The sequence below is a fragment of the Hemiscyllium ocellatum genome, chromosome 5 (genome assembly GCF_020745735.1).
Source record: "Hemiscyllium ocellatum isolate sHemOce1 chromosome 5, sHemOce1.pat.X.cur, whole genome shotgun sequence".
Lineage (NCBI taxonomy): Eukaryota > Metazoa > Chordata > Chondrichthyes > Orectolobiformes > Hemiscylliidae > Hemiscyllium > Hemiscyllium ocellatum.
Window position 1 is genome coordinate 11073609 of NC_083405.1, and position 72089 is coordinate 11145697.

Sequence of the window (72089 nt, forward strand, 5' to 3'; positions counted from 1 at the left end):
TAGATATTAAGTTCAGTTCTGGTTCTCTCATTACAAGAAGGATGTGGAAGCTTTAGAGATAGTAAAAAGGAAAATTACATGAATGCTACCTGGACTGGAGGCACTTCTTATGAAGAAAGTTTGAGGGAGGTAAAGCTTTCCTCATTGGAGTGAAGGAGGGTGAGGGGTGACCTGGTAAAGGTGTGAACAAGTAATGAGGCACAGACAGTGAACAGTGAAATCCTTTTTTTTCCCCATGGCAGAAATGGCTATCACAAGGTAGTATAATATTAAGGTAATTGGAAGAAGGTTAAGGGGAGATTTCAGAGTTTGGTTCAGCACAGTGTGATGGGTGCATCGAATTTACTGCAGTGGTGTTAGGAGAGTTAGGTACATTAGGGACATTTAATAGACTCTTGGAAAGGCACATGGATGATAGTAAAATGAAATGTATGTAGGTTAGTTTGATCTTAGAGGATGATAAAAGGTCCGCATAACGTTGAGCCCCGAAGGGCCTTGTGCTGTACTGTTCTATGTTCTACGTTCCTATTGGTAAACTGGGTAATACGTTCTGATCAAGTTGAAAAGATACGACATCCACGAGGAGCTAGTCACCTGGATATACAATTTACTTCACGGTAGGAGACTGGGGCAGTTGGAGACATATTGTTATTCTGACTGGAGGTGTAAACAGTCCACTGCTGTTTTTCATTTGGATAATTGATTTGGATGAGAATATTAGTTTCCTGGTAAATACGTTTTTTGGGTGGCACTAAAGTTGGTGATATACTAGACAGTGAAGAAGGTTAACTATGAAAAAACAGGATTAATAGTACTGTTGGGATAGTGGGCTGAAGGATAGCAGATGGAGTTTAATTAGATAAATGTGAAGTAGTCCATTTTGGAGAAACACTCCAAGGTGGGATTTGTACAGTTACTGTTCAGGCACTGGGTCGTGTTGTCAGTCAGTGTCCCAGGGATGCAGGTACACAGTTCTTTGATCATCGTGTCACAGGTAGTCAGGCTGGTGAAGCAGGCATTTGGGATGGCTACCTTCATTGGTCACAGCATTGAGAGTAGGAGTTGGGATGTTATGTTGTGGTGGACATTAGTGGGGTCACCATAAAGCATTCCTGATCAGTAGGAAGAACTCACCTAGTTCACTTACCTGCTTTAGGGAAGGACATCTGACATTCTAACCTGGTCTGGCCTACATGTGACTCCAGACCCACAGCAATATGGCTGACTCTGAGCTGTCCTCTGGGTAATTAGCAATGACACTCACATCTCATGAATGAACAAATAAAAATACATATGTTCCTCACTACCTCTGCAAACCCCTCCAGCTGCAACAGTTCGTACTGGCTTTGTAACATCGTTCAGGCCTTGACTACTCTCTGTAACACTCTCACCAGCTCGATCATCATCACCTTTCCCTGTTCCTATCATCTCATCAAACCGTGACAACTATTCCCTTTCCCACTGCCCCTCTCCTGCTGGCAGACAGTTCGCAATCCCTCTAACACTTACTGCATAAACACTCTCTCGCTAGAGAATTGTTCGTGCGTTTGCTGATCTTCTAAGCCTGACAATCTAATATGGTCCATTTTGCCCTGAGTGAGGGACAGCAGGGAATTTCTTGCTGAGGTTTTGACTGTTTCAATGGAATGTCCTTTTGTTGAGTGTTTTACACCGTTCTTCAACTGTTTTCAACTGTTCGCTTACAGACACACATTTCAGTCTGTTCATCCTGTTAACACTTGGTCAGTTCTCCTCTCAAACCCATGTAAATGGGCAAATTTGTTTCCAGTTGTATCTTGTCCATTCTGTGATTCACATTAAAGCTTTATAATTAATTAAATGTCATTTTATCCCAATTTCCCGGAGGATCTCTCAGTGTGACATTACTCATTCACTTAGTTTCATCGCACAGCGGTCACTCTGAGACAGTTACGTCCCTCGCCAGTTGCACAATGTGTTATTCAAAGAAACACTGAGGGGAAAAAAAAGTTCTCTGAACTGCTCTTCCAATATCACTCTTGTCAGTGTGATTGTCCCAGATTATGTGACTATTGAAGTTTCCCAAAATGATCACAATGCCTTTGTTAAAAATTCCAATGCGTTCCTGTTTAATGCAGTGATAATTCAATGAAATGCTGTTTGGTGACTAAAACTGTTAGGCTGCTTGTGTCCTTGGCAAGTAGTAGCCAGAATTTACATTCAGACTGACTCTACTTATGATCTGAGGCCAAATGCTTTCTCTATAATGCCTTTGTTACCCATTTTTGTCAGCGTTACCCAACCGTCCTTTCCCATTCTAACTTGGACCCCGCACGATTGTGAAAAATTGAATATTTATGTTCGTACCTTTTGTTCGTCCTTTAACCATATCTCTCTAGAGTCTAAATCCCATTTGTCTATGTGTCACAAATCCATATACCTTCTTGAAGATGCTTTGTCCATTCCAAAAAAAACATAATTTACACTTTCCCATAATCTTCTGTCACAAACCTATTCACTGAGGTACAGTTTCAGTTCAACTTTTTCCATCCTACTCCCTTCTGCTTGTCTTCAGTCACATTCCCATGCTGTTCTGATGCTTCACTTTTTCTCTTTGCATTTGGAAAGCTCCTTTCACTTGAATCCTGTCCCTGCATCCTCTCTGGCAGTCTAAAGCTCTGTCCATAAACCCACTAACATGATGTCCAGGATTCTGTTATCATCATGTTTCTATTGGGTCCCAGTGCCATGGGATTGGTTTTATTTACTTGTGGGATATGGGTGTCTCTGGATGACCAGCCTTTCTTGAAACAACACCCCGCGCCCCCCCCCCCCCCCACCCCCAACTCCAGATGTCTTTGAGCTGAGTAGCTTGCTCGGCCATTTCAGAGAGTAATTGAGAGGCAAACACTTTGCTGTGGGTATATCATGTAGACCACCTGAGGATGGGCAGATGTCCTTCTTGAAAGGACCAGTGTCTTTTTGATGAACAAAGATTATTTTGGACATCAGCAATGGTTTCATACTTATTCATGAATTGTTAATAGTAAGTTTTTTTAAATTATTGATTTAAAATTTCCGACTTCTGATGGTGGGATTCAAACCTGTCTCCCCTGAACATTTAGCTGAGGTTTTGGATACATGTTCTAGCAATAATACCACGAGGCCATCACTTCACCTGCTCACAGGTTGCTCATTCCTGACCAGTTATACCAGAGCACAATGAGGCAAGACCCGTTCTTCTGACACAATTGTTTGATAGTGACATCTTCCAGCAGTCTGGTGATAGCACTCAGTATCGCTCCATGTGGTATCCCTCACTGCCTGGGTCTACTTGTAGTCTCTGTCAGTGTCTCTCACTATTGCAGCTACTCCAGATCCTGAGCAAATTGAAGTTTCCACTCCAGAGAGACACAACAGCACAGGCCAGGGATGGAGACTGTGATATTCCAGATATCTGTGTGACTTAGTGCTATTATCCATGTGTACCTCTCAGTGCATCTGTCGAATTTTCCATTCTGTCTATTTCTCTCTCTCCTGTAGGTACTCAGCACTTTCCTGACTCAGTAGGCTTCCAAGCTGCTGGGTGTCTCGTCCATCACCTCATTGAAGATGTTTGGTCAGCCAGAGAGAGACAAAGGGCAGGGAGATCTGGAGCCTTCAATAAACCCTGCAGTGACGTCAGGTCACTCACAATGCACAGAGCAGGGAGCAATGAGAGGGCTCCATACATGGGCTAACAAGACATGACATAGACACAGTGTTGAAGGGGGAGCACAGTACGACACACCCCAGGCTCAATGCCCACACCTATTGTACGTTCTGTTGTACTAAGACTCACTAGGCTGCAACAATGTATCTATGGCATGTCATAGTGACTAGTGTCTTCAATAATTTGTAACTCCTATAACAGTTCCTGTCTCTGTAACCTCCTTTCTTCCCGATAGCCCCTCCATATATTTGAAATGTACTGCATTCCAGACTACCATCCCTATCGCTGTATCTTGCTTCAGTGTCTATCACGTGCCTTATCTTGGTCTTCTCCTCCTCCATTAGCTGGAGATAGAGCCATGCAGCACAGAAACGGTTCCTTCGATCCAACTCATCCATGCTGACCAGAGTCCATGAACAAGTCACATTTCCCTGCATTTGATCCCCATCCCTTCAAACCTTCTCCTCTCCATGTACCTACCCTCATGTCTTTTACATGTTGTTATTGTACTTTTCTCTCCCACTTACCCTGGAAGCTCATTCCATGCCTGCACCATCCTCTGTGTGAAAAATGTTCTCTTCCAATGCCATTTTATAGATAGATTACTTACAGTGTGGAAACAGGCCCTTCGGCCCAACAAGCCCACACCGACCCGCCGAAGCGCAACCCACCCATACCCCTTAACTAACACTACGGGCAATTAGCATGGCCAATTCACCTGACCCGCACATCTTTGGACTGTGGGAGGAAACCGGAGCACCGGAGGAAACCCACGCAGACACGGGGAGAACATGCAAACTCCACACAGTCAGTCACCTGAGGCGGGAATTGAACCCAGATCCCTGGCGCTGTGAGGCAGCAGTGCTAACCACTGTGCCATCTAAGTCTTTCATCTCCCATCTCATACTTATCCCCTCTAGAACACAGAACATGACTGTGCCGTACTGGCCTTTCGACTCTCGATGTTACACCAACCTGTGGAACCAATCTGAAGCCCAAGTAGCCAACACTAGTCCATTCTCATCCATATGCCTATCCAATGTCCGTTTAAATGCCCTTAAAGTTGGTGAGTCCACTACTGTTGCAGGCCATGCATTCCATGACCAGATTATTCTGAGTAAAGAACCTACCACTGGCATCTGTCCCATATGTATTTAGTAATATTAGTATCTACCTCAATTTAAAGCACTCTGCCCTCGTTCTCGGCATCGCCATCTGAAGGAAAAGGCTCTCACTGTCCAACCCATCTAACTCTCTGATTATCTTATATGTCTCAATTTATTGGCCTCAAACGTCTTCTCTCGAACAAAAACAGATTTAAGTCCCTCAGCCTTCCTCATAAGACCTTCACTCCAGACTCGGTAAAATCTTAGTAAGACTCCTCTGAACCCTTTTCTAATCTTTCACATCCTTCCTGGAAAGCGGTGACCTGGACCATAGGCAACACTCCCAATGTGGCCGAACCAGAGTTTTGTACAGCTGCAGGATTATCTCATGGTTCCGAAACTCAATCCCTGTTCCACTAAAAGCTCACACGCTGAATGCCTTCTCAACAATCCTATCAACATGGGTGGCAACTTTCAACGATTATGTACACGGACACAGTGATGTCTCTGTTCGTCTGCACTACCAAGATCGGCTTTACCCACATCCACCTATTTGATCACCTTCTCAAATACGTCAATAAGGTTGTGAGACATGACCTACCCTTCACAAAACCGTGCTGGCTATCCCTCAGCAACTTATTTTTCTCCAGATGATTATAAATGCTAGCCTCTTTTGCAAGCCTTTCCAACACTTTACCTAGAATCGATGTAAGGCTCACAGGTCTATAATTACCCAGGGTTGTCTCTACTTCCCTTCTTTGTCAAGGGGGCAACATTTGCTATCCTCCAGCTTTCTGTAGACAATGATGTCATAATGATCAAAGCCAAAGTTTCGGCAATCTCCTTCCTGACTTCCCATAATATCCAAGGATCAATCCTATCCAGCGCAGGGGACTTACCTATTTTCGCACTTTCCAGAATTGCTAAAACCTTTTCTTTCTGCAGTTCAATCCCATCTAGTTATGGACCCCACTACCCTGGTTTAAAGACGTTGGTTAATCAACTTACCTGTCCCCCTCATGGTTTTCTAAATCTTTATAAGGTCACCCCTCAGCCACCTACCCCCTGTGGAATGCGAAGGACAATGATTTAAATATTTCTGCTCGTGTTCCTGCTACTACTTGGCCACAATGTTCTGGGATACACTTGTTCAGAAGCTAAGGCTTTCTCTACCTTTTGTGTTCGGAGACCTCAAGCACCACCTCCTCTGTAATGGGGACTCTTTACAAGCCATCACTGTTTCTTTCCCTTTATTCCCTTGTCTTTGTCCATAGCACGTTCTGACATGAAATGCTCATTCAGGCCCTCGCCCATCTCCTGTGGTTCGACACTTGGATGGCCTCACTGATCTTTGAGGAGCCCTAGTGTCTCTCCAGTTGCTTTTTTGTAGTTGTATGCTATAGAAAATTATTTGCATTATCTGTCAAATCTATCTCATTATCCCCCATGTTGCTTTCCAGCTTATCCAGCCTCTCCGATTCTGTAACATCCTCCAGGATCAGTAACATCTTCGTCAATCTTTGCTCCATTTACAGTTACAGGAAACGCCTCCCAGATCAGGACCATCAGAATTGTATGCAGCGTTCCAAAGCTGTGCTGATTATCCCTAATCAATCCTTGCCGTTGCAAATGCATGTAACTCCTGTCCTGCAGAATCGCTTCCAACAATGTATGCACCACTGACATCAAGCTACTTGGTGTTTATGTACCTGGCTTTCCCTCGCAGACTTCCTTAAATACTGGCACAACATTAGTCACCCTCCAGGCTCCATGCTCACCACCCGTGGCTGTCAGTGATAGAAAAATCACTTTATGGGACCCACAATTTCTTCCTGAGCTTCACACAATATCCTGGGATGTACTTGATTAGCCCCCAGGGACTTATCTCCCTCATATGCATTTAAAAACCTCCAGTACCTCCTGCTATGTGGAGTATTGTGAAGACATCACTGTTTATTTCCCTGACATCCCCTGTCTTAATCCACAGCAAGTTCAAACATGATATTTTCGTTTAGGATCTCACCCATCTCCTGTGGTTCCACAGTTGGATGGCCCCATTCATCTTCATGGAGCCATACTCTGCCCCCAGTTAATCTTCTGTTGTTAATGTACTTGTAGAATCTCTTTGGATTTTCCTCAGCCTGATCTGCCAACCCTTTTTGTAGTCCCCATTGGTCCTTCCTGATTTCCCTCTTAAGTGAATTACTCCACCCACAATGTTCTTTAATGGATTCCCTTAATCCAGCTGCCTATATGTGACATGTGCCCCCTTTATGTTGACCAGGACCTGAATACCCCCATTCATCCAGAGTTTCCTACTTATGTCAGCATTGTCATTCACACTAAGAGGAATATGCTGGCTCTGAACTCTCATTTTAACTCCCTTTCGAAAGCTTCCCATCTGCCTGACGTCCCTTTACCTGCACATAGCCTCCACGGTCAATTGTTAAAAGCTCTTTATTATTACGATCTGGATTGAGGAAAGGCCAGTTTTTGATCTTTAACTTGTGGACCAAGTTTGTCCTTTTCCATCGCTATTTTCAAACCAATACGATTGTGATCACTTTGCCAAAGTGTGGACCCACTAACAACTCAGTCCCTTTCCCTACTTTTCTTACCAAGGCGAGGTCAGGTTTTACCTCTTCCTGCAGTCTGACCATTTACATATTGACTGGAACAGTTTTCTTGTACATGTCTAACAAATTCCTCTCAAACAAGCTGTGAACAATCTAGCAGTCTGAGTCTAGATTTGGAAAATTAAAATTCCCGACCATTCCAACCCTATCATTCTTACAGATCTCTGAGATCTCCCGTCATATTTGCTGCTCAAATTCCCGCTGACTGTTGGGGGCCTGTATTACAGTCATATCAAACTGATGACCCAGGCTCATTTCTCCGTTGCACTATTATAGATTCACTGGGCGATCCCCAGGAATACCCTATCTAATTACTGCTGGAATGTTTTCACTGACCAGAAACTCCAATACCCCATCTCTCTCACCTCCTGTTCTGTTCTTAACCTTCAGACCCCCTCACTGTGGACAACACCCTCACCTTTAATGTCATCTGCAAACCGACAAATGATACCTTGTGCTTTCACATCGAGTTATAATGTACATAATACTGTTCAAAATAATGAGAGGAATAGATAGAGTCAATAGCCAGAGACTTTTCCCCAGGGCAGGATTGACTGGTATGAGAAGTCATAGTTTGAAGATATGAGGAGGAAGGTCTCAAGGAGACATCAGAGGTAGGTTCTTTACGCAGAGAGTTGAGTGCATGGAATGCATTGCCAGCTGTGGTGGTGGAAGCAAAGTCATTGGGGACATTTAAGCAACTGCTGGACATGCACATGGATAGCAGTGAGTTAAGGGGTCCGTAGGTTAAGTTACTATATTTTACATTCTGATTAAGACTCGGCACAACATCGTGGGCCAAAGGGCCTGTTCTGTGCTGTACGTTTCTATGTTCTATAATAAACAGCAATGTACAGACCCCTGTGGTACACCCACTGGTGAAAGAATTTCAAACACAAAACCAACCCTCCACCGTTGTGGATCCAGGTTGTCAAATTGCCTTGTATCCCATTGGTCTGTTGGACTAGCGTTTCATGAGGGACCTTGTCATATGCCTTAATGAACTCCATGCAACCCACATCTTCTGCACTGCCCTCATCAACATCCTCAATCCTAATTTCAAATAAAAATCTAAGCTATATTTGGGAGAGGATCTTGCTCTATCAAATCCGTGATGAGTATCCCTAATCGATCCATGCCTTTTCAAATGTTGATTCATTCTGTCCCTCAGAATTGTGTCCAATAATTTCCCTGCCTCTGCTGTCAGACTATCTGCTCTGTAATTACCTGGCCTATCCCTGCTGCCCTGCCTGAACAAAGGAACCACATTAGCTGTCCTTAAGTCATTCAGCACTTTACCTGTGGCCACCAAAGTATTAAATATATCCGCCAGGGTCCTAGCAATCTCCTCCCTTCCCTCCCATAACAGTCTGAGATACATTTCATTGGGCACTGGGGATTTCTCCAACTTTATGCATGTGAAAAAAATTGATACTTCCGCCTTATTGATCTTACCATGTTCGAGAACCTCACAATCCCAACTGAAATCCCCGGCTACAATGTCTTTGTCCTGTGTGAATACAGATGGGAAGTATTCATTGAAGACCTCACCTATTTCCTCTGGCTCCATGCACAGATTGTCCCTTTAGTTTCTAACAGACCCCACTGTTTCCCCAGTAATTATCTTATTCTAACTATATTGCTAAAATACCTGTGGCTTTTCCTTAACACTATCTACCAAGGATATTTAATGACCATTGTTTGTCCTTCATTTTCATGGAGCCCCCTTGCACTCCCTATACTTTTGAATGGCTTCACCCGTGTTTATTACACTGTATTTTCTTTATCAAACTACTTGCTGCCTTTACTATTCCCTCGGCATGAACACACTCACCCTGAATTCTCACTGTATCACTTTAGCTTACTCTTTCTTTCCAAATATAGACCCAACTGCACATAGTCCTCTCAGTCTCTATTTGCCAGATCCTCTCTAATGATAGTAATACCGATAGGAGACTCAGTTGTGAGGCGGACAGACAGGACGCTGTGCGGCTGCAAAAGTGACCCCAGGATGGTGTGCTGCCTCCCGGGTACCAGGTTCAAGGGTGTCTCTGAGCGGTTACTGAACATTCTGAAAGCGAGGATGAGTAGCCAGAGGTCATTGTGCACATCAGTCCACATGGCACAGTTAGTCAAAGAGTTGGGATCCTGTGAAATATGTACAGGGAGTACGGAAAAGAGTTAAAAAGCAGGACATCAAGGTTTGTGATCTCCAGATTACTCCCAGTGCCACATGCCATTGAGGGTAGAAATAGATCAGCCAGATGGATATGTGGCTGAGGAGCTGGTGGAGGGGCAGAGTTTTTAGTTCTTGGATCATTGGGATCTCTTCTGGTGTAGAGGTGACCTGAACAAGGGAGGGGGGGCGTGTTTGACTTGAACCAGAGGGGCACCAGTGTTCCTGGGAGGAGATTTGCTAGTGTTCAGCGGGGAGGATTTAAACACGTTTCGCAGGGGATTTGGACTCTGAATAAGAGAGATACCATTGACCAGACAAGGAAAAATGCATCAGCCTTTGAGAGCAAGTTTCCTAAGCAGCATTTCCAGGGGCACAGTCAAGGGACGGAAAAGACTTCTGGTTTAGCGTGCATTTATTTCAACGCACTAGCCCTGACTGATAAGGCAGACGAGCTCAGAGCATGGATTGGCTCTGGAGACTGAGGCTGTGTGGCTGCAGAAACCCGGCTGAGAGAAGGGCAGGACTGGCAGCTCAGTGTTCCAGGATACAGAAGCTGCAGCTACAGAAGGACAAGTAAGTGAGGACGGGGATTTGTCCTTTTGATAAGCGAGGGCAGAACAACAGTGCTTAGAGAGGATACTCTTTTGGGGTGATCCAATGAAGTCATATGGTAAGAAGTTAGAAACAAAAATTGGATGGTCAGTCTGTGGGGATCGTGTTCTGGGCCCCCAAATAGCCAGCGGGTACCAGAGGAGCAGATGAGGAGAGAGAGGTTGCAGGTACCTCTCGAAATAATAGGAGAGTATTGGTTGGAGATTTTAACATCTCCTGTATTGACTGGACCACCCAGAGTGTAAAAGGCCCGTATGGGGTGGTATTTGTCAAATGTGTCCAATAAAGTTTATGAGATCAACATATAGACAGCCCCACTCTACTCAGGCGGGTGCAACACTAGACCTCATCTCAGGAAACAAAGTCAGGCAAGTGACTGAAGTGTCAGTCGGAGAGCACTTTTGGTCCAGTAACCACAATTGTCTTAGTTTTAACATTGTTATTGAAAAAGTTCAGACAGGTCCTCAGATTAAGTTCTTAAACTGGAGTAGGGCCAATTTGGGGGCTATTTGGCAGGATCAAGCAGAGGTCGATTGGCTGAACTAAAAATCAGACAACACCAGGTTATAGTCCAACAGATTTCATTCGAAGCACTAGCTTTCGAAGTCCAGGTGATCATTCTGAAAGATGAAAACTTCAACTAAATGTGTTTGATATTACATTCCATGACACTTCATTTCTGTTGCTATAAATTCACGTCTGAAGATTGTGCTCCACAACCACCTGATGAAGGTGCAGCACTTCGAAACCCAGTGCTTCCAAATAAACCTGCTGGACTGTAAGCTGGTGTTGTGTGATTTTTAACGTTGCCCATCCCAGTCCAACACCGGCTCCTCCACATCCACTGGGTCAGTCTGTTTGAAGGAAAAGGAATGACTGGCAAATGGGAGGCTTTTAAAAATGTGATCTCAAGAATCCAATATGTACCTGTTCGAGTGATGGGAAAACCTGGCAGGTTTAGGGATCCCTGGTTCATGAGGGATATTGAGGCTCTGTTCATGGAAAAAAAAAACATACACTGTCTTCGATGTTTCCGTATCTACGTAACCTCTTCCAGTCCTAAAGACACGATCACTCGGTGGAGACTCGACAATCGTTTCAGGTCCCTGCAGTACTCTCTATCTGTCGAACCCACTGAAAGCCTGTAACTCTCCCGATCCAGTTCCAGACTCACTATCTGTGTAACATCATCCCATCGATAACACCCACCCTTTTAATGTAAACTCCTCCTATATCTCCATCCATTTACTCATCTCCATAACCTACGCCAGCTCTTACGCCCCTACCTGTGTAAACGTCACCCTCCCCTACAACCCTTCCCACTTTGACCAAACTGGAGGAGGTTACTAATGCTTCCTTATCTGTGAAACTGTCTCCAACCAAAATTACTTCCCTTCTGGAAAATCTATCAGACACTACACCCTCCACATCTAAATAATCTGCAGAAGTAAACGTTCCTATATCTATAAACATCTTCAGTCACGTCTATCCTCCATATCTCTGTTTGGTCCTCCAGTTTATACAACCCACTTTATCTCTGTCATCTGCTCCATTCACTGAAAACCCTCCCTGTCTGTGTAAACCACTCCATCCTGCCAACTTCCTTCTCCATGTAAACTGCTCCATCCCTCCCAACCTCCCCATTAGCATGAACTCCTGCAGGCCCTGCACATTGCTGTACCACCCTGTGGCTCTATGGTTCTCATTCCCTGTGAAACCACGTCCAGTCCCCACACCCTCCCAGTCTGGGTCGTCTTCTCCAGATCAGACCATTACTGTCTCTGTTACCTCGGACAATCCTAGTAAAGCCTTCCTAATGTATCTGTTCATTCAGATCCCATCCTCTCCAGCCTCCTGAAACCCCTTCCTGCCATTGTAACCCTCCCTATTTAGAACACATCACAGTACAGCACAGCACAGGCCCTTCAGCCCTCAATGTTGTGCCAAGCTTTTATCCTACTCTAAGATTAATCTAACCTGCAGACCATTCAAAGAACAAAGAAAAGCACAGCACGGGAACAGGCTTTTCAGCCCGCTGAGCCTCCACTGATCCAGATCCTCTGTCTAAACCCGTCACCTACCTTAAATCCTCCTTATTTTGGTATTTTCCTCCAATCGCCACTGCACTCAAACTGTGAAACCTCTTCCAGTCCCTACAATCCTCCTTAGCTCTGCAACCACTGTAAGCATATAGTCGTCATCGAGTGGTTTAGGCGATGGGTTAGAAATCCATTGGGGCTTGCCCACACAGGTTTGAATCCTGCCCAAGAGGGCGGAGGGGTTGATTGGTGCAGGTGTCCGGAGATGTTCTCTAAAGTGCCGTGAGAGGAGGTGTCCCGTGTCCCCAGTGCCGAGGTGATGAGGAGACAGATCGCCTTCTCACAGCGCGCTTTACAAAACACCTCCAGGACACCTGAAGATCAACCCACCGCCCTGTTGCCAAACATTTCAACTCCCCCTCCCACTCAGCCGAGAGCATGTAGGTCCTGGGTCTCCTCCACCACCAGTCCCTCACCACCCGACGCCTGGAGGAAGAACGTCTTTTCTTTTGCCTTGGCACCCTTCAACCCCATGGCATCAATGTGGACTTCACCAGTTTCCTCATTTTTGCTTCCCCTCCTTACACCAGTTCCAACCTTCCAGCTCAGCACCGCCCTCATGATCTGTTCCACCTGTCATTGTGCTTCCCACCAATCCGCTCTCCACTCTTCTCTGACGTCACACTCTTACCCCCATTTCCAACCACCTACTGCACTCTGAGCTACGTTTCCCCAGCCCCACCCCCTCCCACTTATCTCTCCACACCCGAGGCTTCCAGCCTCATTCCTGATGCAGGGCTCCAGCCCGAAACGACGGCTTTCCTGCTCCTCGAATGCTGCCTGACCTGTGCTTTTCCACCAACAGACTCTGATCTCCAGCATCTGCAGACCTCACTGTCTCCTGTTTATCAGAGGAGCCAATGGAGATTAATTTAGATAAATGTGAGGTACTTCATTTTGGAAAAGCTAATCCTCACAGGACTTGTACACTGAATGGTAAGGTCTTAGGGTGTTGCTGAACAAAGAGACCTGGAGTGCAGGTTCATAGTTCCTTGACAGTGGAGTCGCAGGCAAAAAGGATAGTGAAGAAGGCATTTGGTATGCTTTCCTTTCTTGGTCAGAGTTTCGAGTGTAAGTGTTGGTAGGTCATGTTGCGACTGTACAGGACATTGGTTAGGCCCCTGTTGGAATATTGCGTGCAATTCTGGTCTCATTCTTATTGGAAGAATGTTGTGAAACTTCAAAGGGTTCAGAAAAGATTTACAAGGATGTTGCCAGGGTTGGAGGATTTGAGCTACAGGGAGAGGCTGAACAGGTTGGAGCTGTTTTCCCTGGAGTGTCAGAGGCTTAGGGGTGAGCTTATAGAGATTTGTAAGTCAGGAGGGGCATGGATAGGATAAACAGACAAGGTCGTTTCCCTGGGATGGGGGAGTCCCGAACTAGAGGGCATAAGTTCAGAGCTGAGAGGTGAAAGATTTGAAAGGGACCGAAGGGGCAACTTTTTCACGCTAAGGGTGTTGTGTGTATGGAATAAACTGCCAGAGGAAGTGGTGGAGGCTAGTAAAATTACAACATCTAAAAGGCATCTGGATGGGTGTATGAATAGGAAGGGTTTAATGGGATAAGTGCCAGTAAATGAAACTAGAATGGTGATGATATCTGGTTGGCGTGGACGAATTGGACAGAGGGGTCTGTTTCTCTGCTGTACATCTCTATCACTCTATGACTGTAATTGTTTTTCACTGTTCCTTTACAGCCTGACATTTCAGTCTGTTTCCCCTGTTTATCTTGGTCAGTTCTCCTCTCAACCTCATGTAATTGGCTTTGGTTCTGATGCTCGGGTGTGCTTTACGGTCCCTTGAAAACTTGATAACCTTTTTGAATTCCACTATATTGCAATCTCCTGGAGGATCAAGTGTTGCATCACACCTTCACTCAGCTTCATCACTCAACTGTCAATCTGAGATAGTGACATCCCGAGCCATCTGCACAATATGTCATTCAAAGATACGCTGACAAAACACATTCGAAGAGGACCTCGGCTAATATCCCTATTGTCAGTGTGACTGTCCCGGATCATGCAAAGACTGAAGTCTCCCAAAGTTATCATAATGCCTTTGTTACAAATTCCAATGAATTCCTGTTTAATACAGGGAGGAACAATGAAATGCTGCTAGGCGGCCTAAAAAGAAAAGTTCTTCTGCTTGTGTTTGTGACACATGGGACCCAGAATTCACATTCACGCTGATTCAGCCACATCGTCTGAGGCCAAATGCTTTCTCTGTAATGCCCTTGTTATTGATTACTGTCAGGGTTACCCATCCTGTACTCCTATTCTGCCCGAGATCCCACAAGATTAGGTACCATTGAATATTTATGTTCCACCATTTGTTCACCCTGTAACCATATCTCTCTGCTGACTAAATCCCATTTATCTCTGCCACAAGTCTATTATCTTATTGCAGATACTTTGGCAATTCCAAAAAAATATGTAATTTATTCTTTCCCACAATGTGCTGTCACAAACCAATTCACTGATGTACAGTTTTAGTTAAACTCTGTCCCTTTCTGTTCCTTTCTGCTTGTCTTCAGCCACATCCCCATGCTGTTCCAATGCGTCACCTTTCCCCTTTGGATTTGGAAAGCTCCTTTCACCTGAAACCTGTCCCTGCATCCTCCATATGAGCTTAAAGCTCTGTCCATAAACCTACCAACATGATTGACAAGGACACTGGTCCCAACGATGTTGTTTTAATTCACTCGTGGGATATTACTGTCTCTGGCTGACCAGCATTTCATGCCCACCCCCGAGCTGCCCTTGAGCTGGGTGCCTTGCTGGACTAATATCAAGGGCAGTTTAAAGTCAATTTCATTGCTTTGGGTCTGGAGTCATGTGTAGGTTAGACCAGCTGCCTATCACTGATTTCCTTCCTGAATGGATATTGAGCATTCAGATGCTTTTCCCTGCCACCGGCAGTAAATTCTGGATGAACAGGCTAGTGGCTACTGAGATTAATGTTAGACCATCGCCTGGCCCACTGATAGCTCCCTCATCCCTGAGCACTGATCTCAGTGCACCATGAATCAAACCCCTTCTTCTTGATCGTGGTTTGATCCTGACACCATCCAGCACTCTGGTGATATCACACAGTATCTCTCCATGTAATATCTGTTACTGTGAGGGTCTAATTGCTGCCGGTGACTGCAGCTTTTGTAGTTACTCCAGATCCTGAGCCAACAGAACTCCAAGAAGACCGCGCAGGTCAGGGATGGAGTCTGGGTTTTTACAGATCTCTGTGGGACTCAGTGTCATTCTCCACGTGTAACCCTCACTGTATCAGTCTAATTTCCCATTCTGTCTATTTCTCCGTCTCCTGCATATATTCAGGACGTTCCTGACTCATTAAACATCCCAACTGCTGGGTGTTTCATCCATCATCTCATTGAACACAGTTGGTCAGCCAGAGGGCAGGGAGATCTGGAGTCTTCAATAAATCCTGCATTGAGGTAAGATCACTCACAGTGAACAGAGCAGAGCGAATTTTGATCGAAGTTTGGTCTGGAAGACATGACACAGATACAGTGCTGAAGGGTCAACACAGAGCATGAAGGTCCAAGGCTCAATCTCCACTCTCTTGTTAACGTTCATCACTGCAGTTATGAGCCTTCCTATGACAATATAGGTAGTCCACATTTATCAATCCAGGCCTGTGCTGTCTTAGTAAGCATCAGGACAACAGAGGGGAAAGAAGGCCTCCCTTAAGAAAGTAGTATTGAAACCTGGGATCTTTCTGTTCCGTATCCCCGCTCTCATTCGTTCTCTTGTCATGTGATAGAATAATACAGCAAGGAAACACACCTTTTGGTCCATCTCATCTGCACCAGTGTCTCGAATGGTTGTAATTGCCAGAAAAGTTCCTATTTCTGTAACCTTCACCCCGGCCATTATCCTGCTGTATATTTGAAATCTACTCCAATGCTGACGACTCTCCATATTTGTAAATTGCTCCAGTCTCGATAACATGCCCATCTCAATAATCTCATCCTGCAGTCAGTACAATAATCTATATTTCTGTGGTTTTCCACAATAACTGCAGTCTATCCTGTCTCTGTAAAATCCTCCAGCCTGGACCAAAATACTCCCCTATGTACCTTCCTCAAACCCGAAGAGAACATGATATCACTGTAAACGTCTGCAGGCCCGATCCCATTCCTGTCTCCTGGCCTACAGCACTACACGACCTCTGTAACTATCTCCCATGCCTACCGACCTTCTTATCTGTGTAAATAACTCCAGACCCTTTTCCAGCGGAAACAACACTCCCCATCCCTGTGTGCTCCTCCCTGCACCTCAAACACAGTCTCTTTGTGTAGCTCTGCAGTTTAGGGTGGCATGGCGGTTCAGTGGTGCGCACTGCTGCTTCAGAGACCCAGGTTCGATTCCAGTCTTGGGGGACTGTCTGCATGGAGTTAACGCATTCTCTCTGTGTCTGCATGGGTTTCCCCCAGGTGCCCCATTTTCCTACCACAGACCAAAGATGTGCAGGTCAGGTGAATTGGCCATTCTAAACTGCCCAGAATGTTAGGTGCATCATTCAGAAGAAAATGGGTCTGGGTGGATTACTCTTTGGAGAGTTGGTGTGGACTTGTTGGGCCGAAGTGCCATTTCCATAATATAGGGAATCTAATAAAATCTAAACTCTCCCTCTGCGTTCCATATAACTGACCCTAAAAATATCCCTTTAACAATTAAACATCCCAGTCTCTGTAAACTCCGACAGTTCCAACATCCCTCCTTATTGGTGTAACCTGAAACCCTCTCAAAATGTGGACAGCCCACAATCCTCCCTATCTGTGTAGTCCTCTCAGGTCCCTGCATTACTCTCAATCTGTAGAACCCAGTCCAATGTCTGTGACTCTCCCAATCCAGTTCCTACAAGACTGACTATCTGTGTAACATTCTCCCATTACTATCACCCACCCTGTCAATGTTAGCTCCTCGAGTATCTCCATCCATCTTATCATCTCCATAGCCTTCTCCAGTTCTTGTAGCCGTATCTGAGTAAATGCCATCCTCGTCTATAACCCTCCCTACAGCAGGTACTGTTTCACAGATTCATCACCCTCTGGCTGAATAAATTCCTCCAGGTGTCCATTCTAAAGGTTCCTTTCTTCACTCTGAACCTGTGCCCTTGGCCCCTTGTCTATCTGCCTAGTGAAACCATCTCCCCAGCCCCGTCCATTCCATCCAGGTCCCTCAGTGTTCTGTAAGTTTGAATGAGATCCTGCCACCGCCGCCTCTGAAACTTCATCAAGTACAGACCCAGAGACTTCACCTGCTTCTCATATGACAAACATTTCATCCTGGCTCTTTCTTCTAAAACTAATCCTTGTACACCCTCACATCCTTTGTCTAGACTGTTAATGTATAACATGTACAGCGTGGCCCTAACACTGACCTCTGCTGAATTCCCCTCATCACCAGTTCCCATCGTGAAAACGACCTCTTTATACCTACCCTGTCTTCTGCTAATCAGCCAATCCTCTATCCATGCCAAGCATGTTGTTCTGAAACTGAAATTTCATTCACAAACCCTGCTGGATTTGTTTTCCTGTCTGGCTGTGAACAAGCAGAGTAGATAAAAGGGAGGAATGGTATGCTGGGATTTTCAGAAACCTTTCAACACGGTCCCACTGAGGAGGTGTATAAGCAATATTGGCAAATGTGGGATTGGAGTGAATGTGCTGGCATGGATAATTCTTAAACCGAAAACTAAGCGTGAATAAATGGATTAGTGCTTGACCCCTAACTATTCACAAAGGGATTCGATGCATTTGATGGATGGACAAAATCTACTGCTTCCATGTTTGTTGCTGACACAGAACGAGATGGGAGTGTGGGTTGTGTGGAGGAAGCAAAGGGGACATGAACAGTCCATGAGTTTCCCTTGTACAAATTCATTGATGGGATGTGGCCATCACTTGCTCAGTCATCATTACCTTCCCATTTGTAATTCCCTGGAGAAGGTGGTGGTGAGCTGCCTTCCTCACCCAGTGTAGTCCTTTAGGTGTAGGGACAGACACAGAGCTGGGAGGATGGAGCATGGCTTGGAAGGCACCTTGGAGATGCTGATGTTACCGTGCACCTGGAACTCCTGTCCTTCCAGATAATAGTTGTTCCACGTTTGTGAAATGCTGCTGAAAGGGCCTTCCTGAGTGACCTCAGTGCTACTTGTAGATTATTTATTTATTTATTCCCTCGTGGTCATGAGTATTGCTGGATGTTTTGTTGATTTGCAGTTATTCCTGAGAAGGTGGTGATGAGCTGCATTCCTGAGCCACTGCACCAGCCATTGGAACTGTTGTTATCTGTGTCCCCTCCCGCAGGCACTACAACATTCATCACGTCTGTAACTGCAGACAGACAATGCAGCTCTTCCTGTGTATGTGGCATCCTCCTCTGCCAACAACAGTCTTTGTTCATCAGAATGTCTCACCACCTCCATTCCCATCTGTGTTAGTGATCTCTCAAATTTCTGTATTCTTGTTTAAACTTCTGATCACCTATAACCTCTTCCGTTCTAAATTTGTAACCCCTCAGTATCTGTAACACTCCATATAACTGTATTCAATGACAGCACAGGTCCCCTTCCTTAAATCTCTGTGAATTACAGCGGCTGGTTGTGTTAAATTGGTACTTTTCATCCTCCTTATCCATATTAGCTCTTCCAGGCCCAGCAATCCCACTATTTGGAATGCTCCCATCTCTGTACCTCCTTATGTCCTGAGTGTTCCTGAACACCACGAGTGCTTCAAACATCTGCAACCCCGCAGTTACTGCGAGTCTTCTAACTCTGTAACATCCAACAGACTCCAGTACCACACAACACTTCCTGGCTGTCAATTTGCATTTGTTGAAGTCTACACATCTCTGTAAGCAGCTCACAAAAAGCCCTTTACACTCTACAAGGTTCCGTCACCATCTCTCTATTTCCTTTGCCTCCCTCAGTGCCTGCAACTCTCCCTGTATCTTCCAGTAAACTGCTTTAGACACTGCAGGTCTGCCTACCTCCCCAGATAAAGTGTTCCGTCCCATACAGCTCGCTCAATCACTGCAACACCATCTGTGCACTCTTATCCTCCTCTCTCCCTCTGTCTTCCATGCACAGCGGTGATCCTGTGAGGGAGCAGTGTGGAATGGGATGTTATAAATCTCAGCTGAGGCTTGAGGCCTACCATTACCTGCGAGTCACAAAGGGAGAGAATCTGAGAGAAAGCAGCACAGAGCGCGAGAATATAAATCATCAGCGAGGATCGAGGCCGACTGGGATTTGGAGTTGGAGAAACAGCAGAGCAGGAGGCTCGAAATCAGCACCATCTCACAGAGGGGGTGACCATGTGAGAGAGCAACTTGAAGCAGGAGCTTGAGGCTAACACAACTGGGAGTTACAGAGACAGCAAAGTGGGACGATATCAGCACTGAGGATAGAGGCCCAATCGTGCCTCTATCGAGTCACAGAGACGGTGACCCTGTGAGGGAGCAGAGTGGGGTGGGAGCTGTAGGATTACATGTCCCTGGGTGTCACGGAGACGGTGACCCTGAGAGGGAGCAGAGTGGAATGGGAGCTGGAGGATTACACGTACCTGGGAGTCACAGAGGCGGTGAACCTGTGAGGGAATAGAGTGGAGTGGGAGCTGGAGGATTACACGTTACTGAGAGTCATAGAGACGGTGACCCTGTGAGGGAGCTGAGTGGAATGAGAGCTGGACGATTACACATGTCTGGGAGTCACAGAGACGGTGACCCTATGTGGGAACAGAATGGATTGGGAGCTGGAGAATCACACATAGCTGGGAGCCACAGAAATAACTTTCTCCTGCTGGGACCTGCCTGCACTGGGTTTGAAAGAAGTGCAGGAGCCATCACAGAAAAGGCTGTAAGTTCAGTGGCTGATAAATACACTGTTAGTAGCGACTGTCAGTTAATTGCTATAAGTTAGCAAATTTATTTTTTCAAATTCTGAAATAAGGGTTGAACACAGAAATAAGAGGGAGAGTGAAATTGCGAGCCAATGTAATAAATTACCCTCAGTAAGCCACAGTTGAATAAGGGACTTAACCATATTGTTGTTTCCAGGATTTTAACTTCATCTTAAGTCTTTAATTAAGTTACTCCAGACATGTTGCATTTTAAGATATGGCAAGACATATTTGTCAGATGGAAAATGTGTTCTGTTACATTGGGAAGTCATAGCCCCAGCTCGTGTCAAAGATGACCACTGGGTCTTGGAGCACTGGGTCCCATAGAGACTCTGAGGGCCACCTGTGATGCTGAGAGTTAGGTGGATAGCACACACACAGAGCAGATCGCCCTGCAGACATAACGGCCTGGAAGAAGGAAGGGAATGGGGGGGGCTAGGCAATCGAAGAGAAACAGTCAGGGAATACAAGAATATCCTTATATCACCCTTCCCAGTTTGGAAGGTGATGAAGGTGCCTGCTGCTCAGGGGAGGGCAGTCAGAGCCATGTTTGTGACACCAGAAGCAGCCTGACTGTACAGAAGGGGAGGGAAAAGGAAGGAGAGGCAATAGTCACAGGGGAATCAGGAAAGTGAAGAAGGTGTCAGCGTGCCTGTAATTCCAGGATAGTGGAGTTAAGAACGTCACTGTGTCTGCAGGACATTCGTCTGGGGGACAGTGAGCAGTCAAATGTCATGTCCATGTTGGTAGGAATGACCTGTGTAGGAAGGGTGAAGTGGTCTGGGAATCAGAATTCAGGGAGCTAGGTGGATGGTTAGCAAGCAGAACCTCAAATGTAGCAATCCCTGGAATACTCCCAGTGCCGTGTCCAAGTGAGAACAGAACTGCAAGTTTTAGGTAGATGGGAGTGTGACTGGAACAATGGAGCAGCAAGAAGGGCTTCAGATCCTGGGACATTGGGACTGGTTCTGGGGAAGGCAGCAACTGTACAAGCTGGATGGGGTGGCATATGACAGAGCAGGGACTGAATGTCCCTGTTTAGGTGTTTGGGAAGGATTGAAAATAACTAGGAATGTGCTTAGGATCCCAAAGGAACTGTAGAGGAACAACCAGGATTCTCAAAATAGTGGAGATGTAGTTGGCACTAATTTACAACAACAAGTTTATCAGTGGAAGACGGAGTGAGAAAGAAATATCAGGTTCTCTGCATGGACAAAAATACTCGGAGTGTGGGGAGTTCCAGCTGCAGTTTGGTGTGTGGAAATCTGATGTACTGATCACTGAGAGCTGGCTAAAGGAATGGCAGGACTGGGTGTTAAATATTGCTGGAGATAAAGGATTCCAAAATGATAGAAGGGAAGGGAAAGGATGAAGCTAGAAGTATTGGTTTAGGTTAACATTAGTTAAGGAGTAGAAGAGAAAGAGGATCTGTCAACGGACAGAATGAATTTGGCTGGAGCTACAGAACAAAGAAGTATACAATTGAACTGTGAGGTACAGTCTGTCCTCCAGAACCAAAGAAATGATGGAGAGAATAAATATGCAGGATCATTTGAGAGCGATGACAATCCTACAGATTAGTTATACTGAGAAACTTAATTTATCCAGATATTGACTGGGTTACTGGTGGTGCAGGGTCATGAGGGGCAAGTGTTCCTGGGTTAAATGGAGGAGATCTCACTTCAGGAGTATGTGTCCAGCCCAAGAGAGCATGTACTGTTGGACCTGCTCCTTGGGAAAGAGGTGGGGGAAGTGGATCCAGTGTCAGTAGGGGAACGTTTTAGGGCACAGTGATAATTTCATTGTAAAATTCAGGATAATGGTAGAGAATGATATGCAATAATTGAGAGGTAGAAACATTAGTTGACTGAGAGCAACCTGCAAGGGGGCCATAATAAAGCTGGGAACTTTTCAACGAGGCCCGTGAAATGGTCGCTTTAAATAGTGTGAACCAGGTCAGATGGAGCTGGGATTATGGAGATGGGACTGCAGTGTGACCACGACTGCGAACTGGATAATCAAAGGTTTTACACATTTAAACAGGAAGGTTAAATAGGCCAACAGAGACAAGTGGCATTGTGTATAAAGGATGGGATCAGTATTATTGTGAAGCTAATCAATTCACACACTGCTCCTCCCTGCCCTCTCCCCTCATCCCTGCATATTGATCCTCTCAGATATTGGTAACTTTTGATAACTTCAGAAAATAGCAGTATAGAGGAGATCACTCTGTCCACTGTCTGCATTGGTCAAGATATAAAGTTGTTTTTTAAAGCCCTCGTTCTGTCTCCCCGGACACTATAGAACTTCAGGTGCAGCTCCCGGCAACTATTTTAAAATGGTTTGAGAGTTTCTGCATCTGCTCCGCTTCCATGTGTGATTCCCAGATCCCAACCATACTCTGGGTGAAGTAACAGCTTTCCTCACCACTTCTCTAATATTTCAACCAATTATATTAAATATTCACTGCTGGTAACTGAGCTCTCCAATAGGAGCAAGATGTTCTCTACCTTTCTACCCAGGGTCCTGACAATATGTACACCCCAATCAAATCTCCTCTCAGCATCCTCCGTTCCAAACTTTCCTCATAACTACACTTTCACTGTCACAGGGTGAAGAATCTCCTCTGTACCCTCTCCAGTCCAATTCCATCCTTCCATGTGATGGGGTGACCAGAACTGTACACAGTCCCCAAGCTGTGACTGAGCTCATTATTTATACAGTTCCAGCATAAGCTTCCTTCTCTGAAATTCTGTATTTTGACTGACTGAAGAAATAATGGCAATTGCTTCATTAACAAGATTATTGATCTGTCCAGCTACCTTCATTTTTCTGCCCACACTGACCATATTCTCATTTATTGCGTATTCCTCTCTTTTGTTGATGTCCCCGAATGCCTTGCCTTGCACTTCTCCGGGTTGTTTGCTCCATTCTCCTGGATCCCATAGTTTCTGTTTTTAAGCAGCCTGCAATGGGATCTCTCGTCAAATCCAAGTCAGTCACATGCAGTTACAAGTTATTGCGTCAAACTGACGCAGTCAGATTAATTACACACGATCGTCCTTGAACAAATCCAGACCGACTGTCCTGGAGGCCCTGGGACTTCCTCATTGACCGTTTATCCACTGTCTCAAAATTCCAGCCGCGACCTATTCAGTCAGTCCCTTGCTCCACATTTAAACAAAGTTGTGGTATTAGCCATTCTCCTGTCCTCCGGCATCATCCCTGCATTCAATGAGGATTGGATAATGTGCGTAATTATAAGGCAGGGGATTTTTCCCGAGTCCTTTTAACAGTCTGGAACATTGTGTTACCCTTTTGAGGATTTGAATCTCCTGTATAGTTCTCCGCTCCAAGTTTGTTGCTCCCAATATTTCACACTGCATCCCTATTTTGATTCAGACAGACAGAGGCCTAAACCATCTTATCATTTGGTCAAGTCTCCTTTCAGTCGAGTTTCATGGAGGGTTTCTCTCCACAAGGTTAAGTGCATTTTCTCATGATATCATCCCCAATCTGCTTCATTACCTACCCTCCCTGCCCGCGTGGTCTTCCTCTCATCTGACACTAACACAATCTTTTTTCCCCTATATCATAACAACTGCTCTCTGCCTGGATATCTCAGAATGCACCAGCCTCCCTGTTCCAGGGAGAGTGGGAACAGACCATTCGGTCCAACCAGTCCACATCAACCCTCCGAAGAGCAAACCACCACCATGGCCAATTCACCTGAGCTGCACATCTTTGGACTGTGGGAGGAAACCCCCACTGCCGACACGGGGAGAATGTGCAATCTCCACATAGGCCATTGCCCAAGGCTAGAATCGAACGTGGATCCATGGTGCTGTGAGGTAGCAGTGCGAACCACTGAGCCACCATGCTGCCCGATATTGACTATATGCCAAGGTGCTGCCCTCTTCTGCCTGGCTGTGACCTTTCAGTGGGACAGAACCTGAGAGGGTGCTGATGTTGCCTGGGACATAGTCCTGTTCACATAATCTTGCTTTCCAGACAATATCTGATTGTTACTTGATTAGTCTGTGGGAAATATGCAAAAGGTAACTTTTACATTTTGTTTAGTGAAGAGTTAATATCACTTTATTTCTTACATATTTTAAAATGAACCAAACATCATTGTTTTTCAGTTGAAAACAATTGAGGTGACCAATGATTGATTTACCAGAGTGCACACCTAACTATTACAGTTCAGTGACTGTAGTAAACAACGGATTCATGTTCAGATCAGTGAACACACCATCTTGCAGGCAACAAAGCTGTTGAAAATAACTTTGAGAAAAAGCCTGAATTCAGACACAGTGTTACTGGCCCTCACCATGACCTCCAAAACACTGGCCATCTCCAAAATCTGTCCAGTGAGCTTCCAAACTGGACAGTTACTCACACAATCCCACACAATAGACTGGTTAGAGACATACCTGAACAACAGGGAGATATGTCTGGTGCAGACTGGTCAATGGACTAGCACGTGGCGCTGGTCCAGATGCTGTTCAACATTTGTAACAATAACGTGTAAACAATCATGTCTTGCAAGTATATCTCTTCTGCGTGCCTCCTAATCTCTGTAATTCTGCACCTTGGACCCGATCCTGAATGAAGGTTTTATAAAGGTGATGGCATCTTACATTGAATTCCTGAAGTAGGGCTTATGCCCGAAACGTCGAATCTCCTGTTCCTTGGTTGCTGCCCGACCTGCTGTGCTTTTTCAGCAACACATTTTCAGCTCTTACATTGAATCCCTCATAAACCATATCCAGTGTATGTTAGCCGCACAATGTCAGTATCCAAACAGAATTGTGCAGCTCCATTGATGGACAGTGTGATCCCAGCCTGACGCCCTTGTATGTGACTTGAGCTGGAAATTCCTGTTTACATGTTTGAAATATTGTTCTAACCATTAACAGCAAAGTCTGTTTACTGAAGGTCTGACATCCTTTCATAATACCAACTTTTAGATTATCCAATAGGCACAAAGTCCACCCATTTATTCCATTCACTTTTATAACAACAATATGATGAAAACAGTGCACAACTCACAGTAAGGAACATTGGAATGATGAATCTCATTCCCACACCCAAAACCACATTATTATTAAGTGCAAGAACTTTGAAAATATGCAATTATTTTCCTTTGTATTAATGTTGTAAACCAATATTCGACTCTCCTGCTCCTCAGATGCTGCCCGAACGGCTGTGCTTTTTCAGAACCACATTTTTTTAACTTTGATCTTCAGCATCTGCAGTCCTCACTTTCTCCCTGGTAATATTCACTCATAATCATTTTTGTGGTAACAATATCACTGTGTTTAAACATGTTAGTCAGATATGAATACATTTCGAATTGCTTCTGTCTATCTCAGAGCTCAGATAATGTGTGTGAATGTCAATGTCTGTGTGATGCTCGGTATGTAGGCCATGCCTCTGAGAGACTGACAGGTTATCCCTTCAGCTGTTCCCAACAAGCAAGTAATGGACTGAACCCAACCAGCCTGAGCTCACAAAACCCAAAGCATTGTGTCTAGCATTGGGCATGTTTGGACAATATTTTTCATTTTAATTTATTCATAGAATACGAATGGATTAGTACTAATTGTCCGTCCCTTGTTGCCCTTGAGAAGGTGGTGGTGAGCTGCTGCACTGAACCACTGCAGCCCATGTGTTGCAGTTAGACTTCCAAAACCATTCGGGAGTGACCTTGAAACAGTGACACTGAAGGAACAGCAATATACTTCCCAATAAGGATGGTGGGTGGCTTGGAACAGAATGCAAACATGGTGGGGGTCCCATGTATCGGCTTCCCTTGTCCCTCTTGATGGTCGGACTTCAGAGATACGTTGTAAGGAGCCTTGGGAAATTTCTGCAGAGCACCGTGTAGATGGCAGGAATTGCTGCTACTGAGAGTCAGTAGATGGAGGGGTGAAGCTGCACTCACCCAGGGAAATGGGGGGTAATTCATCACACCCATATTCAACATCTGTCTTATCGATGGGGGACAGGCTTTCGGAGATCATGAAGTGAGTTATTTCTGCAGGATTCCTAGCTCCTGAGATATTCTTGTTGTCAGTTAATTTACGTACGTCAATGTGTGGCACAGGTAAAGCATAACAGGTCAGGCCGCATCTGAGGTAGAGGAGAGTCGATGTTTCAGCATAAGTCCTTCACAGGAGGATATGGCTTAGGAAGAAAGGTTGAGGGAGTGAGGGTTTTTCTCACTGGAGCGAAGAAAGATGAGAGGTGACTTGATAGAGGTGTACAATGTGTTGAGAGACTGAGACAGAGTGGATAGCCAGAGCCTTTTCCCATGGCAGAAATGGCTATCACCAAGGGGCATAACTTTAAGGTGACTGGAGGAAGATTTAGAGGAGATGTCAGAGGTAGCTTCTTTATTCAGAGAATATTCAGGAATGCACCGCGAGCAGTGATTGTAGAGTCAGATACATTAGGGATAGTTAAGAAGACTCTTGGAACGGCACAGTTATTACATTGAAGGTTATGTAGGTTAGTCTGATCTTAGAGTAAGATAAAAGGCCCGCAGAACATTGAGGGCTAAATGGCTCTAATGTGCTGTACTGTTTTACGTGCCAAATTTCACTCAGTTTTTGGATTCTCATCAGTTGGTGAATGTTTGAGGGAGTGAGGTGTACCGGGAGTGAGGTGTGTGAGGTCAGGAAGCTGGGGAGGGGCGTTAGACCAAGACTTCCAGTTATGGTGTGCATTGTTATATTCACCTGAGTGTCAGCACAATATGTGTGGTTACCTAGACCAGAAAATATCCACCAAGTTCAGTTATTAAAGTGATTCTTGGCTTGCTGTTTGCTCCTGGTTTCTTCAGATACATTCTGCTGGGTGGCCTATGAATTGTAAGGCATGGTTCCTGGTCAGTCATTGGTATCTAATTTGGATAGCATTTGTACCTATACTGAGAGCAGTGATAGGCTGTTGGCTAGTTTCCTCCTATCCAAATTACATTCCGAATGGATCTCTGTGAGGGAATGTTTGAATGACTTCCCTGACCCAGGTTGGAAACTGTCTGGTCAGATTCAGGAGCAGGCCAGTGTCTCACTCGGTGCCACAGGCAGCTGTCAGGTCCAGTAGCACTGTACCCGAATTCAGGCCTTTTGGAATCCTCTTTTAATCTCGGTCATGATGTAAAGTGATGGGTTTACTGACCTGAGCAATAATCAGGAGTTTTCCATGTTTGTGAATTGGGCAATAATCAGATATGAGCTAAAATTATTCAACTGAACAATAACTGCACCATCTCTGAAAGCAATTACGTTGATTCTACATTGATGAAATTAAATTTTAAACACCAAACAGCCTTTTATGATTCAAAAATAAATAATGCACATTTTGTTTAGTATCGAAAAAGAACATGTTGTCTGACTATTTTGCTAATCACAATTACACATCGAATCTAAGTATTCAAATACATATATTGTCGCTCTATCATTTGCAAAGTGGTTGACCTCTGACTGATTGCATATTCAGAGTGAGCAAATGATTGAATAATCAAATCTTCTTACCATTCTTACGCATTTAAATATAATCTATCGATTTAATTTCTCACTGAAATGTGTGAGCTTAAGCTATTTGCCAGCAATTCTATTAGTTTTAAAATAACAATTGAAAAGGATAGACCAGGACTTAAAGTTGGAAGTTCTAAATTGGAGAAAGGGCAATTTTGACGTTATTAGGCAAAAACTTTCAAAAGCTGATGGCGGCAGATGTTCCCGGGGAAAGGGAATGGCCGAAAAATGGAAAGCGTACAGAAATGAGATAACGAGAGTCCAGAGACAGTATATTCTTGTTAGGGTGAAAGGAAAGGCTGGTAGTTATAGAGAGTGCTGAATGACTAAAGAAATTGAGGGTCTAGTTAAGAAAAAGAAGGAAGCATATGTCAGGTACAGGCAGAATAGATCGAGTGAATCCTTAGAAGAGTATAAAGGAAGTCGGAGTATACTAAAGATGGAAATTAGGAAGGCAAAAAGGCGACATGAGATAACTTTGGCAAATAGACTGAAGGAGAATCCAAAAGGATTCTACAAATACATTGAGGACAAAAGGGTAAATAGGGAGAGAATAGAGGCATCAAAGATCAGCAAGTTGCCTTTGTGTGGAGCCGCAGGAGATGGGGGAGATATTTTGTATCAAGGTTTACACAGGAGAAAGACATGGGAGATGTCGATATACAGAGAAATAGATGGTGACACCTTGAAAAAATGTCCTTATTACAGAGGGGGAAGTGCTGATGTCTTGAAACGCATAAAAGTGGATAAATCCCCAGGACCTGATCAATCAGGTTTACCCTACAACTCTGTGGGAAGCAAGGGAAGTGATTGCTGAGCCTCTTACTGAGATACTTGTACCATTGATAGTCACAGCTGAGGTGCCAGAAGACTGGAGGTTGGTGAAAGTGGTGCCACTGTTTAAGAAAGGTAGTAAGGACAAGCCAGGGAATTGTAGACCAGTCAGCCTGAAGTCAGTGGTGGGCAAGTTGTTGGAGGGAATCCTGAGGGACAGGATGTACATGAATTTGGAAAGGCAAGGACTGATTAGAGAGAGTCAAAATGGCTTTGTGCATGGGAAATCATGTTTCACAAACCTGATTGAGTTTTTTGCAGAAGTAACAAAGAGGATTGATGAGGACAGAGCAGTGGACATGATCTATATGGACTTCAGTAAGGCGTTCGATAAGGTTTCCCATGGGAGACTGGTTAGCAAGGTTAGATTTCATGGAATACAGGGAGAACTAGCCATTTGGATACAGAACTGGCTAAAAGTAGAAGACAGAGGGTGGTGGTGGAGAGTTGTTTTTCTGAATGATGGCATGTAACCAGTGGACTGTCACGAGGATCGATGCTGGGTCCACTACTTTTAGTCATTCATATAAATGATTTGCATGTGAGTATAAGAGGTATAGTTAGTAAATTTGCTGATGACACCCAAATTGGAGGTGTAGTGGACAGCGAAGAAGGTTACCTCAGATTACAACAGGATTTTGATCTGATGGGTCAATGGGCTGAGAAATGGTGGATGGAGTTTAATTTAGTTAAATGCAAGATGTTGCATTTTGGGAAAACAAATCTTAGCAGGAGTTATACTCTTAATAGTGAGGTCCAAGGGAGTGTTGCTGAACAAAGAGAACTTGGAGTGCAGGTTCATTGTTCCTTGAAAGTAGAGTCACAGATAGATAAGATAGTGAAGAAGGCGTTTGGTATGGTTTTCTTAATTGGTCAGAGCATTGAGTACAGTGGTTGAAAGGTTGTATTGCGGCTGTACAGGAAGTTGGTTAGGCCACGTTTGGGATATTGTGTGCAATTCTGGTCTCCTCCCTATCGGTAGGATGCTGTGCAACTTGAAAGGGTTCTGAAAAGATTTACAACGATGTTGCCAAGGTTGGAGGGTTTGAGCTATAGGTGGAGGGTGAATAGGCTAGGGATACTTTCCCTGGAACGTCGGCTGCTGAGGCGGTGACCTTATAGAGGTTTATAACATTATGAGGGGCATGAACAGGGAAATATACAAGGTATTTTCCCTGCTGTGGGGGAGTCCAGAACTAGAGGGCATAGGTTTAGGTGGGGAAGGAAAAATATAAAAGTGACGTAAGTGGCAACTTTTTCACACAGAGGGTGGTACGTGTATGGAATGAACTGCCCGAGGAAGTGGTGGAGGTTAGTACAATTGCAACATTTAGATGGCGTCTGGATGGGTATATGAATAGGAAGGGTTTAGAGGGATATGGGATGAGTGTTGGCAGGTGGGACTAGATTGAATTGGGATATGTGGTCGGCATGGACGAGTTGGATGGAAGGATCTGTTTCCATGCTGTATATCTCTATGACTCTGTGACTGTAATTTAGCAATGACAATAATTTGACATGCACTGTCAAGTAAAGAAATGGTTTATATTATTAAAGTGTAGCATACAATAAGTTGAAAACTTGCAATTTTTAGAATGAATGATGACGAACAAAGAACATTCCAACCCAGAACAGACCCTTCGGCCCTCCAAGCCTGCGCTGATCCAGATCCCCTATTTTCTAAACCTGCCACCTATTTTCTAAGGACCTGTATCCCTCTGCTCCCTGCCCATTCGTGTATCTGGCAGATACATCTTAGATGACACTATCGTTCCTGCCCCTACCACTTCCGCTGGCAACACGTTCCAGGCTGCCACCACCCTGTGTGTAAAGAATTTCCCACATATATCCCTCAGGCCTTAAACCTTTCCCCTTTCACTTTGGAACTCAATTACTAGGGGTCATGATTTTACAATCTGGCGGGAAAGCTTGGTGTCCACCCTGTCTATATCTCTCTTGATTTTGTAGACGTCAATCAGGTCCCCCTCAACCTTTGCCTTTATAAATAAAATAATCCTAATCTACCCAACCTCTTTCCATAACCAGCACCCTCCTCCAAAGCAACATCCTGGTGAACCTACTCTGCATTCTGTTCAAAGCATCCGCATCCTTTTGGTAATGTGGTGACGAGAACTATATGCAGTATTCCAAATGCGGCCAAACCAAAGTCGTATGCAACTGTAACATGACCTGCCAATGCTTGTACTCAATACCTGATCCAATGAAGGAAAGCATGCCATATCCTTATTGACCACTTTACTGACCTGCGTTGCACCGTCAGGAAACAATGAACCTGAACACCCAGATCACTCTGTACGTCAACGTTCCCCAGGAAATTTCTGTTTAATGCATTGTTCGCTCTAGAATTGGATCCTCCAAAATGTATCACCTCGCATTTGCACAGATTGAACTCCATCTGCCATTTCTGTGCCCATCTCTCCAATCTATCTATATTCTGCTGTATTCTCTGACAGACCCCTTCACTATCTGCTACTCCAACAATCTTGGTGTCACCTGCAAAATTGCTAATCAGGCAAACGAAACCTTCTTCCAAATCACTAATATATATCACAAACAACAGTAGTCCCAGCACAAACCGCTGTTGCATGCCACTGGTCATAGGTCACCATTTTGAGAAATCCCCTTCCGCTACTACTCTCTGTCTCATGTTGCCCAGCCAGTTCTCTATGTTGTGGTTCTGTTCGCCGAGCTGGGGTTTGTTGTTGCAAACGTTTCGTCCCCTTTCTAGGTGACATCCTCAGTGCTTGGGAGCCTCCTGTGAAGCGCTTCTGTCATGTTTCCTTCGGCATTTATAGTGGCTTGTCTCTGCCGCTTCCGGTTGTCAGTTGCTGTCCGCTACAGTGGCCAGAATATTGGGTCCAGGTCGATGTGTTTGTTGGTAGAATCAGTGGATGAGTGCCATGCCTCTAGGAATTCCCTGGCTTTTCTCTGTTTGGCTTGCCCTATAATAGTAGTGTTGTCCCAGTCGAATTCATGTTGTTTGTCATCTGTGTGAGTGGCTACTAGGGATAGCTGGTCGTGTCGTTTCGTGGCTAGTTGGTGTTCGTGGATGCGGGTTGTTAGCTGTCTTCCTGTTTGTCCTATGTAGTGTTTTGTGCAATCCTTGCATGGGATTTTGTACACAACGTTGGTTTGACTCATGCTGGGTATCGGGTCCTTTGTCCTGGTGAGTTGTTTTCTGAGAGCGGCTGTTGGTTTGTGTGCTGTTATGAGTCCTAGTGGTCGCAGCAGTCTGGCTGTCAGTTCGGAAATGCTCCTGATGTATGGTAGTGTGGCTAGTCTTTTGGGTTGCGGCATGTCCTCGTTCCATTGTCTTTCCCTTAGGCATCTGTTGATGAAATTGCGTGGGTATCCGTTTTTGGTGAATACTTTGTATAGGTGTTCTTCTTCCTCTTTTTGCAGTTCTGGTGTACTGCAGTGTGTTGTGGCCCTTTTGAATAGTGTGCTGATGCAAAGTATTTTGTGTGTGTTGGGGTGGTTGCGTTCATAGTTCAGGACTTGTTCTGTGTGTGTGGCTTTTCTATATACCTTCGTGCTGAATTATCCGTTCGGTGTTCTCTGTACCATCACATGTAGGAATGGGAGCTGGTTATCCTTTTCTTCCTCTCTCGTGAATAGGATTCCTGTGAGTGTGGCATTGATGATCCGGTGTGTGTTCTCTATTTCTGTGTTTTTAATGATTACAAAGGTGTCGTCCACGCAATTTCATCAACAGATGCCTAAGGGAAAGACAACGGAACGAGGACATGCCGCAACCCAAAGGACTAGCCACACTACCATACATCAGGAGCATTTCCGAACTGACAGCCAGACTACTGTGACCACTAGGACTCATAACAGCACACAAACCAACAGCCACTCTCAGAAAACAACTCACCAGGACAAAGGACCCGATACCCAGCATGAGCAAAACCAACGTTGTGTACAAAATACCCATGCAAGTGCTGCACAAAACACTACATAGGACAAACAGGAAGACAGCTAACAACCCGCATCCACGAACACCAACTAGCCACGAAACGACACAACCAGCTATCCCTAGTAGCCACACACACAGATGGCAAACAACATGAACAACACCACTATTATAGAGCAAGCCAAACAGAGAACAGCCAGGGAATTCCTAGAGGCATGGCACTCATCCACTGATTCTATCAACAAACACATCGACCTGGACCCAATATACCGACCACTGCAGCAGACAGCAACTGACAACCGGAAGCGGCAGAGACAAGCCACTATAAATGCCGAAGGAAACATGACAGAAGCGCTTCACATGAGGCGCCCAAGCACTGAGGATGTCACCTAGAAAGGGGATGAAACGTTTGCAACAAAACACCCAGCTCGGCGAACAGAACCACAACAACGAGCATCCGAGCTACAAATTTTCTACCAAACTTTGAACAGTTCTCTATCCATCTAGATAGAACACCCTGAAACCCATGCGATTTCAACTACTCCGTCTGCCTACTATGGGGAACCTAACAAAACACCCTACTCAAGTCCCTCATTAGCTTCTCCAGCAGCTTCCCTATCACTGATGTCAGGCTCGCTGGTCTATAATTACGTGGATTATCCCCGCTACGCTTCTTAAACAAGGGGACAACCTTAGCAATTCTCCAGTCCTCCGGGACCTCACCAATGTTCAAGGATCCTGCAAAGATATAAGTTAAAGCCCCACTTATTTCTTCTCTCAATTCCCTTAGTAACATGTGGTAGAACCCACCCAGACCTGGGGGCTTGTCTACATTAATACCTTTTCGAATATCCAAAACCTACTCCATCTTTATGTCGACTTGACCCAGAGTACTCAAAGATCTATCCTTAACCTGAACATGCGTCATGTCCCTCTTCTTGGTGAATACAGATGCAAAGTACTCGCTAAGAATCTCACCCATTTTCTCTGACTCCATGTATAACTTTCTTCCATTGTCGTTGTGTGGGCCAAACAGTTCTCTAGTTACCCTCTCACTCCATATATATTAAACAAAGTTTTTTTTGTATTTTCCTCAACCCTGTTTGCTAATGATATCTCATGACCTCTGTTCACCCTCTTAATTCCTCGATATTTACTATGAAATGTGGTTCGTGAAGAGAAAATAAACCCTTGTTCGTGTGAGTGGGTACTCAAACCTTTTCAAAGTGTTTTATGCCAAAACATATTTGAAATTCGTCTCAGTGCAAATAAAAAGCATGGGAATAAACCTCTCGGGAAGAATAATTTTCAGCCACTGTCCCCCCAAATTGCTTCTGAGGTAGAAAAGAGTGAGCGTTTGTAACAGGGGCACAACAGTAACTATGGGTGGTTTGAACATGCAAATTGACTCAGTTAATCATCTCGATAATGATATCTTCGAATTAAGATTCATGGAGTGCATGAGAGACTATTTCTGAGAGCAGAATGTCATGGAACCAACCAGAGAATGGGCTAATTTAGATTTGATATTATGTAACAAGGAAGGATTGGTGGATGAGCTTTGCCTTGGAAGGAGTAACGACAACATGCTGGAGTTTCACATTCAGATTGAAAGAGTGAAGACTGAGTCATACATAAGGGTTTTAGTGTTAGGCAATGATAATTATACTGGCCTAAGGAAGGATTTGGCCTGGGTGGACTGGGGGGAGAAAAGAAAAGTCAAAGTCAGGACAGCTGAACAAACTTGGCAAATAATTAGGGAGATAATGAAGACCGAAGAGAAATTGCATAACAGAGACAAGTCATTCATATCTTGATAAGGGAATCAAAGATAACATGAATGCAAATCCCAGTGCATATCATAATGCACAAGTTAGTCACACTGTAGAGGATTGGGCAAGTCAGTGGCCTCGTGGTGTTATCACTGAATTCTTATGTGATAAACTCAGATAATGTTCTGGTGATCTGGGTTCAAATCCTGCCACAGCAAATGGCGGAGCGTGACTTCAAATCTTGAAGTAAGGGACGGATGGTGGCTATGAATCGATTGCCAAGAAAAACTCATCTGGTTCACTGATGTCCTTTAGGGAAGGAAACTGCCATTCTACCGTAGATTCACCGCTCTCAGACTGAAGATGTTTCTCCTTATCTCCGTTCTAAAACATCGTCTCATGACTCTCAGGCTATGTCCTTGGGTCCTTTCTCTCTTAACAGTGGAAGCATCTTCCCAACATCTACTCTGACCAGGCAACCAGTATTCTGCATGCTTCAATTAGATCCCCCTTCATCCTTATAAACTCCAGCGAGTATAGACCCAGATACCTCATATGTTAAGCTTTTCAATTCTAGGACCATTCTTGTGAATCTCCTCTGAACACGCTCCGGGGACGGTACAACTTTCCTTAGTTATGGGCACAAAACGGTACACAATACTCCAATGTGGTGTGACCAGAATTTTATCGAGCCTCAGAAATCCATCGCTGCTTTAATATTCAAGTCCTCTCAAAATAAATGCCATCACTGTATTTGCCTTTCTGACCGGGCGGGCCACCTGAAATAATAATCTTGCGATGAGCAATAATAAATAAACATGGAGTTACAAAAATGAACAATGATTAATGCATACTGGAAAATGGATCCCACCCATGACTAAAGTCTCTGTGATAATCCACATGCTGCAGAATCTAGATAGGCTGCAGCTACCCACAAATGGTTTGCAAACAAACCTGACAGCTCCAGAACCTGTAATACTCATCTAAAGTTGGACCTAAATGGGACAAGGGAATGTTGCCCTTGAGCCAACCCATGGTTGAGTCTGATTGATCAGGGTAAATGAACAGATTGACAGATCCTCCTTACCTTTCCAAAAGGGCGTGAAGACTTCGAAGGATAAAATCACCACAAAACCCCACACAGTGCAGTAACTCAAGAATAACCACGGAAAGAGAAGACACCTCCAAGACCATCAGAAGAACAAGAAGACATCACCAGGTCGAGCCCGGTCAACTTCTAGTGGGGTGGTTTGTGATCATCCAAAGTTAAGTTAAAGCATCAGATAATTTGTAGCGTTTATCATTGTGTTATAATAAATTTTATTGTTATAATATTAATTATGTTCAATAAACAAATATTGTTTGAAAGAGTTAACTCAGTTCTTTTGCTGAATAAAAGATTTCAGACACACTGTGCGTCAGATACAACACCTTCCTAATTGCTGACTCAACCTGCAAGTTTATCCAGAGACAATCCTGGACTGGAACTCGCAACTCTCTTTGCACTTCAGACTTCTGATTTTTCTCTCCACCTATAAAGTAGTCTATGCCTGTCTTGTTCCTACTATTGTACATCACCTCGCACTTTCCCAAGTTGTACTTCATCTGCCACTTCTTTGCCAACTCTCTTAATAGTTATTCAGTTTCGCATCTATAATTTGTTCCACACGACTATCTCTCCAGCGTCATTTTCCAGTGCCCCAATATCCACTTCTGCTTCTCTTTTGCCCTTTATATGTCTAAAGAAACTCTTACAGTTGTCCTTTGTATCACTGGATAGCTTGACCTCATATTTAATCTTGTCCGTCCTTATTTCTTATTTTGTTGCCATCTGTTCTTCTTTGATAGCTTCCAAATCTTCTGGTTTCCCACTGCCTTTTGCTAAGTTATCTGCTTTCTATTTTTCTTTTACCCTATCCATGACCATCCCAGTCATCCATGGTTGCCTCATCCTTGCTGTCCAATACATCTTTTACCTCGGGATAAATCTCTTCTGTGACTCCAAAATTGCTCCGAGAAACTCCCGCCATTATTGTTCCACTGTCTTTCTTGCTCGGCTCCTCTTCCAGTCAATTCTACCCAGCTCCTCCCTTGTGTCTTTGAAGGTGCCTTTATTCAGCTGGAATATTAACTCCGATTCTACTTTCTCCCTCTCAAATTGAAGAGTACGTTCAATCATATTATGATCACTGCCTCCGAAGGTTCCTTCGCCTTAAGCTTCCTTATCAAGTCTGCCTCACTGCACAGCTCTAAATCCAGTATTGCCTGTTCCCTCATTGCCTTCACCATAAGCTGCTCCAAAAAGCCATCTTGTAGACATTCCACAAAGTCCTTTCCTTGCAAACCACTGCAACTGATTTTCCCAGCCCACCTGCCTATTGACATCCTTCAAGTCACTGCAACTTTGCCTTTCTTACATATCGTTTCTATCTCCTCATCTATCATGTGCCGCAGCTTCTGATTACAATTTGTAGACCTGTATATGACTCCAACTACGGTTTTTCACCTTTACGGTTCCTCAATTCTACCCACACACATTCCACACCATCTGACTCTATTTCAAGTAATGGAACTGAGTGATGGGACTGCAAAACACTTTAGCATTGTCTCAAATTTATAGCTTAGACATGGAGTAATAATATTTCATTGTCAATTACTTTGCAATATGGCCACAGTGAATTTCTTTGGCCAAATATTCTGTCTGTAGTACGGAAGAATACAAACGTGAAACTGTTCGAGAAGGAAGATATGAAGAGGACATGAGTCTATAAGGAGATTAAGGTGGGTCAAATGAACAGCCAAATATTGGTGCATGGAACATAGTAGGAAAAATGTGTCTGTGCTAAAAGATATTGGCAGGTTAAATGGAAATGTAGTGTATTATTTCAATGGAGAGATTGGCTTTAGGCACAAAGAAACCGGGCACTTGGATTACAAAGCAAAATCTTTACGTGTACATCAAATTCTTAAGGTGGTAAGATAAGTGTTGAAACTTTATGAAACAGAACACTTTTAAAAGTAGGGACAATTTTCTACAGATTTACAATGTAGCGGTGTAACCACTTCGAGAGAGCGATGGCCACAATGATATGAAATGCAATCCAGAGAAGATTCACTCAGTTGACTCCTGACAGGAGTGTTTATTTTCTCATGAAATCTTGAAATGACTGGCTCTTGATCTGCTGGGATTTAGGCAAACAACATGTGATTTTGTTTAACCTCAGAATATTCCAAGTCATCTTTTCAAGTTGAGTTCTAAAACAGTATTTCAGCTTGTGTGAGAGATTACCATGAGTGGATGGACTATAAAACTGAAAAATGTCTCTGTTAAGAAGATGGTGAATTGGTGTCACCCTCTCAGACTGTTGTGTCTTTGTACAATTCTCTTCCCAGAGAACGATGGAGGATAAGACATTGAATATTCCTAAGCCAGAGGCAGGCAGATTCTTGACTAAGAGTGATGCACTAAAATTGTAAAGGCAAAGGAGGAATGTGTGATTGAGGTCACAATCAGATCATCCACGATCTTATCGCATGATGGAGCTGTTTTTATTCCTTACTCTTGATGCTAGTTTCTACATTTCTGTTGTCTTTAGACACTGAAAAAAATATGACACGATTGTCATGAACATGAAGACTTTTCCTTTCAGATTATTGGGCACAGCTTTCCATGTGTGACTTTTAAACGGCACCCAAAAGCACTTGAGAAAGAATCATGATGTCGTAGCGAAGTCAGGAGCACAGGACAAAGGGAAAGCCTCGCTTGAAACTGCTTTAGAAATCAGATTAGGTTGAATGGATAACTTTAATACAGCAGATTCCTTTCAGTTGTTCTTGTGAGGTGCGTTTCATTACCAAGGTCAGCATTCTGTTGCCTTAATTTCTGTTAAGAATATGTTGATAGACCCCAGGATTTATTGTGATGCAGGAACACTAACAGGTATGTAACAAAGAGAGAAACAGGGTTCTTAACACTTTGATAGCGAAGGGAGAATGATATAGCTTCAAATCCTGTGTGCCCTTGGAGATCGTATTCCTCACTATTTGATGCTCACAAGCTATGAAAATAATGAGACTTCATTCTCTGTTTCCAACAATTAAAGTGCTAGACTCGTACAGCATACAAACAGGCCTTTCAGCCCAATACATCTATGCCAGCCAGAAAACACCAAACTACATTATTCCCGGTTACCTGTAGATCTATAGCCTACTATTCCCTGGCATTTTGTGTTTAAATGTTGCGTTACCTTGTATCTGTGACCTGAGCTTTTGTTTTTCAAAATATGCACGAAATGGTTTCACAGAAATAGATCACATAACTTCAACGACAGTGACAAACTCATCAGATCAATAAGATGTCCTCATTGTTTAATAATTATAAAAAATCGATTTGTCTTTTTAGTTTCTTTTGAATTTTTATGGAGCTAGACCAGCATTAATTGTCCTTGAGACGTTCCAGTCCAGTTGGTGTTGGTCCATCCAAGTGGCTGTTGAAAGGGAGTGCCAGCTGTTCACCTTATGTGCCAGTTTAGCTGGGAGTCAATATTACTGCTGGTGGATGGACTTTTACACAAGCCTGTGATGAATAGCTCGCAGGAAAACGAACTCTTTATTAATGCGAATATATGAGAAGGACTTTATTATTCTTCAGAGAAATAACAACCTTACACGAGAAGTTTATATCATAATAAAGCAAAGTCTGTCTCTATGTTATAGGTGTCCTGAAAATAATGGTGTCAAACAGCTGAAAAAAATGCTGTTGCTGTCGTTGGACGATTCTTGCACTGAACGTGTGAATTAACATGGATGTTTTCAGAGATATATGGGCTGTCCTAGACTGAGTAAGTACTGATACGCCATGGGATGATAATGGTTTGTAATCTCGCCACTTACTGAGCACAGTTCGATGGAACAAACCAACAAGTCTCATTGGGTGCTGCTTCAGAATACATCAGAGCTTTCATGGCTGCTACCACATGAAATCATGTATGAAAGACAAGGCCGATCGAGTCTGCACCATCCAGTGCTGATACAAGTGCTTTATATAGTTTGTGAGGTTTCCTCGCTTATCCACCCTCTCAGGCAATGCATTCTATACACAAACCATCGTCTGGGTTCAAAACAGATTCCACAAATCCTCTCTTCATGTCTTGTCTTTCATTTTAAACATGGTCCCCTTTGTTTTTGATTCTTTGATTCAGGGGAACAGCTGCTGTCTGTTCATTCAGCTCACACCTCTCATTCTCTTATACACCTCTGTCAGGTTCAGTTTCCTCGCACTGTGTACACAGATTCAGAAGATTGACTGTGCTAAATTACCCATCATGCGCAGCTAGGTTTGTTAGCTGTGGGAGACACAGAGACAGGGTAGGAGTCGGGTTAGCTATGGGAAATGCAGGAATTGGGTATGAGGTGGGTATGGGTGCAATGCTCTGCAGAGGGTCAAAGTGGACTTGATGGGCCAATGCCCCGTACAGTAACAAAAATAAAGGTTAAATCAAACAAGGAAAGATACTGGGGTTCTGAACTAAAAGGAAACCGAGTGCTGGGGAAATGGAGTAGGTTTGGCAACCTCTGTCGAGAGAAAAACAGAGTTAGCATTTTGAGTCCACTCATCATGCATCAGACATGAAAGCAGCTGGGAAACAGTGTAATATGTGGTGGTGGATTGAGTTGAATATATGGAGAAATAGCGACAGAAAAAATGAACAAAGTAACTGTGGATAATCTGCTGAAATGGAAATAAATTGGGAGATCATTTTCACTTACTTTTCACCTTTTCCCATATTCCTGAGTATCATGCCCATGTAGATATAAATCCCAAGCCCTTGTTTCAAGGGAGTTCTGTACCCTCTATCTCTCCAGGCTGGGTGTGGCCATCTCCTTTTCTTTATTAATGGGACATGGGTGTTGTTGGCTGGGCCAACATTTATTTCTCTTTCCGAGTTCATTTCAGAATGTGCTGGGGAACTGCATCTTTGAACCACTGCACATCGACGTGCTGTAGACTAGCCGTGCTCAGGTCTGTCTGATTTCACTTCTTTGAGACCTTGTAGTGTATAACTGAATATCAGACTTGGCCATTGCAAAGAGCATTTGAGAGTCTACCACTACTGACTGTCTGGAATCACATGTAGGCCAGACCAGTGAAATTCCCTTCCCTGAAGGACACTAGTAAGCCAGATGTTCTTAGTTTTGACAACATCAATATTTCATTAGATGGTTAATTCCAAATATTTTATTGAATTCAAATTCCACCATCTACTGTGGTGGGATTGAAGTCCGGGTTTGGGTCAACACCTGGGAAAGGTATACCATTGGGAAATATTTGTGGAGATCTCAGAATTTATAGTCTAGTGGAAATGCCATTAAACCATCACCTCCCCTAGCATCCCCCCTCCCCATCAATAGCGGTGTTGTTGTTATCGTGACTGAGGTACAAAATATTGTGCAGTTACATTGTCAACTATTTCCACAGAGAGCAGAACTATTCATATTTCAGGGACTGCACTGAAATGTAACAGTTTATCAGCCAGGAATAGAAACAGAGGAGAGGTAGGTATCTTCTACACTGAGTGGGTGTGCCATATATGTAATACTGACTTGCTCCTGACATTGGAAAGTCAGTGTAGGTTCTCTGGTTGGTTTTCTTGAGTTTTTGTTGTCAGCTGCTGCATTCATTCAGGGAGACTAGAGGGTCTGGTGTGCCTACTCTGTGCAAGGTATGGGGATATATTTTGCAGTGTATCTGGGTCTGCGGAGACTGTGTAGGGAGGAGCAGGGCACTGCGCTAATCTTTCTGAGATTTCTACAGCTATTTCCCAATGATATACCTTTCCCAGGTGCAAAGAGCGAAGCCAGTTTATTTCATCAACGAGGAGGTCACAGAGCTGTGCAGTCTCACACCAGGGAGAGGACTGCACTCAAAATGCCCATCAACCATTTTGTAGAATGTAAGGCCGTTGTGGTCACTATCACCAAAATGCTCTCCCACAGCAAGATCAGACACCAGTTTCGGCTCATTGCAGATTACCAAATCCAAAATGACCTCTCCCCTCGTCGGCCTGACAACGTACTGAGTTAGGAAAACCTCCTGAACACACCTTACCAAAACAGCTCCTCCACACCATCTGCTCGAAGGAGGTTCCAATCAATATTGGGAAAGTTAAAGTCACCCATTACAACAACCAAATCCATTCACACTCTTCCAAAATCTGTCTACCTTGGTTTTGTTCAATTTTCGTGTTGCTATTGGGGTGCTGTAGTAAACCCCTAGTGAGGTGCCTGCTCCCTTTCTGTTCCTAATTTGCACCAATACTGACTCAGTAGGCAGACCCTCCATGACAATGGTAACCTCTGTAGCTGTGATTACCTCTCTGATTAGCAGTGCTACACCCCGTCCTCTTTCCCCCCTCCCTATTTTTCAAAAATGTTCTCAACCCTGGAACAGCAAGCAACCATTCCTGCCTCTGAGAAACCCACGCCTCTGTTATGCCCACAACATCATATACCAGACACCGATCCATGCTCTAAGCTCATCACTTATATTCCTGATACTCCTTGTATTTAAGCAAACACACTTTAACTGATCCCTTGGTTCTTTCACAGGAAATTCCTTCCCACTGACTGCGCTACCTCTTGCTATTGCCTCACCTCCATCAACTCTCACCACCGGTATATAGCTCTAGTCCCCACACCACTGCCATACAATTTAAACCCTCCTGAACCACTCGAGCAAAGCATCCATCCAGGGCATCGGTCCCCTTCCAGTTCAGGTGGAACCCGTCCTTCTTGTACAGGTCCCACCTTCCCCTTAAAGCATCCCAATTATCTACATATCTGGAGCCCTCCCTCATACAGCAGCTGCGCAGCCCGCTCCCTGTTCCTCACCTCGCTATCTCGTGGCACTGGTAGTAAACTAGAGAACACTACTCTGTTCGTCCTGCTCTGCAGCTTCCACCCTCACTCCCTGAATTCACTTTTTATATCCACAATCCTTTTCCTGGCTGTATCATTGGTGCCAATATGTAACACGATTTCTGGCTGTTCGCCCTCCCCTTTCAGAATCTTATACACCCGATTGGAGACGTCCCATACCTTTCAGGAATCCCGATCCTGGCCACAAAATCTCCTGTCAATTCTCCTAACAAGCGAGTCTCCTACCACTAGCGCTTTTCTATTCTGCCCACTTCCGTTCTGGCCCACAGGGCCTTGTGAATATATATGGTCACTTACTTTCCTTCCCGGCAGCCCCTCTGGACTGTGTCACTTCCGTCACTGCTCCCGCTCCGACTGTGGAGGAAAAACACCACTAACCGGTAAGTAATTTTAAAATCTCTCTGACCTTTGCTGTAGCCTTCCTGGTTCGCCTTACCTTCGCTGTTGCTCCCACTCAAAAAAAAACAGTGGGAGATTCCTCCTAATCTCCATTATGTTCCATTTACTTCAGGTTCCTTGATACCATCATCAGTCAAATACAGCCTTGTTATCTGGGCCAGTCACTCTTACCTGGTGTTCATATATTTTATTGATGTCAAAAGGTCACAGTGTATGTGTGCGGTGTGTTTCCTTCTCACAGAGGGGAGTGACCATCGGGACTTCTCTATCCCAGAGAGGTTGGGGAGATAGATTATTGAGATAGTTGGAATACAGGGACGGATGGATGTTTGACACAGCAGGCACTGCGGAAGGTGGGGCCTACACCAGATCAGCCATGATCCTATTGAATCGAAAGGCAGGCTGTAGGAGCAGAATAACCTACTCCTGCTTCTTATGTTCTTGCATTCTCTTTTTGGGAAGTTTCATCGTTGTTATTTTCCTGGATGCCCTGTGAAGGAATGCTGTAATCAAAGAGACCAGAGGATTTTGTGAGCAATATCAGGGTAGAGTATGGGGGCTGTAATCACTGTGAATCGGCGTAAATAGAGACGGGGAACTTGTTGTGGTTCTGCTCGCCGAGCTGGAAGTTTTTGCTGCAAACATTTCGTTCCCTGGCTAGGGAACATCATCAGTGCTGTTGGAGCCTAGTGTGAAGCGCTGCTTTGATGTTTCTTCCGGTATTCACCAGAAGAAACATCAAAGCAGCGCTTCACACGAGGCTCCAACAGCACTGATGATGTTCCCTAGCCAGGGAACGAAACGTTTGCAGCAAAAACTTTCAGCTCGGCGAGCAGAACCACAACAACGGATACCCGAGCTACAAATCTTCAAATACCGGAAGAAACATCAAAGCAGCGCTTTACACGAGGCTCCAACAGCACTGATGATGTTCCCTAGCCAGGGAACGAAACGTTTGCAGCAAAAACTTCCTGCTCGGCGAGCAGAACCACAACAACGGATACCCGAGCTACAAATCTTCAATCAGATTTTAAACGGGGAACTTCTGTAAAGAGAGAGGAAGGGACTCTTTCACACTAACACCCATTCTTTTCCCAAGAATGTTTTCCCCTCCACACCAAATCATGTTTGACTGTATTCAGGGGCTGAATGGAATCCTCCGTTTCTGTGCAACAGGTCGTAGAACTCCAACTGCTCGTGAGTAGCAGATTGAGGGGCTCAATGGAATGGGGCAAAGTAGGACTGAGGAACAGCAGTCGGTTCCTGCCCCGCCAGGCACTAAGTTTGTGGCTGATCAGATTGTGGTCTCAGCCCCATGTTCCGATCTGCAGTTCATTATCCTTGAGTCACTTTCCCATGAAGTATTTAACTAACACACCTTTGAATAAATGCAAGCACACAGGTACCACAAACCTGTGGGGAGGAGAAATTCCCACTCAAATGATCATTTGAGAATTTCTCCTTATCCCTGTTCCTACCGAGGTTAGAGAGTCATTGCCTCTTTTTCTATTCCCTCTCCTCCAGACGTCATGACAACCTGTCAATATAAGTCAATGTGTGATATGGTAAATGATATCCGTCTCAGACTGGGTCAGGTTCAGTGTTAGGAACAAGTCAGATACGTTTCTTAACTTTGTGGAAATAACTAATCTAAAACCAAAGCAAAGTTAGTCGAAATACAATGGATTCATGAATGATATAGAGTTTGAACATTGACAATAAGTACACCAACATTTATTTTTCTATAAATCTGAGACACAGAAACACACACACACACACACACACACACACACACACATCTGAAGTCAAACAGAAAAAAAAAACTCTGTAGAATATTAATTCGAAAGATCTTTGTCCAAATAACAGTTAATTTCACGACAAAAGCAAAACTGAGATTGTTTCAAATGTTATTCTGCCACTGAAGTTATTCTGCCACTGAAGTTTTTCTGCCTCACAGAAGCTGCTTGCTCTGGGGTTTCTCCTGGAACAGTTGGATTTGGCTGAATTCCCTTTGCTGCAGGCAGTGGAGAGATTCTAATGAATCCTCAACAGGAACCCTCAAAGAGTGCTAAATATGGCTGATTGGTTGTCAGCTCTCATATGTTGCTGTAGAGAAGTACAAGTAGAGACTGAGCAATGGCCTTTGCTTCTACGACAGATTGCACTTTTCCCTGACAGATGCAATAATTTGAACAAAATACCAACCAGAGTTAAGGTCTGGTTGAACATTCTCCTGATTGAATGACTCCATCCCTGCTACCTGCTTCATTTAGGAATGACTTGTAATTTATAATGTGAAGGTACATTTATATGTGTCTGCATAACTTTTGTACAATATATTAAAGTCTTCATCGTACCTGTGTTAAAATGAGTATGCTGTTTGCTAAAATTAAATCCTTAGTTTTATTCTCTAATCCTCAGTTACGTTCCAATACACTCTCTCAGGTTTCAATATGAACAGCTCTCATTCTCAGGCCTGAAGTACTCTGACCTTGTAGAGGCCATGAGGGCCATGGATGTGCGATCAGCCAAGGTTATTCTCCAAGGCTGGAGAAGTCCAAGCCAGAGGGCAAAGATTTAAAGTGAGAGGGGAAAATTAAAAAGATACCTGAGTGGTATCTTTATCACACAGAGGGGAGTGCGTGTATGGAGCGAGCTGTCAGCGAAAGTGGTGGAGGCTGGTACAATTACAACATTTAAGAGGCAATGGATGGGTATATGAATAAGAAGGGTTTAGAGAGTTATGGGTCTAAAGTTTGCAAATGGTTTTACATCAGATTGGAATATCTGGTCGGTGCAAATGAGCTGGACTGAAGGGTCTGTTTCCGTGCTGTATGTCACTATGATTCTATCAGGCCTTCATCCTAGCAAGGAGTAAAGTGAAGCATCTGTGAAAAACTCCTAAAACAATTGCATATCTTTTCTTTCAATTTCAGGGTTCATTACTACATGCAATACATTCGATGTAGTCTCAGCATTGTCATGTACAGATCCAGTAAAACATCCCAATGATTATACCCTATAGCCTTTGCATGAAACAGCAAATTTCCATTCACTTCTCTAATCTCTTGCTGAATATGCTGACTAGGTTTATATGGCTCATTTACAGAGACACACACATCCCTCCGTACCAATGCGTTCTGCGATGTTCTCTCCATTTAAGTAGGTTACTGTTATTTTATCTGTTCAGCAGAGCACTGACTTCCCTTAGCTCTTGTTATCCTGTTTTCTGCCAGAGCTTTGCTCACTAACTTCCCCTGCCGGTATCCCATTGCAGAATCTCCATTTGCTGATAAATGACTATCTTGCTAAGTGAACTAATTGAGCTCCAACCCAATCAGTTCCCTCATCCAAGTCATTGGTATAGATTATAAATTGTTGATAATATCACACTGATCCCTGAGGCATTTTACCAAGTTACAACTTTACAACCTGAATATAAACATTTATCCTGAATGTTTATTCCCTGATAGTTTACCAGGTTTCCCCTGTCGCTGGGCATCAGGCTAGAAAGTTAGGATGGCTTCATCCTACACTGTGTAATGTACTTAGTGGGCTGAAAGACTTCAATCTATTCCTGTGTAAATCCTTAGAGGGCAGAATGGTCTCCGCCTGTCTCATTATAAAGATGTTGACTGGCTGAATGGGATCTTTCTTTACCTCTGTAACATTACTGAGTGGTTGAGAGAACAACATATAGGTTAGTGGCAGCAGCTGGCCATTCAGCCCCTCGTATCTGCTGCACCATTCAGAATGTGCATAGTTGATGTGATTGTGACTAAACATCCCCTTCCTGTCAGTTCCTAATAAATAAGGATTCTCTTGTTCATTAAAGATCTATGGAACTGAACCTTGCTCCTTCGGCATGAGAACACCACAGAGCATACAACCCGAAAGATAAAGGAGCATACCTGTCTCAGTCTGAAATGGGAATTGCCTTATTCTCAGAATGTGTTCCCCCAAACGAATCACCACTCTTTTAATGTGAAAGGCGTCGACAAATAGAAATATATATCGATCACTCAGCCCCTCAAGCCTGTCCACTTTCTCATTAACTCTCTTAAATCAAATACTTTCGAAATTTAGCCTCCACTGACGTCGTCGAAAGACAATTCCAGGCACGACATGATCATATGAGCAACGAATCCTGGAGCAGAATTAGGCCATTCAGCCCACCTTGTCTGCCATGACATTTGATTGCGGTTAAAATATTTCTCAACCTCATTCTCCTGCCTTCTCCAACTGACCACTGATAACTTATTAATAAAAACGTATATATCTCTGTATTAAAGACAGTGTCTGCCTGTATTTGGGGTTATGTTCATGTGTTTGTGTGTCAACTTCCATATCTGTGTGCGTATCTCTGTGTGCATATGTTATGTGGGTCAGTGTCAGTATCTCAGTTTGTGTGTACCTCTGTCTGCATCTATGTGCAAAGTTGCTTTTGAAGTAAATATATTGAAATTGGAATCAAAGTCTCCTTTCTCCTCTGTCTCTGTCTGTCCCTGGTGTTCGCAGAGTTCATAGAATTCCTACAGTGTGGAAACAGGCCCTTCGACCCAACACATCCACACTGACCCTTCGAAAAGTAACCCACCCAGACTCTTTCAAATACTATCCAACGTTTACTCAGGACTAATGCCCCTAACCTACACATCCCTGGGCACTATGGACAATTTAGCATGGCTAATTCACCTAACATCCACAACTTCGAACTGTGGGCGGAAACAGGAGAATCCGGTGGAAATCCATGCAGACATGGGGAGAATGTGAAACTCCACACAGACAATCGCCCGAGGGTGGAATCGAGCCCGGGTGCCTGGTGCTGTGAGGCAGCAGTGCTAGCCGACCAGTTTTTTGATTAGATTCTTACAAAACTACCCTCTGCTGGCCTCCCCACACTACTGCATCAATGGCAGAGTTTTTTACTCTCTCAGGAGATAACAAATCCTTTACTGTGAATCTCTCAAATTGCACGGCCGTTTGATTTTTCCAATAATATCTTTGGAAGCATAGAGCAGTTTTGTCTGATACTGAGCAATGTTGTTCCTGCGTCATTAGCAACACTACTGGGCCTTTTCCAGGACTTTTCAATACTTTCACATATACGTTTTAAGCATTGCAAGTCACTGAGGGAGAAATTAATTCATCTCATCTCCTGACCAAATGGTTGACTCAGAGATGAGCATTTCCATTCTGGCAGGCACAAGTATATTTGCAATATTCCATCTACCAGTATTGGGTGTGCAAGCCTGCGTGTGTGCGTGTGTGTGTGTATTCATCGTGCTGTCAGTTTGGACCATGCTATGAGCTCTCTCACTCTCTCTCCCTCCCAGACTGAATCCTCGAGGGTTGTCACTCTCTGATGCTTTCACTGCAGTAGGGTGGTGAGGCCAGCTGAGGGAGAGATTGGTCCATTTTCAGCACTACAGAGATGGTCAGACCTGCACTCACATATAGATACTCACAGAGTCAAATACAGACACACAGGTACAGGTGGTGGTGGGGAGATTGATGTCGGGCACTCCACCACCCAGCCTGTCCCTTTCCGTGCTATTCCAGGCTGTTTCTCCTAGAATGCGAGAAATGGAGGGTGGGAGTGGGGGTCCCTGCTGTTCGTGCTGATGTGAGTGGGGGGGATGGAGGTGGTGATGTGTCCAGAGGGAGTCAGTCCATAGTGTTGTATCCAAACAGTGATATTAATGAGAGAGATGTAGTGGAGGGGAAAGAGAGAGAAGGAAGGTGTTGCTTGCAGCAGTGAGAGTGGTGGAGCATGACCCTTGTGCGGGAGTTGGTGCTATAACAGATATGCAGTGAGTGTGAGGGAACAGAGAGAATATGGTGACAGAGTGGGGAAGGTTATTGATGCTTGTCCTGTATTGCTGGACATTTCTTCAGACCACAGACACTGCACTGATCTGGGTGGTGAGCTCAGACCATGCTTGGTGGGTCTGGTGGTGTGCCCCCACCCCCTGGAAGAGAATGGTCCCCCTCTGTACTAGCGCATCCACCAGGACCTCCGTGCCCCTGTCGACAAACCGTGGTGTAATTGTACCTTATCGGCCATGCTCGGGGTTAGCTGTGCAGGGCAGGTCCACACTGAGAAAGCTCAAACATGTGCCCATTGGCCTTTGAAAGATGGCACCAGTGCCATGGATCAAAGAATATCCAGGACGTCTGGGCGATGGTGAGAATCTCCAGCCATGATTGGTGGGAGAATCGGGCTGGTATTGAATGAGAGGGACACCATGGGGTGGAGTGGGTAGTTAATGGGGTGCGTTCGATAAGATAGCAGCAGGAAACTAGCTCAGCCTCGTGCAGACAATCCCTTTGTCACACTCAATGAAAATGTCACTGAGACAATTTATTGTTAGAATCAACCCAATGAGTCGAATACTTTGCTGACCCCATTCCCAGTTGCAAAGCTGCAGCTGCTTTTCCAAAGCTCTCCATCACAGAGAAAGAGCTAAACGTCACCTTACCTTTTGGAGATAAGGAAGCGGGGAGGGGTGGTTGAGGCATCAGTGGGGGAACACTTTATGGCAAGTCATCATAATTCTATTAGTTTCAAAATAGAGATGGAAAAGGATGAACCAGATCTAAAACTTAAAGTTCTAAGTTGTTGAAAAGCTAATTTTGATGATATTAATCAAAAATTTTCCAAAGTCGATTGGGACAGATATTCGCAGAGAAGGGGGTCAGTTGGAAAGTAGGAAGCCTTCAAAAATGAGATATTAGGGTGAAGGGTAACGCTGGTGCATGTAAGGAATGCTGTAGGATTGGAAAAGTTGAGGTTCTGGTCACGGATAAAAGGGAAACGTGTGTCAGGTTTAGACAGCAGGAATTGAGGGTTTATTTTTCATTAATTCATTCACGGGATGAGGGCGTCCCTGACTAGGCAAGCATCGATTACCCATCCTTAATTGCCCAGAAGGCAGTTAACAGTCAACCATATTCCTGTGGTCTGGAGTCACTTTTAGGCCAGACCAGGTAAGGATGGCAGTTTGTTTCCTTAAAGGGTGTCAGTGAACCAGATGGATTTTTCTGACAATCGGAATGGTCATCATTAGCCTCTTAATTTCTGATTTAACGTGAATCACTAGAAGAGTCTGAAGGCAACAAGAGTATAGTTAAGAGGGAAATTGGGAGCATAAAAAGGGGACATGTGATAGCTTTGGCAAATAGAGTTAAGGAGAAACCAAAGGAATACTACAAATACGTCAAGGACAAAAGAGTAACTGTGGGGAGAATAGGACATCCTTAAAGATCAGCAAGGCTGCCCGTGTGCAGAACCACAGGAAATGGGGGAGATATTGGACGAATATTTTGTGTCAGTTTTTACTGTGCAGGAGGATATGGAAGCTCGAGAACTTGGGAAATAGGTAGTGACATCTTGGAAAGTGTCTGTACTACAGACGAGCTGCTGGAGGTCTTAAAACATGCAAAGGAAGGAAAATGTCTTGGATTTTATTGGATGCACACTCGAACACTTTTAGAAGCTATGGAAGTGATTGCTGGGCCCCTTGCTATCATCAATAGCCACAGGTAAAGTGCCGGAAGACTGAGGTTGGCTACGTGGTGCCACTACTTAAAGGATTTATGATGGGTAATAAGGAAAAGCCAGTGACCCTGACGTCAGTGGTGGGTAAGTTGTCGGAGGGGATTATGAGGCATATGATTTTCAAGCATTTTGAAAGGTAACGACTGATTAGGGACAGTCAACCTGACTTTGTGTAAGCAATATTGTGTCTCACTGAATTGACTGAGAGTTTTTTGAAGAAGCGACTAAGAGGGTTAATTGAGGTAGAAAGGTGTACATTGTCCATCTGGACATCAGTAAGGCGTTGAACAACATTGTGCATGGTCATCTGTTTAACAAGATTGGTTCATATGAAAGTCATTTGGATGCAAAACTGGCATAAAGGTCGGAGACAGAGGGTGATGATAGAGGGTTGCAATATCCTGGCAAAGGTTTGTAATGCTCCTACTGCTATGAAGATAGCCCGGTTTATGGAGTAATCCTCAAGCATGACCTGCACAACTCTCCAACCTAGCCGTTACCTTACCCCAGCTTATAGTTTCTGAGCTGGCTCTGTGAAGCAGATTCAGAATTTGAGGCAATGGACCATTCCAGCGGATCTGGCTGTGACTCTATGACTCTATTCAATGTTTGCTTTCTTAGGATTGGACCCACTATTGTCTCCCTTATCCAGTTATTTCAACCCCCCCCCCCACCAACACCAACCGTGTTCTTATTTTTATTTTCGAAAAAGTATGAGTTAATAAAGTATTTGTTTTTTCTTTCTGTATCTTTCCCTGGCTTTAGTTTCTGACTCCCTCCTGTATCGAGTGCTGGCATTGTGAAGCTCAGAAACATTGAAATGGTATGTGTCAGGCTGTTGTTCCCTTCCCGATGTGTCCCAAGTGTTGCTCCATCGACGGGGGTGTTCCTGCATCTCTGACTCTCATGTTTGAAATTGGTTTGCACCTGCCCACGGAACGTCTCTGTTTGTCTCTCTCAGCTGATTGTGCGGTCAGTAACACGACGAAAATCCTGGAGTATAATTGTAAAGGATCGTGCATTTAACTGGTAGCTGAGGGGCTTCTTACAGTCTTCTGTTATTGAAAAGTTAGTGGAGCTGCTGGGAATGGTTTGCTGGAGATTGTGCTGTGAGCTGCATCAGACATTCAGGGAGACCTGAGGATTTGGTGACCCAACTCGGGGTGGAGCATGGGGTCTGTCGTTTCAGTATCTGGGTCTGTAACATGAACAACAAATAGAGCAGAGGCTACAGAGAGGGGAAGCTCTGAAACCACGGAATGAGTGTGTGTGGAGCAAGGCATCTGCTGTATCTGTCTGTGTTTTCGCCTGGACAAGCATACCCTCTCATTCTCCCCGTTACATATATAGATGCACACTCTCGCTATCTGCTCCACACACACACTCACACTCCCCCTCTCACATTCCACACACGCACGCCACTCTGTCACACACGCATGCACACACAGCCTCTCTCTCTCACTCTCGCACTCATACACTCCACCTCACTCTCTCTCACATACACACCATGTCTCTCTCTCGCCCCTTCACACAGACTCGTCCCCTCTCTCACATATATGTCTACGCAAACACATATAAATCTGCGGAGTGAATTTAAATTTGTCAATTTGTATTTCCAGAGGCATTTTATTTTGTTCCAAAAACATACAATTTGTGGACAGTCAGTCAATGTGATACTTTACAAACTCCTACATTGTAAATAACACCAGTCTGACTCCAAATGAAGACACAGACAGCGTCCAATCAAGTTCTCACGCTTAGAATACATTGTCTGACCGCAAGAGTTACTTCATTTACCTGAAGGTATCCCCAGGAAGTGACTTGAAATAAATTCCACGATATGCATATTAACCAATCAAATTTGCACATCCATTCTAATTGGTATAGTATTTAAGAGCCATCTTAGGTGTGTACAATTCATACGCAGAAGTTGGACAATACTTTGATCTTTTCCTCATAACTTCTGTGTTTATGGTCTTCCTCTCTCTTACATCTGATGAAGGAGCAGAGCGATGAAACCATGTGTTTACAAATAAACCCATTGGGCTATAACTTGGCGTCGTTTGATTTTTCACCTGGTCCAACCCAGTCCAAAACCAGCGGCTCTATATCATGGCTTTTACTGGTTCGCTAATCCTCTCAACTAGCAAGTAAATTGTTCCTAACCCCATGTGTTCTTGCTTGCATATTAATCCTTTGCGACACACTTTATGCACTGATGTCTGGAAGTCTAGAAATAATACATCTATCTGATCCCCATTATCCAACTAGCTTGTTAGGTTTTATTTAAAGAAAGTTAGTCAAATCATTCAAACATGACTTATCCTTCGTAAAACTATGTTGACTGTGCTGGATTGTGGCTTGACTTTGGAAATCTCCTGTTATTAATTCCTTCATAACGGATTCTAATAATTTGTCTTCAATCACAAAAGTTTTCTCACTACTTTTCATTCCCCAGTGAAGCTTGTTATTCGAAGTCCTTCCCTTTCTATAACCTCATGTTCCCTTTCACAATTCCTGTGTAACAGGCACAAGGCTGTAAAAGATCTGCTCCAATTGCTGCGTAAGAGGCATGATTGGCTGATTGGACTCATTCTGTTCCTGCTTTACACACTGGATGGGCTGAATGTCCTCCTGGTGTTCCTACATTATAGTCTCAATGGACTTGCATATTCTGCTCCTGTTCCTGACCAAAACGCTCAAGATCTCAATGTCCACCTCCTGTCGTTCAATGATAGGTTTGGGGACTTATGGAATCTCCCTGCTCAAATGTCACTTTTCAAGTGCTGACCTATTCAGGCAAGTGTTGTTGCCCACACTGGGTAGCTCAGTGGTTAGCACTGCTGTCTCACTGCACCAGAGATGCTCATTCAATTTCAGTCTCCAGTTTCCTCCCACAGTCCCAAGATGTGCAGGTAAGATGGATTGGCCACGCTAAATTACCCATAATGTTTGGGGATGTGGAGGCCAAGTGCATCAGTCATGGAAAATACCAGGTTAAGATTGGGTGGGGTGGGTGGTGTGATTTGATGGGATGGTCTTCGGAGGATCAGTGTGAAGTCGATGGGTCAAATGGCCAGCTTCCACACTGCAGCGATTATATGTTTAACACCTTCGTTGCAGAAATCAGCGGAGGGAACAGTCTTTGAGTTTATTCCAACATCCTTTCCTCAGTGAAGAGTTTACTCCAGATGTGATCTCACTAAGATCCTGTACAGCAGTAGCAATGCTTTACCAACCTGCTGCAATGTTCCCACCCAGGTGAGAGCAGTCTCAGCTCTCTGGGGAATACACAACATTGCTGAAAGATTATTGTCCTTTTCTACTACACCAGCATAATGGGAGATCTGGAGAAAATCTCACAATGCCACTTGAGAAGAATGGGTAAGATGTGGTGAGATAATATCCATGTTGAGACATGCCTAGCCAAACATCTCGCCTGAATCTGCCATTAACCTCGCCAGAGCCCACGTCACTCAGATTCCACAGAATTAGGTGAGGTGGATCTTAGAAACAGCAAGGAGAAGCAAACATTTATGAGAGTTATGTATCAAAGTGAAAGATGCAATACAAATGTTGGGTGTGTTATAAAACAGGAAATTAGACAGACAGGGTTTGGAGTACTGCAGTAATAATGGACAGCTTCAAGTTAAATCTAACCAGTGTTTACCCAAGTGAATGTTAATGCTGGGAAAATGGATTTCATGAGCGTGGATGAGATGGGTGGCTTTAGTAGTATGTTGTGCACCGAGCTGTTGCTCAGGCAATTTTGGAATTGGTGTTGTGTGATCAGAAGAGCAAATCGAATACTTTGCTCTTGAGAACCTTTGGGGAATAGTGATCTTATTATATTGAAATTTACATGACGTCTGAATACAAGCAGCTTTTTTTCTTATATTTCGGGTATATACCTGAGTCGTGCAAGCCATTAAGATACGAGAATAACGTTGGCTTTAGTGAATTTGAAAGGTACATTAAAATGACTTAATGAAAGACAAGCAATATGTGTTATTGACAGAAACACTGTAAGGTCTGTAATATACAGATATCCCTCCAAGGCATAAATCGCAAAAGTCAAAGATGACTCAAGGATGGTGAACACAAGAAGTTAAAAATCATATTAGATCGAAGAAAGTGCCCTAGGAAAGAGTCATATGTTGTGGATTCATTGAAATTTTGGACGCAACAAAAGAAGGCTGATAAACTGGTAAGATAAGTATAAAGAGAACAGGAATACAAATTCACCAGAAACAAAACGACTGACGAAAAACCTCTATGAATATTTGAAAGGAAAGTAAGAGCAAGGTCAAATGTAGAAGAGTGAATGTGTGGACAGGATAATTTCTTGTGGAGGACAGAAACAATATAAGGGGAAAACTAACCAGTTACTTTATGTCTGTCTTCACGGAGGAAGGGCCAGAAAATCTCCCAGAAATATCAAGTGACCATGGAACTTGTGAAACTGAAGGCTAAAATCATTCATATCAGTGACGAGGTAGCATTTGAAAACATAACTGTATTGATAAGTCTGACAGACCAAATGTACTTCATACCAGAATTTCAGAGATAGCTGAATTAGACATAATAATTCCATTGGGAATCACTGTATTTTTACGTTTTCATGTGGAAGGTTATAAATTCATTCCAGGTATTTACAAAGGGAAGAAGAGGGAGAATGGTGAACTACAGACAGTTAACTTATTGCTCACAGTTTGAATTTATTATAAATAATGTGATATTGGACACTTGGAAATTTATAGCAAACGTCTAGAGAATGATGCTAGATTTCTGAAAAGGATGGCAACATTGACAAAAAATTTGCTTGAAAATGTCCCTTGTCGATATAAACAATGGAGAACCAGTGGATATGGTAGAGGTGGATGTTAGGAAGATTTTTAAATAATTCATACAGTAAGTTAGCCCTTAAACAATAAAGCAAATTGTATTGGTAAGAACATATGCAAATGGAGGAAGGTAAAGTTAAATTTGCTTTTGTTTGAAGTGAATCTGAATAAGGCGATGAGGAGCTCTGTGCTCTCTCTCCACGGATGCTGTCTGACTCGCTGTGATTTCTAGCATTGGTTTCAGTACAGATCCCAGCTTCTGTAGTAATTCGCTCCGAGTAGAAGTGAAGTTCTGCACCAGTGAGACATTGTTTTGGTGACACTGTACCTGGAGTATTGTGTACAGTTTTGGTTATCTGATCTAAGTAAAACATACTGATCCCATACACTGAATGTACATTCTCTAGATTAACCCCTCGGATGGCAAGATTATCCGATGAGGGAACTCCGCCTGTATTCTGTAGATTTTCAGAGACTGAGAGGTGATCGAAATGAAGCTTTACAAAATTCACACAGAGGGAAATGAAGAACAAAGGGGCATTGAAAAGTGCGAGCAGGATTAGTGAGCACCCTAAGATATGCCACAATGACTTCAAGTAGGAGAGAATAACCAGGGAATAATTGGGCTGCAAATGTGTTGCTGGTCAAAGCACAGCAGGTTAGGCAGCATCTCAGGAATAGAGAATTCGACGTTTCGAGCATAAGCCCTTCAACAGGGAATAATTGGGGCCCATTTGAAATCAAGAGGATAATCGGTGTGCGAAGCTGGAGAAAATTGATAGATTGTGACATGAGAGATTCACATCTGTTTTACTCAGGAGAAAGAGGAGGCATGGTTCAAGAAGATGGACTGGGAAACTCGTGAGCAGATTGATATGAAATGCAAGCAAGGATTGTTAGTTTTGGCTGGTGCAAAATTAGACAAGTCCTCAGGTCTGGCTGTGTTGTATCACAAACTGCTGTCGGAGCAAGGCCCTGACCCAATTGTTTAAGTAAATTCTTGCCACAGGGGAGGGGCCAGAGGAATACAGAACACCTTTTATAGGAAGGGTTGGTGCAGGTAGACCAGGGAGCCATAGATCAATGAGTGTCAGATCAGTGTCAGTAAAACTATTCGCGAAAATAGGGTGGGAGAAAATGGATCTTCATTTAGAGATGGATAGTCATCTGAGGGGAATCATGCCGAACGAATTTTATTGATCTTTTTTCAAGGAGGTTGATCATGTGTTTTTTTTTCAACAAGGCCTTTGACAAAGCCCCACATGGGAGACTGATAAAGAAAGTAAAAGCTCATGGTATCATGGGGAACTTGGTAAGTGACATTCACAATGTCTCTATGGAAAGGAAAGAGAGTGGTTCTGGAAACAGTGTGAATCGATATCAGTGTCCAGTGGTGTAGTATACGTGTCAAAGGTGTGACCCTTATTATTTGCGATACTCATAAATAATGTAGCTATAAAAGTGGAGGGTGTGGGAAAGTGTGTTATGTGAATTTGTGTTTATCACAAAGATTGGCCAGGTGGTTGGCAGTGAAGGGGTAGGTCTTACGTTACAGAAAGATACAGATGGAATGTTCAGTTAAGCAGATTAATGGCAGATGGAATGTAACCCAGATAAATATGAGGTGGTACACTTTGGAAGAATGAATCAGACAGGGGAGTACTCAATGAATGGTAGCACACTAGGAAGATCAAAGCGTGCTTCTCCACACATCCCTGATTGGGACTGGACAGGGTAATAGTAGAGTTAACAAGGCGTTAGGAATAGTAAATATAATCTTTACACATCGAGACATAGATTACAACATTTATACAGGACTTTGGTTAGGCCAAGATGGAATACTGTGTGGTGTTTTGGGAGCCACATTACAGGAAGGATGTGATTGTAGTGGAGGGGGTGCAGAGAAGGTTCATCAGGATGCTCCCTGGGATGGAGCATATCAGCTATGGAGAGAGGCTGGGTAAGCTCGGGTTATTTACTTTGGAACAGAGAATTCTGAGCGGAATGTGATTCAGAAGGATCAGATTATGAGGAACATGGACCGGGTGGATAGACAGCATCAATTCCTTTTAATCAGTAGGCCAAGAACAAGGGTGCAGACATTTAAAGCGAAGGGTTTTAGATGTAGAGAGGATTTGCTGATTGTTTTTACCCAGATGTTGTGGTCTGGAATTTACTTCCCGAGAGGGGAGTTATCCTGGTAACTTCATAACTGGCAAAAAAATACTTAGGCGAGCTCTTAAAGTGTCATAACATTTCTGGCTACGGACCTGGTGTAGGAGAGTGTGAGTAATGTAGATTGTGCTGTTTGTCTGACGGGGCAGAGTCTATGCTCCTGTGATTATATGGTGTGGACATGAATTGCTGGGTTTCTGAAGACAACATTGATAAGAGTTATAAAGTGAACTGTCAATGGAAAAGATAAGAGAAAACAAGTGCAGCTTCGTTACACTCTGAATCCAGAGAATAGAGAATGAGAGCAGGGAAATGGCAGAACTATTAAGCAACTACTTCAGTTCTGTCTTCACAGAAGGAAACAAACAAAGCAAAATAAATCTTCCCAGCAAGACTGGGAAGACTAACTCTTGTCAGAAAAAAAAATGAAATTTCTGAAAAAATGTTTTGGGAGAAATTATTGGGACTGAAAGTATGGTTGAATTTAGAATACAGATGGAAGGTGAGAAGGTAAAATCCAATACCAATGTGCTGTGCTTAAACAAAGCAAATGACAATAGGATGAGAGAGGAGTTGGCTAAAGGTGACTGGAAGTGAAGACTTTATGGTGGAACCGTTAATGAACAGTGGAAGGCTTTCAAAGCAATTTTTCAAAGTCCTCAGCAACAGCATATAATAGTTAAATGGAAGGACTGTAGGAAAAGGGTAATCTGCCGGGAATGTCCCAGGAAATAAGGGAGGCTATCAAATTAAAATAAATGGCATAAATAATGACAAAGACCAGTGGGAAAGTAGAAGTTTGGGAAAACTCTAAATGTCAAAATAAAGCAACAAAAAAGGTACCAAGACACATCAGACAGGTTATGAGAGTAAACTACCTCAGAATATAAAGACAGATAGCAAAATATTGTATAAATATACAAAACGAAAAGAATGGCTAAAGTAAGCAATGGTTCTTTAGAGGGTGAGAAGTGGGATCCAGTAATGGGATATGAGGAAATGGATAATGAATTAACGAGATATTTCGTCGGTCTACACAATGAAGTTCACTAATAACATGCCAGTAATTGTCAAAGAGAGGAAAGGAAGTGAGGACCTGGAAACAACCATCCCCAAGAGAGAGATAGTTTTGGATAAGCTAATGGAGCCAAAGGTAGATAGGTCTCCTGGCCCTGATGGAATGTATCCCAAGGTATTAACAGAGGTTATGAGAGAAATAGCGACTGCACTTGTGGAATTTTTTCTGAATTCACTGGAATCTGATGTAATTCCAGCAAATTGGAAAACAGGAGTTCAGACACCACTGTTTAAAAAGGGAGGTAGACAAAAAGTGGGCAATTATAGACCGTTTACCCGAACATCTGTAGGGGAAAATATTTCAATCTGTAATCAAGGAATAAATGGCAATGCATCTTGATAAAAGTTATCCTGTTGGGCAGACACAGTGTTGGTTCATGAAAGGCAGGTCACGTGTAACTAACCTAATGAAGACATTACAAATGCAAGGACCCAGTAGGTGTGGTGTACTCAGATTTCCAAAAGACATTCGATACAGTGACGCCAAAAAGGTTGCTGTGTATGGTGTGGCATTACGGGTAATGTATTAGCATGGATAGAGGATTGGTTAAGTAACATGAAGCAACGAGTGGGAATACATGATTTTTTTTATGATTGCGGATCAGTGACTAGTGGAGTGCCTCAGGGATCGGTGCTGAGACTGCAATTATTCACAGCTTACATAGATGATTTGGAATAGGAGACCACGGGTACTGTCTCAAAGATTGCAGATGACACTAAAATGAGTGGCAGAGTAAAGTGTGCAGAGGACCTGTAAACTTTACAAAGGGACATAAATAGTTGAAGTGAGTGGGCCAAGGTCTGGCAGATGGAGTTCAATTATAATAAATGTGAAATCATCAATTTTGGTAGGAAAATTAGTAAAGAGGATTCTTATTTGAATTGTTAAAATAAAGCAGCATGCTCTTGTGCAGAGGGACCTGGGTGTCCTTGTGCATGAATCACAGAAGTTATCTGCAGGAAATTAACGAGACAAATTCAATTTTGAACTTCATTGCGAAAGGGATTGAGTGTAAAAGCAAGGGGATTATGTTGCAGCTGTACAAGGTGCTGGGGACACCACACCTGTAGTACGTGTAGTTTTGCTATCCCTACTTGAGAAAGGAAAAACTGGCAGTACAATGGATGCAGAGGAGGCTCGCTAGGTTGGTTCCAGAGGTGAGGGGGTGGTTATAAGGAAAGACTAAATAGATTGTAATTATACATTGATTGGGATTTGAAAGAATGAGGGAGGAAAGAATAGAAACATACATAATTGTGAAGGGAATAGATACGATAGAAGTATAAAGGATGTTTCCAGAAGCACGTGAAACTAGGACAACCGGGAAAAGCTATCAAAATTCGATGGAGCAGATTTAGGACTGAATTGAGAAGGAACTTCTTGACCAAGAAGGTTGTGAATCTGTGTAATTCTTCGCGCACTGAAATAGTTGAGGATTTGTCAATGAATATTCTTGAACTCAGATAATTTTTTGAACAGTAAAGGAATTAAGGATTATGGTGATTGGGCTGGAAAGTGGAGCTGAAGCCATGAAATTATCTGCCATTATCTTATTGAATGGTGGCCTAGGCTTGAAGAGCCCGATGGCCTACTCCTGCTCCTAGTTTGTACATTCTTATGTAATGGGTAAACATTAAATAGGAATCATACTTGAGAAATTGATTGGTCGATACATACAGAGAAAAATGGAAGCAATGCATTTAGATTTCCAGAAAGATCTTGATAAAAACTATGGCCTAGTGAGAAAACTCAAACGCTACAGTATTGAGACTAAAATACGAACATGGGTTTAGCTTAGGAGAATTGAAACGAAGCAGTGAATAGTTTTGAAGTGGAAGGATCATGTCAAACATTTAGTTGAGTAATAAAATACAATATTTACCAGTCTGCTGACAGTACTAAACGATGTTGGATTGTTAGTGAGTGAGAAGGATATAAAAAAGCTCCAAAGTCATTGAGACAAGTGGACTGAATGGGCAAATGCGTGGCAGATGAAGATGTGACGGTGTGTACTTTGATGGGAACAATAGAACAGCAACCTCTCATTTGAAAAGTGATTGGATGAAACATGTTGATCTTTAAAGGGATTTATGTTCTTTCTTTTTTTTTCCTGCTGCGACCTCCGAGGTCAGTGTAGGGCAGTGAGTTCTGAAGCCAGAAGGCAATACTGGAAATGGCATTGGCATGCTGACCAGTGTACACAGACCGACCAAGTGGGAACTGTAACATTGAAAATTATCTGGGTCTCCCTGTAAACCAGTCACTGAAATCAATATTGCAGGAACAGAAAGCGGGCGGGAAGATAAATGGTGTGTTGACCTTCATTTCTAGGGCCTTGACGTGCAGGAGTAAGGGTGTCTTACTGCAGCTGTACAAGGCCTTGGTGAGACCCCATCTTGTACATTGTGCAGTATTGTGCGTAGTTTTGCTCTCCTAACCTAAAAAAGGACAAACCTGACATTGCGGGAGAGCAGTGAAGGATGACCGGACTGATCGCTGGTATGACAGGCTTGTTGTGGGACCAGAGTTTGGGGTGACCGGGACTGTATTCCATGGGATTTAGGAAAATGAATGGAGATCTCAGTGAAACATATAAAACTCTGAACAGGTTGAAACTGATTGGAAGCAGGGTTGATAATTCCCCTGGATTGGACATCTAAAACAAGGCGCCACAGTATTAGGTTAGGCAGGCCACAATGCATTGAAATGAGAATAAATGTCTGCAATCAGTGACTGGTGACTCTGGGGATTTCTCTCCCACATAAGCTGTGGACCACAAGGCACTGAATATAAATAAGGATTTCTCGACACTTAATGGATCGGGAGGTATCTCGAGAATTGCTGTCACAAGCTCTCAGATGTTAGGGAGGAGGCCTCTGCAGGGTCAACAGGACTGTGTTTCCAGTTCCCTATTCTGATACCGAGGCTGGTCTGGGTGTTCTGTCAGTTTTATCCTTCCAAACCTCGGAGCAGTTTGATACAATTTAGTGTCTTGTTTTGTCGTTTTAGAGACTATTAAAAAGTTTATCACGTGTGTGTTTCTAGAGTCATGTTTAGGCCAGACCAGAAACGCATGGAATTCACCAGACCAGAATTCACTTCCTGAAAGTACATTGGTGAAGCAAATTGGAGTTTGCAATTGACATTGATTTCAGAGTCACTCTTACTGATACCAGCTTTTAGATCTCGATATTCTATTAATTGTTATTAACTTCCATCAGTTGCCAGAGCATTAGCCTGGTCTGGATTAGTAATCCAATGACATTCTCACAACACAGTACCATCTCCACATGGGTAGCTATCTGGAACCACACTGAGCAGGATATTTCTGTGCTGTTTGACAGAACTGTCAAAAAGAACTTCTACCAGTTTAACTATCGTGATGGGACTGAGGGGGTAGTAATTAGTCAGATTTTAATTATTCCCCTGTTTGGGAACTGGACATAGCTGAGTAATTTTCCGCATTGCTATGGAAATGTCAGAGTTGTAGATGGAATGAAACAGCTTCTCCAGGGACATGGCTTGTTGTGCAGCACAAGTCTTCAATCCTATTGCAGGAATGCTGTCAGGGCACATTACCTGTATCCTATCTACTTTGTTCACCTGTTTCTTAAAGTCACGTGCAGCAAATCAAGTTGATTGAAGACGGGCATCTGTGAATCTGTGGACATCATGGCGAGGGGGAGATTGATCATCCACTCAACACTTCTGGTATGGCATGTACCAAAACTACATCCTTATATTTTACACTGATGTACAGGGCTGTTCCATTATTTAGTATGGAGATAATAGTGGAGCCCTCTCCTCCATGAAGTTGTTTAACCGTCCATCAACATTTATGGCTGGATGTGACAGGACTGTTGATGTTGGGATCATTGCACTCTCTCTATCAGATGTTAGTTCTGCTGTTTGGTATGCAAGCAGTCAATTTTGGTAGCTTTAACGAGTTGTCATCAGGTCTAGGTAAACATGCTTCAGACACTGGTATGTTCACCAATATATTCAAAGTTTGTGAGAAGATTTGTAACTCGGGTGCTCGTTGTTGTGGTTCTGTTCGCCGAGCTGGGAGTTTTGTTGCAAACGTTTCGTCCCCTTTTTTGGTGACATCTTCAGTGCTTGGGAGACTCTTGTGAAGCGCTTCTGTCACGTTTCCTTCGGCATTTATAGTGGCTTGTCTCTGCCGCTTCCGGTTGTCAGTTGCTGTCCGCTGCAGTGGCCGGTATATTGGGTCCAGGTCGATGTGTTTGTTAATAGAATCAGTGGATGAGTGCCATGCTTCTAGGAATTCCCTGGCTGTTCTCTGTTTGGCTTGCCCTATAATAGTGGTGTTGTCCCAATCGAATTCATGTTGTTTGTCATCTGAGTGTATGGCGACTAAGGGTAGCTGGTTGTGTAGTTTCGTGGCTAGTTGGTGTTCATGGTGCGGGTTGTTAGCTGTCTTCCTGTTTGTCCTATGTAGTGTTTTGTGCAGTCCTTGCATGAGATTTTGTACACCTCGTTGGTTTTGCTCATGCTGGGTATTGGGTCCTTTGTCCTGGTGAGTTGTTGTCTGAGAGTGGCTGTTGGTTTGTGTGCTGTTATGAGTCCTAGTGGTCGCAGCAGTCTGGCTGTCAGTTCGGAAATGCGCCTGATGTATGGTAGTGTGGCCAGTCCTTTGGATTGTGGCATGTCCTCATTCCGTTGTCTTTCCCAGAGGCATCTGTTGATGAAATTGCGCGGGTATCCGTTTTTGATGAATACCTCGTATAGGTGTTCTTCTTCCTCTTTTTTGTAGTTCTGGTGTGCTGCAGTGTGTTGTGGCCCTTTTGAATAGTGTCCTGATGCAACTTCGTTTGTGAGTGTTGGGGTGGTTGCTTTCATAGTTCAGGACTTGGTCTGTGTGTGTGGCTAAAAACTTCTCCAGTTGATCAAGGTCCTGCTGCAATTTTTGATATACTTGCACACTGTCCACGAAACTAACTATTTTAGTGTCATCTTCAAATTTACTAATCATACCTTGTACATTCTCAAGAGTATCATTGACATAGATAATAAATAGCAATGGACCCAGCACTGACCCCAGAGGAACGTCATGTGTCACAGGCCTCAATCCAAGAGCATCCTTCCACTATTACGGTCGTTTACAACTATCAAGCCAATTGTGTATCCAATTTGCAGCTCCCTCTGGATTCTATGCGATTCAACCTTCCAGAATAGCCTATCAATGGCAATCTTGTTAATGACCTTACTGAAAACCTTAGAGACTCCAACAAATTTGTGAGGCATGATCTCCCACTCACAAAGCCATGCAAACTGTTCAGTCTAAAAACTACTATTAATAATAATTATTAAAATTAATCACAATAAACAATAATAAGATGACATTTCCAGTGGAGAATAAACTATCCATGGTATGTGGTATTGGAACTTGCATCATGGGTGAAGGGCAGAATAACTTTTGTACCTGTGTCATTGAATTGTGTTGACAACAAGCAAGGGTGGCATGTTGGCTCAGTGGTTAGCACTGCTGCCGCATAGAGCTATGGATCTGGGCTTGATTCCAGCTTTAGGCCACTCTCTGTGTGGAGTTTGCACATCCTCCCTGTGTTTGTGTGGGTTACCTCCGGGTGCTCCATTTTCTTCCCACAATCCAAAGAGATACAGGTTAGGTGAATTAGCCATGCTAAGTTACCCATAGTGTTATATGCATTCGTCATGGGTAAATATAGGGTAGAGGAATGGGACAAGGTGGGTTACTGTTTGGAGGGTCGGTGTGGCCTTGTTTGGCCAAATGGACTGTTTCCATACTGTAGAGAATCTGAAAAAAAACTATTTCTAATCAGACGCTGTCTTTCCAAATGCATGTATATCTTATCCTCAGAGTCTTCTTAAGTAACCTACGTAGCACAGATGTTAGACTTCTGGACTATAGTTCCCAGATTTCCATTTGCTTCCCTTCTTAAATAATGGCACAACATTTGCTACCCTCCAATATTCTGGAACCTAACGTGGCTAACGATGATGCAAAAATATCAAACGGGGTCTCCGTAGTTTCTTCTTGCAATGTTCTTGAATGCATCTGTTTAGCACCAGGAGATGTATCCACCTTCATACATTCCTACATACATTCTAATGCACCCAACACGTCCTCTCCTGTGATATTGACCAACCTCAAGATATCACCACGACCTTTGTTTTGCTCCAAAGTCTTCATGTATTTCTGCACGGTAAAGACAGAAGAGAAATATTCATTGAGAATCTCGCAAATCTCCGATGGTTCTAGACATGCATGTCCACTTTGGACCGTGAAGGGTCGTGTTCTCATTTAGTTATTCCTTTTACATTAATATACTTAAAGAACCTCTTTGGATTCACCCTAACCTTCTCAGCCAAGGCTATCTTGTGCCCTCTTTTCGCCCTCCTGATTTTCATCTTCAGTAAACTCCTGTATTCCCTGTACACCACCATGGATTCCCTTCATCCCAGCTGCATGGATCTGAGCCGTGCCTCCTTTTTGCTGGTCAAATCCTCAATATCTCTTGACATCCAGGGTTCCCTATTCCTCCCAACCTTGCCCTTTACCTTCACAGGAACATATAGACCTTGAACTGTAGACATTTCACTTTTAAAGTCCTCCCACTTGCCAGAGTCCTTTCGCCTGCAAACAAACTCCTCCAACCAACCCCTACAAGCTCCTGTCTAATTCCATCAAAATTCGCCTTGCCCCAATTTAGAACTTGAACATGTGGAGCAGTTTTGTCCTTCTCCATGAATATTTTAAAATTAATACAACTATGGTCACTGGTCCCAGAGTGCTTCCCCACTGTCACCCAGTCACCTGTCCTGCCCTAGTCCTTAGAGTAGGTCAGGTTTCGTCCTTTCCCGAGTTGAACCCTCTACATATTGCTTGATGAAACTTTCCTGAACAAACTTAATAGATATACCCTGTCTCAGACTTAATTCTATGTCATTCCCAGTCTACTTGCTGAAAATTTAAATCTCCTACTATGGCAATTCTATTGTCCCTGCAAATCTCCCCAATCTCTTTACATATTTTTATTCCTCTAATTCGCCGTTTACTATTTGGGGGCCTATAGAACAACCCAAATAATATCACCATTCCCTTCTTATTTCTTAGTTCCACCCACAAATCATCATTGGATGATCCATCAGTTATTCTATCTCTGATTACTGCTGTGATACTCGCCTCAATCAAAAATGAAACTCCCCGTGCCCTCCTTCAACCATCTCTGTTCCGCATAAAGCACCTGTATCCTGGTAGATTTAGTTGCCAGTCCTGTCCTTCCCTTAGCCATGTTTCTGTAATGGCTGTAATAGCCCAGTCCCACATACCTATTCACACCTTGAGTTCATCGGCCTTATCTGTCAGCCATCTTGCATTGAAACAGTTGCAATTTAATCCAACAGACGTTCCTTGCTCCCTGTCGTGTTCCACCCTAACCTGTCTCTTCACTTGACTGTTTCTGATTATTGTATCTCCTTCCAGTCTCACACTTGCCTCCCTCCTGTTGAGGATCCCACCCCTCCCCAACCTCAACCAATCTAGTTGAAACCCTCCCTTGCAGCACTCGCAAACCTGCCTGCCAGAATATTGGTCCCCTTCCAGTTTAGGTACAACTGGTCCTTCCCAACAGATCACCTCTGAACCACAAAAGATGGTAGTGATCCAAAAATCTAAATCTCTGCCCCCTGCACCAATTCTTTAGCCACCCATTCATCTGCCATATCCTCATGTTCTTACCATCACTAGCACAGAGCACCGGTAGTAAACCGTTTATTACCACTGTCGTGGTCGTGTCTTTCACCCTTTTCTTAACTCTCTATAATCACTCTGCGGGACCACATCACTATTTCTACCTGCATCATTTGTACTAATGTGCACAATGATTTCTGGTTCCTTCCCCACCCCGGTGAGAACGTTCTACAGCCGCTCTGCGACGTCGTGGACTCTGGCACTTCAGAGGCTATTCACCACCTCGGATTCCCATTTGCAGCCACTGAATCTCTTGTCTGTCACCCTCACTATCGAGTCTGAATACTTAGTTCTGAACTTATTCTGCTCGCACAACCTTCTGACAATGGGATTTCTTCCTGAAACAGTTGGATTTGGCTGAATCGCTTTGCTTCAGGCAATGGGGTGATTCCAATGAATCATCATCAGGAATCCTCCATGAGTGGGAAAGACGACCTTTTTTCACTCCCACGCATTGCTCTAATGAGCGACAGGGAAACAGAAAGGGAGCAATTGACTGTTCCTTCACAGATAGGCTACATTTTTCCAATCTCTAAGTTAAATCAATAACGTTATCAGACCACAAACTGTACCATGTGAGCTCTCCTTGAACATTATCCGAACTATATGACACCATCACATTCTCCACTCCAGGTCAGTGCATTATTGCTGTTGTCGTACACAGAATCAATTTATTAACAATAAATGGCACTACTTGTTTTGAAGATGTGTTAATATGTGCCTGCATAATGTAAAAATAAACGTTTGATGTCTTCATAATGTCTGTGTTAAGATTAATATGTTTTATTCTTAAAGAAATACAGAAATTACTGGAAAAACTCAGCCTGTCTTGCAGCATATATGAAGAGAAATCAGAGTTCAATTTTTCAGTCCAATGACCTTTCGTTTGGAGCTGACTTATTCTAAAATTATTTCCCCAGTTTTATTCTCCCACCCAAGAAGAAATATCCATCCGGTATTCACCAACTACACGCTTCTCAAGATCTTATATGGTCAATACAGCAACCCTCATTCTCAGGCTGAACTGTTAATTCTTCGTAACGTAATGCCTTCATCCCAAGAATGAGTAAAGAGAAAAAAAACTTTGAAACGTTTCGAAAGCAATTTTGTTTTTTTTTTCAGTTTAGGCAATTATAACTACACATAATACTTCAGATGTGATCTCAGCAATGCCCTGTACTGATGTAGAAAAACATCACTAAGATCATACCCAACACACCTTGCACGAAATAGAATCATTCCATTTACCTTCTAAATCATTTGCTGCATGTTCAAAGTAATTTGATGTGAGTAATGTGCCAGAACACACAAATCCCTCGGTACCACTGAGTTCTGCATTCTCCTTGCATTTAAATATTTTCTGCTGTTTTGTATTTTCCCCCAAACAGAAAATTCCCAACACACACATACACACATACACACATACACACACACACACACACACACACATACACACACACACACACACACACACACACAGTACTGTCATTTTTTCTGGTGAAGGTTTGCTCACAACTGTCCTCTGTCTGTATGCCATTGTTTGATGCTCCGACCTCCCCCAGTCTGAGTCCCATTGTAGACGTTCTGCACTCCCACTGTCTGTATACCATTGCAGACTCCCTGCCCTCCCTTTGTGTGTATCCCATTGCAGATACTATGCTCTCCCCTCTCTGTATCACAACGCAGACGCTCTGCTCTCCTCTGTGTGTACCTAATTGCAGACGCCCTACAGTCCCCCTGTCTCTATCCCATTGCAGACGCTCTGCCCTCCCCTGTCACTATTCCATTGCAGATGCTCTGCCCGTCCCCTGTCGCAATCCCATTGCAGATGCTCAGCCATTCCCCTGTCGCTATCTCATTGCAGGTGATCTGCCCTCCACCTGTCTCCATCCCATTGCAGACGCTCTGCCCTCCCACGTCTGTGACCCATTGCAGATGTTCTTCCCTCCCTCTGTTTGTATGCCATTGCAGATGATCTGCCTCCATTTTACGTCTTATTGAAAGACTATCCTGGTGCATGAACAAACTGATTTCCATCCCTTTCATCCAATTTGTTGATGACCTCACACAGATCCCTGAAGAATTCCATTCGATACAGCTTTCCAAGCACAAAATGAGTAATTATCTCTACTCTGTATTTCGTGACGCTACCTCAGGGGCCCCTGCTCCTGCGTTACAGCCTGGGATGGTTATATGATGTCCTCCTATGCTGTGTCATTTACTGAAATATAATGAATACTCCATTCTATTCCTAAATAAGCCCATGGAGGTGCATTATGGACTCCCCCTGCTGCATTGTCATGAAGCTGACTGGATGAATGGGATCTTTCTCTCCCTCTGTAGCAACCTCGAGGGGTGAATAGACAGAATAACGTGTGAGATCGGAGCAGCAGTTTGCCATTTGGTCCCTCCAGTCTGCTGCTCAATTTTGAAACATCATGGGCGGTCTGATTGCAGCAGAACACCCCTTTCCTGTCTGTTCCCAATAAACATTGACTCCCCTGTCCATCAAAGGTCAAGGTCAGCTTTGAATATCCTCAATGACCCAGACTTCACTGCGCCCGGGGGATGAGAATGCCACAAATCTCACAATCCAAAGAAGAAAGGAACAACGTTATCTCAAATGGAAAAGGGAGACCACTTTCATTTTAAAGTGTGTTAACATCACAGCAAGTTAACTCCTCTTTTCAGAACAAGGGGAATGCAAATGGGAACAAGCATAGACCATTCAGCCACCCAAACCTATCCCACAGTCCCATTGTCTGATCATTCAAGTATTTACCTAACTTAGCTTTTACTGCACCCTTGGGAAAATAATCCTGACACCTTAAGACCACACAGAATAGAAATTGCAATTAGGCCATTTGGCGCATCAAGTTTAATTTGAAGTTTGATCCTGTCTTGTGTGTTTCTCAACACAATTCTCCCACCTTCGCAGTGTAACTCCTGATCGTTGTTTTAATCCAACTTTACCTACCTCTGTCTTAAAGACATGGTTGTGTCTGTGTCTCTATATGAATGATTCCGTGTGTGTGTGTGTGTGTTTCTGTGCATACTTGATTAATGACAGGAGATAGTGTATGTTTCTGTGCATACTAGATTAATGGCAGGAGATAGGGTGGTCTCGGATGGTTGTTTTTTCGAACTGGAAGCCTGTGAGCAGCGATGATCCAGAGGTAAAATTGTTGGGTCCACTTTTGTTTGTCATTTATATAAATGATTTAGATAAGAATTATAGAAGGTATATTTAGCAAATTTGCAGATGACATCAAGTTTGGGTGTATAGTGGACAGTGTTTGTACAATGGTGAACAATGGAAGATTACAAAGAGATCTTCATTAATTAAATCAATGATTCATAGAGATGTACAACAGGGAAAAAGACACTTCAACTCGTTCATGCCATCCAAATATTCTAAAATAATCTCGTCCCATTTGCCATCATTTGGCTCATATCCCACTAATCATATAGCCGCCCAGTTGCCTTTTAAATGCTGTAATTACTCCAGCCTCCACCAGTTTCTCTGGCAGTGCGTTCCAAAGAAGCACCACCCTCTGCAGGAAAAAAAAGTTGCTCTTCATTGGCTTTTAAATCTTTCTCTTCCCAACTTAAACCTATACTTTCCAGTTTTAGACTCTCCTACCCGGGGGGTCACTGGGGGTGGGGAGGAGGTGGGGGGTGGGGAGAAGCTTGACCACTCACCCTATCCATGCCCTTCTTCATTTTAAAAACCTCTAGAAAGTGCAAATGTGACTGCAATCAACACGCAGAACACAGTCATTCTGCGTCTAAATGCTAAAATTCAATCATCGTACGTCTTCTTTCTCCATCAAGGCACGATTTCATAAATAGTTTAATCAACTTGTTCAGACATATAATGAAACAGCTCTGTGGGCTATGAAATTGGAATTTTCGGCGCAGTGATAGGGACATTTCTCATTGAAAAAGTACAAGTTATTCGCTTCAACTATCGGGTGTTGAGTGCATTCGCTGTGCCATTGAGATAAACTATGAAGATCTTTAATTGCTTGGCTATCATTTCTGGTTTACATGGCTATTATCAGTAGTCTGCTATTTTAGTGGAAGAAATCCTGCAACACACTGTGCACTATGAAGGATCTCGAGTAGATACCAATACTGAACACCAGAGATGAGGAAGGAGCACAATTCTGGTCCCAAAACACCGGTCACTATTTCAAATCTCTAACATGTGGCTTCCCTTTTCCTAAAATCATTCATTGATACAAGGCAACTGTTTCCTTTCCAGCTTTTGCTTACCGATTCCTCCCTCTGCCTGCGCAAGGCAAACCAAGCTCTGGGTCTTTGGGAAACTCAAGGCTAGTGTCTGTAGGCCTTCTGGAGAGGCGATTGTCGTTTTAATCCGAAGGGGAAGTGTGAGGGGGCAGTAATATCATTCACTGGGCTGAGGTGTAGCAGATGGAGTTTAACATGGATACATGTGAGGCATTGCATTTTGGTAAAACAAACAAGGGGAGGGCTTACACAATTAATGCTGGGTTTTTGTCATTATAGAAAAGAGGGACCCTGGGGCGCAGGTGTAATTCTTTGAAGTTTGCGGCGCAGGGTGTTTAAGGTTAATTCATTGCTCAGACCTTTGAGGTTAGAAGTTGGGAAGTCATGCTGAGATTGTGCAGGACATTGACAAAGCCGCTTCTGAAGTACTGTGTGCAGTTCTGTTACAGGAAGGAGATCATTAAGCTGGAGAGGGTTCAGAAGAGATTTACCAGGATGTTACCAGTAACACCTCATCTCCTGCCTCGGAAGCCAACAAACACATGGCATGAACATTGGATTCACTGATTTACATATCTCCCCTGGCCAACCCAGATCCCAGATCCATTCCCTGGAATCACATCTGGCCTCTCGAGGAGGCCTAATGTCCATCTTCCTTCCCACCATCTGCTCCACACTCCCCGCCGATCTATCACTATCACCTCCTACCTTCGCTCACCTATCACTTATCTTTTTTCCCAGCCTCACCCCATCAGCCAGTTTCTCTTAGTCCCCTTCTCTCTGCCCAGTCCTGAAGAAAGATCCTGCCTGAAATGTCGACTCTTTCTCCTCGGATGTTGTCTGGTTTACTGTGCATTTTCCACCGCCATGCTTTATCTACACTGAATTATGAAAAATCTGCAGTCCCCATTGTCTCTTAGGTACAATTCCCTGTTAACATAACCATGTGGTTGTCTGTTATAACCGCACGTAATCTTAGGGATATTTTCTTCTCAGATCAGAGATGACAAAAATTGTCTCAATGTATTACTAGTATTGCAGTGCCTGATCAGTAGATACAGAATGAATGTTTCAATTTATAAACGGAGAAGCATGCTTATATTCTGATAAACCCCTGGCATTTCTCCCATATCCAAGGCAGATTGAATGCTTTCACGTGATTGATCTACCAGACCCAACATTTGTTCCCTCAGTCACCCCCACATATCCCATCCAGAATGTGTAAATGCTAATCATAATTTTGAATTGTAATAAAAGTATTGAATTGAAATGCGTTAACGGGAGGTATTTGTTCAGCGACTGATTGATGTCAGTCTCCGTGCATCCTAAATATGTCACTGGATGTCTTATCCCATAGTATCAGCTGGAGCATCAGCGACAACATTAACAGGCATCAGCAGGTTTAGATAGAGGGGAAGGAGAGATGAGAATCTGAGAAAATGAGACTGGAATGTTCCAACAATGGATCAGAATCTGAGAACATTAGACTGGAATGTTCCAACAATGGATCTGAATCTGAGAATATTAGACTGGAATGTTCCAATAATGGACAGGAGTTTATCTTTACTGGCTTTCTCAACGTTAGATGTCATTAGCTTTGCAGAGCTATGATGTATTGATGGTTATTCAAGCTGGTTACTATCCCATCCTCGCTATAGATGGTGTTCCTTGTGCGACTGAATTGCTGCTCATATTATTTATAATTTAGCAAGCTAGATGTCAAGATTCTCAATTCCAATGAAATATTCCATTCC